This window comes from Equus caballus, chromosome 10 (assembly GCF_041296265.1).
Source record: "Equus caballus isolate H_3958 breed thoroughbred chromosome 10, TB-T2T, whole genome shotgun sequence".
Lineage (NCBI taxonomy): Eukaryota > Metazoa > Chordata > Mammalia > Perissodactyla > Equidae > Equus > Equus caballus.
Genome location: NC_091693.1, coordinates 65,367,852 through 65,439,940, shown reverse-complemented (window position 1 = coordinate 65,439,940; position 72,089 = coordinate 65,367,852). Strand labels below are relative to the sequence as shown.

Below are 72,089 nucleotides of genomic sequence, written 5' to 3'. Positions count from 1 at the left end.
GCCCCTTGACCTTCTTATTTGGATAAATAAACTGGGGCTCAGAGAGGTTAAATAACCAGAGTCATACAGTAGATTAGTGAAAGAGCTAAGTTAAGTAAAATTGGTTAAACGTGGAATATATGTATGGGAATTTGCACATCTACATTTACAGCATCAGTTCACATGTTCTACTTTGAAGAGGTAAAGAATGCTTTATTGTTAGTTGTCTTGAATTTTAGTTGTTAACTGTCAACAGGAAACAACCGCATCTGAGTTTGAACAGTTTCCTCCCACCCCTTACCCTTAAAAAATCTGCACTGTGTTCTCAGCTGGGTCAAAAAAAAATTCTTTAAAGGTCAAGCAAATGATAATCATAAAGAAATGGAGTGTTTCCAATTTTACTCTAGCAGACAATGCAATTTCAATTCATTAGCTTATCCAGTTTATATACAAGTTTATACAGTTTCCTGTACTTCATCAGATGTCTCTGGAACGTGAGTGCTAGGTGTGAGCCTTTGGAACAAAGAGATGGCTATAGCCAAATAATGATCAATGAAGCAGAGATCGGCACTTATTTGGTTTACTTCACCCGTCAGATGGCTTATCTGTGTAACTCAGAGCCCAAGGCCTGGATTTTCTCATGTTAATTTCTCCAGTTCTTAGCACAGGTGCACAGTGGATGCTTAATTAATGCTTAATGATGAGGGTGACAACATTTATAAAGCATGGTACACTCCATGAAATCTTTTCACAATACTGATAATTATAAAAGCTTCACGATATGTTGTGTATTCCCAGCCTGCATAAAAATTCTGTGAGACCACTATAAGCATTATATATCTATTTCAATCATCAATTTATTTTAGTGTCTTTTTTGGTGAAAATTGACACTTAAGCTATTTGACCTATGAAGAGAAAAATAGGAAAGTATGGTGCCTTTTTAGGAGTTGTGACAATTTTTCTTCTTGCAAATAGTAGAACAAGTGACAAGAGAGAATGGACATATGCCCACATAGGGTCAATTTGGGATCTCCTGGGATTGGATTTCCTAGCTAGAGCAGTGAATGTGCATCGGCCTGGGGACAGTGGTTGTAGGTTTATTGACTCAGTGACAATGAATGCAATGAAAGTTAATGTTGGGCATATGAAAAAATTAATACTGGCCTGCAAGCCTAGGAACAGAAAGAAAGGGAATTTTTTTATTTTTTTACTTTTCATTATGAAACATTTAAAACATAATGAAGAGTAGAGAGATTAATATACTGAACACCATATATTCATCACTTATATGTAACAATTGTTAATATTTTGCCATATTTGCTTCATATTTTTTTCTCCCCAAAGCCCCAGTACCTGGTTGTTTATCCCAGTTGTAAGTCATTCTAGTTCTTCTACGTGAGCCACCGCCACAGCATGGCAACTGACACATGGGTGGTGTGGTTCCTTGACAGGGAAGCAAATCTGGGCCGCCAAAGTGGTGAGTGTCGAACCTTTAACTGCTAGACTATCAGGGCTGGCTCTTTGCTGAAGTATTTTGAAGGAAATACACGCAATATACATCCATAAAAATTAAGGGCCACTTGTCTATATAACCTCAATGTCTTTATCACACCTAACAAAATTAGCAAGTGCTTTCTAATATTATCTAGTATCTACTTTATAAAATAAACTTCACATTATCACTTCATGGGCAACTAAAATCATGAACATTAATTGCCAAAATGCCATTCTTTAGCTACCGATATTCATCTTTATTGTCCACAAAGGTCGCTTGGTGCTGTGAATAGCATCCTACTGTTGAGGACACCTGGGTTCTGTTTTTCAGTCTGCCACTGATTTCTTGCGAGACCACAAACAAGTTGCTTAATTTCTCCTTGTCTCAGCTTTCTCGGTGGTGAACAAAGAGAGTGGAATAGATTATTTTCACTGGTGTTTATTTGAAGAGCTGACCACCTGTTGGTCCAAAGATTATTTGGCTCTATCTTCACCCATTGTTGGGATAGTTCAGGGACAATGTGGAAACAAGTTCTTTTACTGTCTTAGTCCATTTGGGCTGCTTTAACAAAATACCACAGACTGGGTGGCTTACAAGCAACAGAAATTTGTTTCTCACAGTTCTGGAGGCTGGAAGCCCCAGATCAGGGTGCCAGCACGGTTGGGTGAGGGCCCTCTTCTGGGTCACAGACTTCTTGTTGTATCCTTACATGGCGGAAGGGGCTAGGGAAGCTCTGCGGGATCTCTCTCATAAAGCACTAATCCCAATCTTGAGGGTTCCACCCTCAAGACCTGATCACCTCCCCATGGCCCCGACTTGTAACACCATCACCTTAGATATTAGGATTCTGACATGGGAATTTTGGGGGGACACAAATATTCAGACCATAGCATCTACCATAGTCACAAACATTTCTACCTAAGGTAGCATTCTTTGTCTGTAAGAATATACTTGTATCACTGGGGGTTTTTTCCATGATGTTACCTAGGTGGGTTAAAATGATGGTGTCACTGTGGCTGCTCCTTAAACAAAACTGAGCCAGAGGGTTTTCTGACTTTCCCAGGGTGATACAGGGAAGGAAACACATGTCCCTAGATTTTCACTTCTTGACCTGTATGATTGTTAGTTTTAGGTGTCAACTTGACTGGCCTATAGTACCGGGATATTCAATGAAATACTAATCGAGGTGTTGCCGTGAAGGTATTTCGTCATGTAGGTTAACATCTACAATCAGTTGACTTTAAGTAAAGGAGACCACCCTCAATAACATGAGTGGGCCTTACAAAATCAGTGAAGGCCTTAACAGCAAACACAGTTCCTAGAGAAGAAATTCTGGCTCAAGACTACAACATCAACTCCTGCCTGAGTTTCCAGCCTGCCTGCCTGCCCCACAGATTTCAAACTCGTCAGCCCCCACAATTGCGTGAGCCAATTCCTTTATTTATTCCATAAATGAATCTCTTCATATATACAGTACATATCCTTTTGGTTCTGTTTCTCTGCAAAACCCTGACTGATACAACCTACTTTACAAATAAGAATAACTTTGAACAGTATATATGGTATATTTTGCAAATTAATTTAGATTCTTCTAATTCAGAATTTTAATAGGGTAGAATTTTATTTAGACAGATGTTACTTTGAAGTCTAACTTTTCAACATCTGTGAAGGAAAGCATTGAGCAAAAATGATGGATCACAGATGGCAGTGGTTTACCCAAAAGGAGAATAATGCACAGCATCCCATGCACCCTGGAATCACCTCCTAAATAAACTACCTGAACGCAAATCAGTAACTCAGGCTCTGGTTTTTGGCGGCATTTAGGGTAAGACAGCGAGAGAAATTTACCATCAAAGGATGGCCTCAAGAAGCAACTGAAGCTGTTGATTACAAAGAAGAGTTCAAAATCAGTTATGTCAAAATCATTTTGGTTTTCAAACATTAGTTTGGAACTCTTCATTTACAAAAAGTTTTATTCGGAAATCTAACATACAAACAAACAAACAAACAGAAATTGGGCCTCCTCTTCTATCCTTCCTCCAAAAGTGCCTAAAAGGGTATTTGTGTTAGTTTGCTAGGCTGTCATAACAAAATACTGCAAACTAGCGGGGCTTAAACAACAGAAATTCATTGCCTTACGGTTCTGGAGGCTGGAAGCCTGAGATCAAGGTGTCGGCAAGGGTTGGTTCCCTCTGAGGGCTGTGAGGGAAGGGTCTTTTCCAGGCAGCTCTCCTTGGCTTGTAGACGGCCATCTTTTTGCTAAGTCTCTTCACATTGACTTCCCTCCATGCACATCTATAAGCCCAAACACCCCCTTCAACAAGGACATCAGTCATACTGGATTAGGATCCACTCTAACAACTTCATTTTAACTTGATTACCTCTGTAAAGACTCTGTCGCCAAATAAGGTCACCTTCTGAGGTTCTGGGGACAGGATTTCAACACATCAATTTGGGGGAAACAAAGTTCAACCCATAACAGTATTTAAAGACTCTTAGATCAGGGTTTTAAAACTACTACTCTCAAGATGTATTTGGATAATCTGAATCAATCCCACCCACCAGATTAACATTTTTATTTAATAGGTGCACAGTATGCAGACTTAGGGAACAGTACTACTCAAAAGAAACATTCCATGTGAACAATGTTAACTTTCTTTTATAGTAGAAGCAGTTATATGGAAATTCCTGCCCTCAAAATTCAATGGTTGTCTTGTGGCTTAGATCTTTAAGCATTTCGGCAGATTTGAAACTGCTGTTTGGGAAAAGTTTTAGCCAAGACTGCAAAGCCTTACACTTTCGTACAGTTTATACTATGCCTGGTCACTAGAATAGTTGGGGCCCCTATTAATCAGTAGTACAGAACGCCTGATTCTTCCCTCCCTAAAGTGACTGTATAGGTTTGTTATGTACCAAAACAATTCTCAACCTTATTAATTGGGGACCTGACAAACAAAATTTTATCAGGAAGAAAAACCCAAGGTGAATATTAAAGGTTATTCTCAAATAAAAAAGTGAAAGAGAGAACAAGGCTGAGGAGTATTTTTTTAATAATAGACTTTATTTTTTAGAGCAGTTTTAGATTTAAAGAAAAATTAAGACAGTACAGAGCATTCCCATGTACCCCACACCCTATTTCCCCTATTATTAACATACTATATTAGTAGGGTATATATGTTACAATTAATGAACCAATATTCATACATTTTTATGAACTGAAGTCCATAGTTTACTCAGATTTCCTTAGTTCTATCTAACATCATTTTCTCTTCCAGGATCCCACCCAGGACACAACATTATATTTACTTCTTATGTCTCTTTGGATTCCTCTTGGCTATGACAGTTGCTCAGATTTCCCTTGTTTTTGATAACCTTGACAATTTTGAGGAGTACTGGTCAAATATTTTGTAGGATGCCCCTCTACTGAGATTTGTCTGATGTTTTTATCATGATTAGACTGGAGTCATAGGTTTCTGGGAGGAAGACCACAGAGGTAGAGTGCCATTTCCATCACATTATATCACAAAAAAATTGAGGGAAGATTTATTCAGTAAATGCTGTGTAGATAACTAGTTGACAATTTGAAAACAGCAATCTGTTCAGGATTTCATTTCACATACGTGGCCTCCTTAGCTGTTCTCTCCCTGTCCATAAGCTATTTCATAAAAGGATTCCTTCAGGAGCCAAAATAAAAGGCAAAAGGAGGGTAGTGAGTAGGAGTATGGATCCATTTCCCAAGAGGAGCTGCTGTTTTGTTGACAGTGTGATGCTCAAGCAGACAGCACCTGGCCAGCGTGTCGCTACTGCAGATGAGGTGGATCCACCATCAGGCACGTAGGGGTACAGCCCAAGTCAATTCTGCAGCTTCCTAATACGTGTACGGAAGTCCCTACAGGAACATCTAGGACAAAGAAACTGCTATCTTCTTGTTTCAGTTAGGAGAGTTTAGGCTATGTTTTAGTAACAACCTCACATCTTAGTGGTTTTTGAGAACATAGGTTTATTTATTACTCACGTTATATGTCCATTGCAGTGAAGCTGGAGGCCTTTGCCACTTGCTTCCCCACTCTGGGACCGAGGCTAAGGGAACAGCTTTCTTCTCAAATGTTGCCAGTTTCCACGGCCAACAGAAAGAAGGCTCTGAAAGGCTCGTATTAGCAATCAAATGCTCTAGCCCAGAAGAGATCTGCTCAAAACTCATTAGCCAAAACTCGTCACATGGCTCTACCCAACCACACGCTTTACTAAGCCCACCCCTAACCTTGAGGAGAAAGCGGGGGAACTCTGTGGTAAGTGGTAGTTTTAAGAATTTAGTGCCAGTAAAGCTTCGTCTTCCCTAAAAGATAATTATGGTTTTCCTATTCTGATAATGAGAGTTTTGTAACTAACAATAGTAAGCTACCTAGGTGCCTGGAATTTTACATATATTATTTTTACTCCTTACGATGATTGTAAGGTTTCCAATAGATGAGAAAACTGTGGCTTTCTGAGGTTAGAGAGGTAAATTAGATGTAAATAGTAAGTGGCAGAACCAGGATTTGAACCTCAGGTTGACAGACTAAGTTTAGGCCCAAATGTTACATTAGATCATTGCCAGCTTCTATGATTAGCATGCTTGCTTCTTTTTTTTTTCCAGCCATTTTAAAAAAAATTCTTGGGGCCAGCCCAGTGACATAGTGGTTAAGTTTGCACACTCCGCTTCAATGTCCGGGGGGTTCAGATCCTGGGCACGGACCTGCACACTGCTCATCAAGCCATGCTGTGGTGGCGTCCCACATACAAAAGTAGAGGAAGATTGGCACAGATGTTAGCTCAGGGCCAACATTCCTCACCAAAAAATGAAATAAAATAAAACAAATAAAAAATTATTATATTAACCTTATGATTGTGTATATTTTTTGTGTTATCTCAAATATTCTTAAGTACCATGGAAAACTATTTACAGCAAGTATAACAAAAGTATTAATATCTTATATAAATAACTCAGTCATTGCAAAAGAAAACATTAAAGCTTAAAAGATAAGCGGGAAAAATCATTAACAGATACACCTTGAAAAATAAAGAAATCTGGATTTTAAAAAAGCAAACTATGTTCCAATGTATAAGTTAATAACAAAAAAACATTTATACTAAAATTTTAAGAATTACTCAGTTTTGGCAAGGTTTTGGTATAACTCGAGTATTCAGGTATTACAGGGAGCAGTATAAACTAAGATGGTCATTTGGGATATAACTGGAACTCACATTCAGATTCACAAAAATCATCATTTTCTTTGATTCAACAATTGTATTATTAATATTAATCCCAAGGAAAAATTAAAATGATAGGAAAATGTTAAATATCTGAAAATGCTTATTACAGTGTTACTTTCACAAAAAAGAACTGAAAGTAATATGGTATGGTTAAATTATGAAAGGTCTGCTCAATGAAATGCTATCCTTTCATTGAAAATTATAAGTATGGGGGCCAGCCCCGTGGCCAAGTGGTTAAGTCCGTGCGCTCTGCTTCGGCGGCCCAGGGTTTCGCTGGGTCAGATTGTGGGCGCAGACATGGCACCGCTCATTAGGCCACGGTGAGGCGGAGTCCCACATGTCATAACTAGAAGGACCCACAACTAAAATATACAACTATATACTGGGGGGATCTGGGGAGTAAAAAAGTAGAAAAAAAAAGTTTGGCAATAGTTGTTAGCTCAGGTGCCAATCTTTAAAAAAAAAAGAAAATTATAAGTATGAAGACAATCTAGAAACATGAAGTGATATATATGCTAGGTATGTTCCATGATTACAAGTATGAAACATGTCTACACATCATGACAAAGGAATATATAAAGAATGGTGATAGCGGCTGCTCTATGATGTTGAATTTCTTAGCCACTTTCCCCCCTTTCCAATATTCATGTAGTACTGTTATAGATTCTTATAGTAATTATAACTTGAAAGAATCCTAAACATACTTCATTGACACGGCCCCTACAATTGACAAACCCTAAGGAATATGCTTTCATTCAGTAAAGACACACGAGAAAGTAGGGAAGACAGTAATCTTAAGGGCATCGGCAGCTTTCATGGAAAAACAGTAACAAACCAGGACTTATGAAGGTGGGAACATGAGCCAGAACTGAGAGTTTCTATGCAGGGCCACTGGATGAGGGCAGGTGTCCCCACAGGGGATCATGCCGAGGTGAGACTTACATCATGGAATAGCAGAGGAGAATTCATGCTCTCTGCTGGTCAATTACTCTCAAGAGGAAGGGACAAAGAATTGAGCCAACTATTCTTAGTTCTTAGAAGAATTCAGAATCCTTCTAAAATTTACCAATCAAATAAATCTCTTCACTTGCCCTCCAGTGGAGTAAGGAAAGGAGTGGAGAGAGACCAAGAGTATTACACTAATTGAGTTCTTTCAACACAGAAGGAAATTTTGGGAGTGAAGACCATATTTGAAAATAAGAGGGGCTGGCCCTGAGGTCGAGTGGTTAAGTTTGTGCACTCCACTTCAGTGGCCCAGGGTTTCACTGGTTCGGATCCTGGGCGCAGACATGGCACTGCTCATCAGACCATGCTGAGGTGGTGTCCCACATGACACAACTAGAAGGACCCACAACTAAAATATGCTGAGGGGATTTGGGGAGAAAAAGCAGAAAAAAAAAAAAAAGAAGATTGGCAACAGTTGTTAGCTCAGGTGCCAATCTTTAAAAAAGAAAATGAAAAAGAAAATAAGAAAAACTGGGGCTGGCCCTGTGCCCAAGTGGTTAAGTTCACATGCTCCTCTTTGGGGGCCTGGGGTTCACCGGTTTGGATCCTGGGCATGGACCTACACACACTCATCAAGCCATGCTGTGGTGGCATCCCACAGAGAAGAACTAGAATGACTTACAACTAGGATATACAACAATGTACTGGGGCTTTGGGGAGAAAAGAAAAAAAAAGAGAAAGATTGGCAATAGATGTTAGCTCAGGGCCAATCTTCCTCACCAAAAAGAAAAAAAAAGAAAAGAAAAACTGAAAATAAATGAACTAAGTATTCAACTCCAGAAGCTACAAAAGAATCCATGGGAAGTAGAGTAAAAGAAAAAATAGTCAGAAATTAAAATGAAAACAAACAGAAAAACAAAAGAGATCATCAAAAAAACAAACGCAGGTCACTTGAAAAGACCAATAAAATAGACATACCTTTCACAAAGTAATCAAAAAAATAAGAGAATGGCATTAAGTGAACTATATTAGAAAATTTAAAAGGTGACATAGCTAGAGAAGTTGTAAATATTTTAAAAATCATGAACATTTTATTAATGTTTCCAGTATGTTCGGAAACAGATCAAATAGCTAATTTTCTGGAAAAATTAAAGTCACCAACAATCATTCAAGAAGAAACAGAAAAAGTGAACAGAACAGTAACTGCTAAGAAAATTTTATTGGCATAAAAAACCTTTTACTCTCCTAAAACACACCAGGCTGTTTTAAAATGTACCCAGGATTTGTCTTAATCAGGTATGGAAAGATTGAAGACACAGAAATTACTGTCAAGAAGGAAGAAGTTTTTATGCTTACAGATCTCCAGAAACAGGAGGCATGGCATGCCACGCAGGGGATCCACAGAGGGAAGCACCAGGGATAACCAAGAGGTGGAAGGAACAAGGGGGAAAGCATGGGCCAGATCCTTTGCTGTGACTTTTGGCAGGAAGGAAAGGATGAGGCAGTACAGGTGAACTGCGTACATTAGGATTGGATAGTTTGAATAACTGTGGCAGGCTCTGGGCTATAAGTGGTCCCTGGTTGTCTAGTACCTGGCCTAGAGTGATTTAGGGCAGGGGGCTAATGTCTCAGAATGCAGGGGCCTGATAAAAGGAGAGGGATATGGATTTAGGGTTGGTTGGTTTGCATATCAAAGACATGCTCAAAGGCAAATTGTTTCTCTCTAGAAATTAGCTAACACTGGGAGGGTCAGTCTCTCCCTAGGTCCATAAAGCCCCAAGATGTCAAAGCATCATAAAATACAGAAAATAAAAAACATGGGCCTAGGTGAGTTTTACCAATTCTTGAAGAAAGAAAAGTCTGTCTTTACAAACTATCCTGGAGAACAGAAAGAGGGAAAGCCACCAAACTCATTTTATGAGGTTGAATAACCTTGACACCCAAAGCAGAGTAGAAGAAAATAAAATTTTAGATAATCTCACTTATGAACACAAATACAAAATATTTAATAAAACATTAGAAAATTGAATCTAGCATTGTATAAAAAAAGATCAGATAGGATTTATAATAAAAATGCAAAAATAACTTCAGAAAACTATTAATTCACCATATTAACATATTAAAGAAGAAATATCATATGATTCTCTCAAAAGACACATTTAAAAGCAGGTGATAAAATGCAACCCCCATTCATGATTTTAAAAAACTTCTTAGCAAAATATTAGTAGAAGAGAATTTCCCTAACCTGATTATTTGGTATCTACTAAAAACATACATGCAAATAGTATGCTGAGTTGTAAAACTTCAGAAACATTCCTTTTAAAGTTAGGAACAAGACTATACTAAATACTATCACTCCTATTATTTAACATTGTACTGGAGATCCTTGACAATTCACTGGGATGAAAAAAGAAAAAAAAAAGAATAAGAGGTTTAAGGAGCCAAAATATATCCCTTAAAGTTCTTAGTTACAGCAATAGACGCTGACTTTGGCTGATTAAGCAGAAAAAGAGTTTATTACAAGAATATCTGGCAGCTCACAGAATCACTGGGAGAGCTGAAAAACCAGGCTTAAGGCTGAGTTTCCAGAAGGGTCCATAACATGCTGCAGAAATGGTCTGACAAGGAATCCTTTGCTGCCACCATTGAGCCGTAGACATTGCTGTTAGACCATTGTCACTTCTGCTCCTGCAACTTGATTGCAACTGCCATCCCTACTGACACTGCTGCCAGCTCTGCTCCATCACTGCTGTTACCGTCACTGCTGTCACCGCTGCAGTATCAGTAAATGCCTGTTCCTCAGTGGCAGGAAGGCTGGGAAAGAAGTTTGGAATATTTTAAGATCCCATAGAGCGAGCAGTCTTTGTCTTACAACCAGACTCATAAAATGGGAAATTCCTCAAACAAAGAAAGCAGTTCTGACGCTGGGTGGCCAAACAAATGACAAATGTCCACCCAGAAAGAAAAAGTAAAAAATGCTATTTATTTGCAGATGCTATAATAATCTACATGGAAAATCTAAGGTAATTTATAGGCAAACTTGTAAAATTAATGAGGAAGTTTAATATTCTTGACACAATACTAACATAAAAATCAAAGGCATTTCTATAAATCAGCAATAAACAATTAAAAATCCAATAGAAAAAAGGACAGCATTCACTATAGCAAACATACTATAAGGTACCTGGGAATAAATCTAAGAAAAGATGTATGCACTTTTTAAGGAGAAAACTATAACATACTATGAAGGCTTTTTAAAAATGGAGATACACGAGGCTGCCCCGGCCGAGTGGTTACGTTCGCGCGCTCCGCTTGGGTGGCCCAGGGCTTCACTGGTTGGGATCCTGGGCGCGGACAGGGCACTGCTCGTCAGGCCACGCTGAGGCTGCATCCTACATGCCACAACTAGAAGAACCCACAACTAGAATATACAACTATGTACTGGAGGGATTTGGGGAGGAAAAAAAAAAGATTGGCAACAGTTGTTAGCTCAGGTGCCAATCTTAAACAAAAATGGCGATACATATACTATGTTCTCGTTTGGGAAGACTTGATTTCAGGACATGTCAATTTCCCCAATTTTGATGTACAAATTTAACACAATTCCAATAAAAACCCCACCTGGATTTTTTATACAATTTGAGAAATTGGTTAAAATGCAAATAGAAAAGTAAATATCTAAAAATATCCCAAACAGTTCTGGAAAAAATGATAAGGAGGTGGGACTTGCTCTTTAAAATATCGAGTCATTATAAAGCTTTAGCAATGAAAATAGTTTTGTTCTGGTTCAGAAGTGCTCAGAGGTCAGCTGAGTGGAACAGAAAGCCTGGAAATAGACTCATGGGGATATGGATCTATAACAGAACCGATATTTAAATCAGGGTTAAAAGGTGGATGAGTTAATAAATAATGTTGGAATGATTTACTTTCCACATAGAAAAATTAAGATCCCTACTTCAGACAAAACACAAGCAAATTTCAGATAGATTAAAGCTTGAAGTGTAAAAAAACAAAACTTCAAAATTGTTTGAAGAAAATATAGGGAATATCTTTAGGATCTTGGGTCACAGAAGGTTTCGTAAACTAGACACAGAAAGCACAAATTATCAAGGCAAAGAACTGATATTTGACTACATCAAATTTTTTTTTGTATGAAAAGTGTTTTTGTATAATCAAAGTGTAATCAAAAGCACAAACAACTCAACAGAAAGATGGCCACAGCATTCACAGTAGTGAATAGAGACTGAAGGGACAAGGAAATCCAAATGATTTATCCTGCTCAATCTTAATGGTAATTAGAGAAAAAACAAGTAAAACAACAATGAGATACCATGTATCACCAATTTAGGGTTGGCATGCAAACTGGGGAAAGGTAAATCTCTTAAACTACAGGCATAAGTATAAACAGGTGTACAATCTTAAATTGTATAACAACAATTTGGAAGTATAATATTTAAATAACTTCTAGGTTTATAGAAACTCGTATATGTACTCAAAGAGACATGTGCAAAGATGCTCATTGTCACTTCGTTAGTAACACCAAAAAAAAAAAGAGAAACAAATGTCCATTCATAAGAAAATGAATGAGTAGAGTTTTAAGTAAAACGTGGTAATGCATAGATTGAATACTGAATAGTAGTTAAAAGGAACTAATTACATCTAAACAGATCAACACGAATAGATGTCAAAAATATAATATTGAGGGGCCAGCCTGGTAGTGTAGTGGTTAAGTTTGCATGCTCCACTTCAGCGGCCCGGGGTTCATGAGTTCAGATCTCAGGCATGGACCTACACATTGCTGATCAAGCCATGCTGTGGTGGCAGCCCACATACAAAACAGAGGAAGATGGGCACAGATGTTAGCTCAGTGACAATCTTCCTCAATCAAAAAGAGGAAGATTGGCACAGATGTTAGCTCAGGACCAATCTTCCTCACCAAAAAATATATATATTATATATAATATATATTATATATATAATATGCTAGAAAAAAGCAAGATCAAAATGATTCACACATTATGAAACCATTTTTGTAAATTGAAAACATGGATCATTGTATATTTTTATATTTATATGTATAAAATGTTCATTTACAGATATTTATACAAAAGCACAAAATAATTAGCTGGAAGAATACACGCTTCGGAATTTTTTTTTTCAGGAAGATTAGCCCTGAGCTAACATCCGCTGTCAATCCTCCTCTTTTTGCTGAGGAAGATTGGCCCTGAGCTAACATCCGTGCCCATCTTCCTCTACTTTATATGTGGGACGCCTGCCACAGCATGGCTTGATAAGTGGTGTGTAAGTCTGGACCTGGGATCTGGACCAGCAAACCCTGGGCCCCCGAAGTGGAGCATGCGAACTTAACCACTATGCTACCCTGCTGCCCCCTATATACACAGTTTGGTAGCCAGCCCTTAAGATGGCCCCCAATGAATCCTGCCTCTTAGTCTTCATGCCCTTATATAATCTCCTCCCCTTGAGTGTGGCCTGGGCTTAGTGACTTGCTTGTAGTGAACAGAAGTGATGGGATGTCACTTCCAAGATTAGGTATAAAAAACCATGACTTCCCTCTTATTGGCTTTGGCTCTTCTGGCTCTGAGGAAGCAAACTGCATGTTGTGAGCTGCTTTATAGAGAGGCCCATGCGGCAAGGAACTGAGCAGCCTCCAGCCAAGAGCCAGGAAGGAAGTGAAGCCCTCAGTCTGACAATCCTCAAGGAACTGGATCCTGCCAACAATCCTGGAGTGAACTTGGAGGTGGACTCTGCCCCGGTTGAACCTGGAGAGACTGCAGCCCCAGCCAACTCCTTGATTGTGGGCTTGTGAGAGACCCTGAGCCAGAGGATCCAGCTAAACCACACGATTCCTGATCCACAGAAACCGTGAGATAATAAATGTTGTTGTTTTAAGCAACTAAGTTTTGGGATAATTTGTTATGCAGCAATAGATACTAATACACCAAATTAGGAGAGTTATAGCCTGGATTGGGGTGGGGTGGAAGGAAAGGGGATTAAAGAAAAGATGGGGAATTTTAAAAATTACTTTTATAAAAATAACTTTCAATAAACATGACAAAACGTTAAGAATTTTAAAAATCTGGGTTGTGGGTATATGGGTATTTGGTACATTATTATATGTGCTTTTCTGTATTTTCTTTGTTTCTCAAAACAGAATAAATTTCCAATCCCAGACTATGAGAAAAACCTAGGGCTGGGTTGCTATCTTCTAGTAGTCAGGATATGAGAAATACACCTTTTGTTTTCAACCTCCGTTCCACTAAGCTGTTGGAGCCTTTCTTGATATACCTTTTAAGTTATTATCATGTTTATTCTCTATAGAGCTAGTTGCAGGAGACAATAGAAAAGAGAGCGAGCTCATTTAAATTCTAAATTCAGCATCACCAGATTTCAGGAACGATGACTCTATACACAGAAGGAATTAAAAATGGAAGGGGAATTGATTTATATTTGAAAATTATTTCATGCTAAGTTGAAAATATAAATTACTCAAGCACAGGCCAAAGAGGTATAATGAGGCAAGTGTAAGAATTACCCTATAATTCAGACAAAACTCCTGTCCCATGACAAAGCAGCATTGGCCCACTTACATTTTTGGTCCTTTCTTCTTTTGACTTTAAGATAAAACCAGCTTAAAAAAATGTTTATTTCACAAGGATATATTTAAAAAATGGTATATGATACAGTAACAACTTAAATTATTGAATATATCATTTTTATTTCATTTTGTCACCTACTCACTTCTCCTCATGCTTTCTGGTGATTTGCTATAACTAATCATATATATTTAAATTGTTTGGGTCTATCAAAAAAGATATTGCTTGTGATAATTTAATAATTATGAAACTTCAAATGTTAGGCTTTAGTTTTAAGTCTCATTTCCACTTTTATTCCTTTTCTTTGGATTAGCCAGCCATTCTATGAGCGCCATCTTGAGTTCCTCTTATGGAAAATCCAGTAGCTCAGTGTTTCTTTCATTTCATAATGAATGGTACAATTAAGATTTAATTAGAAGCACACCAAGAAGGGAATTGAAAGCTACTCTGAACCTGTAAATGAAATGTTACACTTTTAAATTGCTCACATGTTGCCACCCACCCTCTCTAAAAAGCTGCCACATGTAAACTTAAGTTGAGATGGAGCTTTTTAAAATAACATGATTGCTTGTTACACTGAACCCCTTCCTAGTCATGTGCTCACCAAAAAAGCTCATTTTATCTAAAGAAGAAAGACTCACAGATGCTTCATGGAAGAAAAGGAGAATTTTCACTACATTTGCTTTACTAAGAACATCCTGTACAACTATTTCACGGTGAAGAGAAGACCTTACACTCATTAATGCACATTCTACCTACTTCGCCTCCCCCGTTTTCATAACCTTACAAAGAAGCACATTTGGGAAGTGATTTACCCATCCCACATGAATCAATTTTGAATGAATATGTAGCTTTACATTTAAAACAATGATTTAAAAAACTAATACTTCCTATTAGAATTAGTGTCTTCATTATTGCTTCTAATCCCATTAACTTTTTTTCAAACTTAGATATATGATTTCCAAAACTGAAGTAGAGGGTACATTTAAAGATGATGTTGCCATTTGACTGTGATTAATTACTTTTCTGAAAGGTAGAATGGAATAGCCATTTAGTGCAGAGCTTTGAGCCTTGGTGAACTGAGAGAGAAGAGTTCAAGGCTACTGAAAATGACCTACTGACATGTCTTGGATATAGGAAGAGGAGTGGCTTTGCTCCAAAGTGGATTTTAGGTAACTATATGTACTAGGCCTTGAGAGCCTAGGGCTTAAAAGATTTCTGACAGCTTGGACTACAAATAGAGAATTAGTATCTTAGAAACCTTTCCTATCCACCTTATTCTTTACATCTGGGTCCAGAGGGCCTAATCACGGATGAAGCAGAGAAATAAGCAAGTACCTGTGATCATTATGGAGATGAGGACTTGAATGAAATCCAAAACATCCAAGGCCTTGACATTCACAGGATGATCCAGAATTCATGTTCTAAAGGCAGAGAGTATTTCTGTAAATGACTTATCACTCGCCAGTCCCTGTCATTAAGGCAATATATTATCCTAATCAATACATCCAATAAGGGGGTAGATGATATTTTAATATATTTTAAGAGGAAAGTGGAAGGATTTTCCAGAGGTCATTCTTTTAGAGAGATGACTAATTATCATGGAATAACAGGCTTGCTTCTCTGACTTGATATAAATCTATTCTAAAACAGAGAAATGTGCTGTTTTAGGTAGCTTTGTGTTAGGTAAGCTTACGATTTCCTTTAGAATTTATGAAATAGTGGAAATAGTTTATGATCCCAGGATGTCTAGGGATCTCAGGCTGGAACCCACTGGTTTACAGAATGGAAACAACTGAGTCACCACTTGTCCATTATGGTCTTTTCAAGCACACGATAATTGAGTCGAATCTCTGCAAAGCTGATCTGGATAATTAACATACATTTAAATTTGAAGATGGTTCAAAATCTAGGAATAAATTTGCCACAGTAAATTAAATCTCTTTGTAAAATAAGAATGGCCCAAATAATGAGCTGTATCTTAAAAAACCATACTTAAGGTATAAATTGAAGGGAGCCCCAAAAGGCCCAATTGCCTGAAAATTCCTCCCTTTACCCAACCTACTGTAATACCATCCACTTCCTTTCCCCCAGCTCAGACTCCAGCAGGCTACTGTTTGAGATCAATTTTCCATTAGGAGGAAAGAGAAGGGTCCTGCAGTGGACACCTGTTAAGTTTGCCATCTAGATTCCCTTCTCTGAAAACTTCTCCCTTTCTCTCTCATCCACAAGGTTACAGGATAGCCTCTGAGCAGCCATGGTTATAAATTATGACCCCTTACTCTCGTCCTGTCTACATTTTGGGCTGAACAGAGACTCAGTCTTGGAAAATTTGGAATTGGGAGCAAGAAATCTTGTCTTTGTCTAGGGTGAAATCTTTAATGCAGGCGATATAAAAAACGGAGTTTGTGCAGCCATATTTTCTACCATTAAGATTGAGTAGTAAAGAGAGACATAGAGTGGAACAAAGAGAGGGTTTCTGGTACATAGTTTCAGTCCCATCCTGAAACATGACCTTGGTTTCATCCTCATATTTTCCATTTTTTACTTAAGTTAACTTGAGTTGTTTCTTGAAACCAAAAGAGACCCAACAGATAGACTGTCTTTTTTTGTGTGTGTGTGGAAGATTAACCTTGAGCTAATATCTGCTGCCAATCCTCCTGTTTTTGCTGAAGAAGATTGGCCCTGAGCTAACATCCGTGCCCATCTTCCTCTACTTTATATGTGGGATGCCTGCCACAGCATGGCTTGATGAGCAGTGGGTAGGTCCACACCAGGATCCCAACCCGTGAACCCCAGGCTGTGGAAGTGGAATGCACAAACTTAACTGCTATGCCACCGGGCCAGCCCCGGGGTAGACTTGATGGAAGACTACTGGCAAGTCCTACAGTCACATTATTGCCTCTATCAGATCAGCCAGTAGTTATTCTCAAATGTACAAAGAATTCAGTCTCTGAAGATCTAGGAATATAATCAAGGTTTCCCAGGAGAGTCAAAATGAGATCTTGGTCCACATCTGACAAGTCTAAGACTTATATGTATACATAAATGTGTATATATATTTCTGTGCAGTAAAACCAAGTAATTAGTTCAAATAGCTGTCATAGTCTTTAAAATGTTAATAGACTAATAAAGGGAACAGATGGGCAACTATCTGCCCAGTGATACTTGGAGCAGAAGAATAGTTTTTTTTGGTGGGTAATTTCTTTCTCTAATTTTTGGGAGAAAAAAATGACCCTGTCCATAGTTTTATCATTCAAATACAGAAAGCATAGCTCTCTATTCTTCATAAAAAACCGGGGTGGATGCAGCTGGAAAGAACCAGATAATTAAAATATCACTCAGAACAGGAGAGATTAAATGACTTTACTTGAATAGAGCAATTGGGCAGGATTAGAATTGGAAGGACAATAAGATAGTTTACAACAGAAGAAAAGCAAACAATTTAACATTGGCTCAGGTCTTCAAGTAAGCATAGTAGAAGGATAATAACAAGTGGCACTTGCTCCAAATGTTGCCATAGGTGAAATGAAGAACATCCACTTCTCTGAGACATGGATGTTCATACACTTTACCTCGTTTGTAACATTTGCTTCCTTCTGCTTCTGTTGTCATGTCACAGTGAATATGATTCACTTACAGAGAATATTTAAAATTTGATATTAAAAAAGGCATACTATATAGAAATAACATCTTCTTGATTTCTCTAGCAATCTGTATATCCCAAGAAATTAAATGGATAAGAAACAATAAATAATGAAACACACTCTTTATGTATCAAGAGATATGTAAAATCTGCATCTGGTTATTAATAAGCATTGAACAATGAACAAGATTTTTTTAATAGTGCAATCAATTTTCTATTTATAATTAAGGTATTTGCATTAGTCAGGGTTCTCCAGAGAAACAGAACCAATAGGATATAAATATACCACACACATATATATAAAGAGAGATATTTATTATAAGGAATTGTCTCATGGAGGCTGAGAAGTCCCAGGAGCTGCAGTCGGCAAACCAGGGACCTAGGAGAGCTGATGTGTAGTTACGGTCTGAATCTGAAGACCTGAGAACCTGGAGAGCCGATGGTGTAAGTTCTAGTCTGAAAGCTGGCAGCCTTAAGACTTAAGAAGAGTTGATGTTTCAGTTCAAGTCTCAAGGCAGGAAAAAGATCAACGTCCCAGCTCAAAGAAGTCAGGCTGGAGGAGTTCCTTCTTACTTAGCCTTTTTGTTCTATTGAGGTCCTCAATGATTGGATGAGGTCCACCTACGTTATGGAGGGCAATCTGCTTACTCAGTGTACTCATTCAAATGTTAGCTTATCCAGAAACACCCTCATAGATACAAGCAGAATAATGTTTGACCAAATGTTAGGCACCCCATGGCCCAGTCAAGTTGATATATAAAATTAACCATCGCAAGTTCACCCCTTGGCAACTTGGAATCCATATATATATCTCCTTAAACCAAACTTAATCTCTAAATAAAGAGAATAACAAGGTTATAATTATACCTAACATGATACAACTGTCCTGCATACAACCAAAAACACACCAACCCCTTCCCCAGAAGAGGAGGTATGTCCTTGAGTGATGTTTACTCTTCTCCTTGATATTCCATAACTTAAATTCTATGATGTAAAACTAACAATACTTAAATACTATGACATAAAGTCAATATATCTTATATGATAAAGGAATAAGAGAGGGAAGAAAATGAAAATATTTGAGACGGAGAGATATATATACATACACAAACATTCATAACAAAATAAGGAGGAATACTCATGACAATTACAGTCCTCATTTCTATAGCTAGTCACATGGCCATAGCTGGTATTTATAACTACCTTCTTCCACTACCCATTCTGTGTTCCCTTTGCCTTCAGCAAGCACCTCAGCTGCTCATGGTTCTTTACTTGGTGGGGTGATCCAAGTCTTCATTCCTGAAGGGTCTAGGCCATCAGTAGTCCTGCCTAGACTCGGTTGTTGTAGTTTTCCATTGGCCTTAATCACAGGGCATAGTAATATGAAAGGATCTCCCGTATTCCAGACATACTCTTCCTTCTCTCCATTGTGATGCAGGAGTCCAATGTTCCCTTGATAGTCAGGATCAATTACCCCAGCTAAAACTGTAACTCCGTTCTTTGCCTGTTGATTCAGATGCACGAGGAGCCCAAGGTGGCTGGGGAGGCAGTGTTAGCTTCCACTTCAACGGAATCATTGCTGTGTCTCCTAGTGGGAGCCTTCCTCCATCTGCAACTAAGACCTCTAGGCCAGCAGAACACAAGGTTACAGGAACAGGAAGCAAAAATTTTGCTAATGGGTCACTAGGGGTAATAGTGAGCAGTGCCATTCTCATTTCCATTCCTTCATTCCTGGACCTGTGATTTCTGGCTATAGAAGAATTATGGTATATAATATGGTATATATAATATATATATATAAAATATGGTATATATATATAATTATGCTATATAATTATGGTATAGAATATATACATACACCTACCATATATTAGGTATCCAATTAACAACCAGATTTTCCTGTTATATTAGGAAGTAGACTCAGTAATCAAAATTTGGTTGCTGATAATATACAAATACTGAAGCACACATATTTATGTATATCTCTATTCATTTATTTATTGAGCAAATATTTATTTAAATATATATTGATAAAAACGCGAAGTTCTAGTAAGATTCATCTATTTGAAATACATATTTACAACCAGATGGTCTGTCAAGGTGACGGAAGAGCTAAAACTAGGATGACTGTTTGAAAGTCTGTTTACAATACCCTTTCCACAACTCTGCCCCACCCTGATTCCAGCAGAATACCCATGAAGTTCTGATCTCTGGAGAGAGTGAAGCAGACGGAGTCTGGACCAAGAGGCACAAGCATGTTTGAGGGCAGAGGCATTTTACCGAAAACAGAGGGACTAAATAAAAGTTTACTGACTGTGGAGATCGCTAGTCTTTTCCCACTGCCGGGATCTCAGAATGCTGGCAGCAAGATAGCACATTGGCAGAATCTTCTCTGCAGAGTACCACCTGCCCAAGAGAAAAGATCTGAAACATTGATGTTTTCAATTCTTTGTTTCGCGTGACCATTCTATGCATTGTAAGATGTTTAGTATCATTCCTGGTCTCTACCCATTAAATACCAGTAGCACCCCTCCCCCAGTTATGACAACCAAAAGTGTCTCTAGACGCTGCCAGTGTCCCTGGGGGAGAGGGATAAATTGCCCCAAGTTGAGAACCACTGGCTTATAGTGACACCCACAGTCAAACTGCCCTATCCATGAGCTTCCATTCAGCTTTGTAGTGCCTCTCTCTTAAACATAAGCAGACAGCCAAAGTTCACCAGTCATTCAAGGAAAAAATGAAGAAAAAAGTAACTTGGAGGAAACAGGCTGTGAGGAAGGAGAAAACTTTAAAAAGAAAATGTAGCATTTACAAAACCAGGATTCTTGGAAATTAAAAATATGGTAGCAGAAATGAAAAACTTAACAGAAGCACTGGAGAACAAAGTTAATGAAAACCTCCAGGAAGCAGGGTAAAAAGACAAAGAGATGGAAAAATAGGAGAGGACAATAGAAGATGAGAAAATTAAAGTAAGAGTCTAGGAAGACTGCATCAGGAAGCAGCTTATGCTGCTGTAACAAAGATACTCCGAAATACAGAGGCTTAAATAGCATAGAAGTTTATTTCTCCTAGGCCTACGATAGGTAGATGGCTCTGATTTACGACCAGTTGGCTCTGTCACGCTAAACACATTACATCCATATCCACGGCTATATCCAGGGCTGCTGTTTCAGTTGTTAACATTTCCTAACAAGCAGGAGAGAAGTCGACAAAAGTCACAACTGAAGTATGACTCATAAGGTACCTGCATCACTTCTGTTCACATCTAGAAGCAAGGGAGTCTGGGGGATGTAGTCTTGCTTATGTGGTCTTATGCTCAGCTCAAACTCAAGAGTTCTATTATTAAAAGGAAGGAGAGAATAGATATTAGAGGATTCGAGCAATCTCTACTATAAGGTCTAACATAAACAAAGGAAGATCCAAAGAGAGAGAACCAGAGAAAATAGTTGGGAGGAAATCAGCAAAGAAATATGTATTTGGGTAACTAGGTTTTGCTGTGGTAACAACCAACTCCTAAATCTTAGCAGCTTATAAAAACAAAGGTTTATCCTCACTCAAGTTGCATGTTCATCACAGGTCAGCTGGGGGTTCTGTTCCATGCTTTTTCTCCAAGCTGACAGAACTTCCATCATCTAGAAAGGTGTTAGTTACTGTGATAGGAGTGGGGGGGAGTAGAAACCAGGTAAATCGTACACTGATCTCTAAAACTTCCACCTGTCATTTTTGCTCACATTTCACTGGCCAAATTAAGTCAAATGGCTAACCTAACTCCAAGGGCACAACAAAGTGCAATCCTACTATGTGCACAAAAGGAGAAAAACTGGAAATATTTAGTGAAAGATATTAATGCCTACCTAAATATTTAGCTGACCTAAATATTTGGTTCACTCTCCTTGCAGGCATAATACACTCTTCCCCCATCTCCTCCAAAGGACACAAAAGTCCTATCTTGTTATAGTATAAAGCTCAAAGTCTAGAATCTTTGGGTGATATGTGGTAGTCTTTACAACAGGTTTTCTTCTTGGTCCAGAGACCTATGAACTGAAAAGCTGAGTTCTCGCTCCTCACATACCAACACACGATGGTGGAACAGGGTCAGGATAACCTCAGAAATGGGAAGATTGGAGACACACAGCAGACAGTAGAGTACTGCAAAAATGTAATAAAACAGTGATTTCCAAACTATTTTCTCCCCTAGGGGAACTTTAAAAAAAATCTTACGTGGAATTCCAGCGTGAAAAGTAGACCAAAGTAAACCGCTCTGCTTGGGGACTGGAATGCAGCCTTGATCTCCACTTACCCTCAGTCTAGGGCTGCTCTTGAGGAAGCTCCATGAACTCTTTAGAGGTCATGAAGCGTAGCGGAAGTGAGGTCATCAAGGGAGAGCCAGGTTTGCTTAGGGCAAAGAGGGTGAAGTTACTGTTTAGAGAAGATACTGAGGAAAAGGGAGATTATAGATAACAGATTGTGAGTTCCAAAGGACCCAGTGGAACGCTTTGCGAAGGTGGGAAGGAATGGGAAACTGGGTCAGGTGAGGAGACATATAAAGTAGCACGGTGCTCTCTCCTTTCCTCCTACTGGCGGAGACAATGCCCCAACAATTTTAAGCTCAACCTTTATGCTGTTCTGTACTTTCACATGAACAGCTGATCATTGCTGAGGAGAATACATAATTAGGCCGACTGGTTAGACCTTAAAATTGTATCTACTCATCTCAAATAGGCATTCAATATTGCCTGGCAATCTTATTCACTTACCTAATATGTTCACTTTTTCATTATCCAAAACAATTATTTAAACCTTCTTTTCAAGCTTCAAACTTCTTATACTCCACTCCTCTCTAAATGAAAATCATTTTTCAAAAAATATTTATTGAGCATTTACTAAGTGCCAAGCACTTACTAGAGAGAGAGCAGCGGACAAAACCGTTAGTTCTTGCTTAAATTCCAGTGGGAGGAGACTGAAAATAAACAAACAGATAGGATTTTGTAGGGTATTAAGTGCTATGGAGAAAAATAAAGAAGGTTAGGGGGAAAAGGCATGCTGGTGGGAGTGGCAGATCCTTCTAGAACATAGTAAAGACCTTGTCTTTAACTTTGAGTGAGATGTGTAGCCACTAGTGGGGTCAGAGCATCAAGAGTGACATGATCCAACATAGGTTTTGAAAGGTTCTGTCCATTACAGTGAGAATAGACCATAAGGGAGAAAGAGTGTTAGCAGGGAGACTGGTTATTGGCCATGATCTCTGGGCCTCTTCTGACCAACCTTGACTACCTTCTTGCCTTACATTCTTACTTTCCCCCCATTCCACATGCTGTAAAGGAAAGAACTGTCAAACTATAATTTTCAAAAAGCTAAAAACATGACATACAAACATAGAATAAAAATGTGTTGAATATTTATTAACTCATTAATGTCTCTCAAGCTGGATATAGGCCCTGAAAAAAGAAGGAATATTAGAATCAGATTGCTAGGTTAGATACTAAACTTGTAAATGTCCCTCAAGGTAATCAAACAATAACCTTTGGGGTTATCTTTTCTAGCAGAGAGAAATTTATACATTAACATGTAACTTCATAGTGTCTGAGCTCTACTTAAATAGTAAAGAGTCAGGGGCCGGCGCCGTGGCTGAGCGGTTAAGTTCGTGCACTCCACTGCGGCGGCCCAGGGTTCAGATCCTGGGTGCGGACATGGCAACACTCGTCAGGCCATGTTGAGGCGGCGTCCCACATCCCACAAGTAGAAGGATGTGCAACTAAGATATACCACTGTGTATGGGGCGGCGGTGGGGGGGGGGGGTGGTGGCGGTTGGGGAGATAAAGCAGAAAAAAAAAAAGATTGGCAACAGTTGTTAGCCCAGGTGCCAATCTTAAAAAAAAAATAGTAAAGAGTCAAACACAGGTTTATTCTCCTAGATTTGAAAATTAAATAACCTTTGCTTGGGCCTGTTGAACAATGCCCCAGCATACCGACTCTCTTTTGCTTTACTTTTAAATTTTGGGTAAATTTTCTTAACAAATTTCCATGAAAACAAATTTTTGAAAAGTCTCATAGATAGTCTTGATTCACATTTTTAATTTACTAGAGGAATCTAGGGTGGTGCCACAGGTCAATTTCTCTTCCTCTTCTCTGGGTTTCTTGCCTTTTTCCTTTGATCTCTGTCGTCTGCTGCTGCAATATTGTAGGCAAGAGAGTTAAAGGAGCTGACTTCAGGCAGTGGCATTATTTTGGTTATTAGATTTACATTCAAGACAAGACCTTTCCTTGATCTTATTCCTATAATCTGGGGCTATTATGTATATCATCCATGAATATGATCTTCTTTAACAACCATCAATTAACCTTAGTCTCTCAATCTCTGGGTGACTCATTTACCTTCAAGGACTCAACTACCACATAAACCTCAATGATTCCCAACTCTAGACCTCCAGCCCAGGCCACTCTACCACACACCAGATCTGTAATTTAAAAGCTCCCTGGTTGTCTCTATCAGAAGCATCCCGCACTAACAATTCCAGTTGAATTCATTGTTTCCCTCCCAGTCCAAATGTATCCCACTCTTCCTGTATTCTTTATTCCTGTCCATGGCACCATCATTACCCAGCTATCCAAATCTGTAACCTTGGAGCCATCACTGGTTCACATTCCAGATCTACATAACCAACAATTCTTGTTCCTTCAGTAACATAAATATCTCTTTGATCCAATTCCTCTTCTCTCCCACTCCTACCTCAGCCTCCGTTAGGCCTTTACCATCTTTCACTTTAATTATGCGTTAGTCTCAATACTGCAAAAACATTTTCCACACAGTTGCGAGAATTCTCTTCCTAAAATGCCTCTAGGATTATATCACTGTTCTGCTTAAATCTTTCAATGGTTCCCCATTGCCTACAGAATGAAACTGAAACTTTTTAGCACAGAAAGTATCAAGCGGGCAGATTGGCTTTAGTACCATCCCCATAATCTCCATCAATAACTCTAGTAACATCAGCTCTAAGCAGTAACAGTGCACTTGCCATGCAGACGGAACTTTAGAACGAGTTTTCCAGTCCTTCCTCCTATCCAGACTGCTGCCACTCACTTCTCCTACAGAGACATTCTGGAGCTGCCAGTGGGTGAATTCCTACTCATTCTGTTAAGACTCCACTCAAAAATCACCTCCTCTTTGAAGAGCTTCCTGCTTCTTCTCCAAACTTCTAGGTACAGTTAGTTCCATCTTCAGTGCTTCTAAAACACCTCTGCATTGCCTCCTTTCCTATTTAATTTTATTGTACACATTGGATTTTATGTCTTATTCTTTGTGAGCACAATGGTGTTCTAGTCATCTTTGTTTATTCTAATGCCTACCACAATAAATTACTGCTTTTTGTCTTGCTTTTCTGTTTGTGTCACATATTCTAGGATATGTGAGATAAAAAGCAAATTTAATGTAACTCAAACTTGGAGGAAGGAATTTTATTTGGGTTGATTTTAAATCTATGGTTCTTAACCTTTTGGATCACAGACCCCTACAGAAATTATGATGGAAGTTATTACTTTCTTCTCAGAAAATAATATGTAGAAAATTCTATGAACAAGTTTAGTGGGATTCACAAATGGTCTGAGCCTACTGATAGCTGAAAAATTAAGAAACTTTGTCTTCGGGCTGGCCTGGTGGTGCAGTGGTTAAGTGCGCACATTCCACTTTGGTGGCCTGGGGTTCGCCGCTTCGGATCCCGGGTGCAGTCATGGCACTGCTTGGCAAGCCATGCTGTGGCAGGCGTCCTGTATATAAAGTAGAGGAAGACAAAGCACAGATGTTAGCTCAGGGCCAGTCTTCCTCAGCAAAAAAAAAAAAAAAAAAAAAAGAGGAGGATTGGCAGCAGATGTTAGCTCAGGGCTAATCTTCTTCAAAAAAAAGAAAAGAAAAGAAAAGAAACTCTATCTTTTCATTTTTATTAATTTTTTGAGTAAGAAGTATATTCATATGGAACCATACCTTAAAAGTACTAAAGTTTACAATGAACAGTCTCTCTCCTAGCCCTGTTGACACATTAAATTCCTCTTTTACCAAAGTGACCAGTTTTTATGTATCCTTCTGGAGACAGTCTATGCATATGCACATGAGCATTAAAAATCCTTTTTTCTGACACTTTCTTTTTTCCATTTATCTTGGCAATTGTTCCACATCAGTACATAAGATTTCAAATGTATAGAATTCTATTGCATTGCTGTACCCTAATTTATTTTTACAATATATTTTTAGATTTTGAAACAATTTCAAGCTTACAAAAAAGTTGCATGTATAGTACAAATCATTTTTTTCTGGAACCATCTGCAAGTAAGTTGCTGACCTGATGTCCTATTTGCCCTGAATACTTTCCTGTGTGTTTTCTACAAATAAAAACATTCTCTTACATAACCACAATACAATTATCAAAATCAGCAAATTAACATTATACATTAGTACCATCTAATTCTCAGACCCCATTTAAATTTCGCTAGTTGTCCCAATAATGTCCTTTATGCAAGTGCAGTTCCTTAATCTTTCCTTGATTCTTATGGCTATAAGGAGATTACAGGCTATTTTGTAGAATGAACCTTAATTTGATTCATCTGATGCTTTCTCATGATTAGAATCAGGTTATGTGTCTTTGGCATAGTTTTAACAGAAGTGATGCTGTGTTCTAACTGTATTCCATCAAGTGGCATGCAATTTCTATTTGTCCCATTATGATGATGTTCATGTGATCATTTGATTAATGAGGAGTCTGACAGACTTCATCACTGTAAATTTACTCATTTTTTCCATTTGTAATTAATAAGTATTTTTTAGGGGAGGAAAGACTTTGAAAATATGTAAATATCTTATTCCTCATGAAATATTCAATTTATTCATTTATTTAAATATATCACTATAGGCTCACGGTTTCCTGTTTTATTCAATGGACTATGACTCGTTAACCATCATTATTTATTTTGATGTTCAAATTGTCCCAGATTTGGGCAGTGGGAGCCTATTCAAGTTGGCTCCTGTATGTTCTTGACATGTTCCCATCATTCTTTGAGCACTTTCTTACTTTCCGGCACAAGATGATCTGGGCTAAACTCGTGCTTTTCCTGCCCCAGTGATGGAATCAGCTATTTCTCCAAAGATTCTTGGTTCCTTTTAGTGGAGAATGGTATTTTGAAGCCATGATTTGGGCACCATGTGTGCTCATTAGTATTGGAGTGCCTCTGCTACTAGGCTTCTCAGTGGACAGAGCCAGGGAAAATGTACACACACACACGTGCATATAACTATATGTAAATATACACAAACATACATTTACATCTATATTTGTTTCTATATCTATATGTATTTCCAGCCACTGATACTGCTGATTCTAATCCAATATTACAGAGTTCATTCTACTTTCCTCCCTTTTCATATTTGTAACTCTCTTCGTTTCTCTCAGTCAGAAACCAGGCTGCCATTATCTTTAATATATTTACTTATTTGATCAATCTCTCTGAATGTAAGCAAACTCCCAGTCACTGCCGTCCCCTCCCCTGTAGAAACCCTTCTTACCCCACTCAGGATCCAATGCCCTGCATCAGGCTGATGCCACCCCAGAGCCCCCATGTCCTCCTCTTCTTACCTGTGCTCTGACACCCCTCCCTGGGCCTCTGACACTCCCACTCTACCAGCATAGATGCCTACCTTACTCTACTTGATCTAATGGCTTTAGGAAGGAATTGTTCCAGGAAGGGAAGGGAAAAGAAAGGAAAGGGAAAAAGAGTCCACAGTATCTTTAACATGCCCTTTAACCCATTCTTTTACTATTACAAACAATATTGCAATTAATAATCATGTCTATATAAGGTTAGTATATGTTTAAGATAAATTCCTACAAGTGGATTTGCTAGGTCGGAGTATGTGCATTTGTAATGTTGTTGATTGCGCCACATTACTTTCCAGAGAGGTTTAACAATTTACTCATGACGCTGCCTGAAAGAACACTTAAGAACAGTACTTCTAAGACATAAAAAGACCTGAAAGTTACAGGATGACATTTGAGAAAATTAAGACAACTCTCTTCTCTTTTGGAAACACATTTGTTGTTACACAAATCAAACTTTCTACTAATTCAGTTTCTTGGCAACAAAAATGAAACAAAACTTAGCCATCACAAGCGAATTTAGGAACACAAAACAATAACCAAACAGACTGGGTGAAAAGTAACTCTCACCACCCTCAGAGAGGTAAATTAGCACCATCAGCTGAAGAGGAGGAATTGCCCTGCAATTTACAAGGCAAAGATGAAAGCAGGACGACACAAAACGGCCAGGAAATAGTTTTCTACCAAACTTGTTAGGTAGAGACTTGTCAGGAAACCGTTTTCCAGGTCACTAGCTTAACTTCTTTTTACAGCCCAGCAGTGGCATCAGTCCTCTTGTTACACCATCCCCCACCATTGCCTTGGGCATGTCAGAAACTGGGCGGGGGTTTGAGGTCGAGAGGTTTGCGAGGGATTTTCAGGATTTTGTGCTGGATGCAGGTTTGTGCCGCACCCCAGGAACCCCTTCAGCTCCAGGCACACCTGGACATTAGCCACCCCAGGGCCAGGCTGACCAGCGAGAGAACTGAGACCTGCGCTGTCCAACACAGCACCCACAGACGCAGCTCTTTACACTTAAATGAAATAACATGAGACATTCCGTTCCTCTGTTGCAGTAGCCACGTTACAAGGGCTCAGCAGCCCCATGTGACTAGTGGCTACCGTCTTGGACGGCGCAGATACAGAGTCTGTCCGGCATCGCAGACAGTCTATCCGACAGCGCCGACCCAGACAGTATTAAAAAAAAAAAAAAAAAAAAGTAGCGTGGAAGCCACTAGGCTCCAGTACCAAAAATAATCAACAGACGTCATTACTCTTTCCAGATACGATGAGGGGGAAATTATGCTTAGAAACACTAAGTGAAAACCTGCAAAGGCACCTGCCAGCAGGCTTTCTCAGGGAACTCGTAATTCCCACGGCCCAGGCCGTCCCTCTTTCTGCGGTGGGAAGTAACGCCGCAGACTTCGAGAACGCAGGGAACTCCAAGGGCCAAGACCCCCGAGATCTAATTGTTGAAGGTAGCGGATGCTTGGATTCCCACGGCAGGCGAGCCTCGGCTGGGTGACCCACAGCTGCAGGCCACCTCCGGCGTCGCGCGCCCCGCAATCAGCTGCTCTGCGCGGGCTGGGTGCGCGAGGCGGCCCGTGCGCAGGCCCGCCGGCCGCGGAGGCTCCCGGCAGCCAATGGGGCGGGGCGCCGCGCGCCGGGGACGGGGCCGTGACGCTCGCTCCTCGTGACCCGGCTCGCGGCCTGCGCCCGAGGAAGCCGGAAGCGGCGGCCGTAGACAGTACCGGCTCACGGAGGGGCGGCGGCGAGCGCCTTGGGGGTTGTGAACCCCGCGATGGATCCGGACGAGACGGTCGCGCCGCCGAGGTCGTCGCTGCTGCCGCGGCTGCTGCTAGTGCCGCTGCTGTGGTCCGGGCTGGCTCTGGGCTCGCTTCCCAGGGGCGGCAGCCCCCAAAGGGTCCTCTACGACCTCCTGTCGGAGCAGCAGTTGCTGGAGGCGGAGGACTTGTCCCTGACCCTGCTGCAGGGCGGGAGGCTGGGGCCACTGTCCCTACCCCCGGACCTGCCGGATCTGGATCCCGAGTGCCGGGAGCTGCTGCTGGACTTCGCCAACAGCAGCGCAGAGCTGACCGGGTGCATAGTGCGCGGCGCCCGGCCGGTGCGCCTCTGTCAGACCTGCTTCCCCCTCTTCCAGCAGGTCGCCAGCAAGATGGACAACATCAGCCGAGCCGTGGGGGTGGGTAGAGCACACCCGAGACCTGTGCCGTGGAGGGTTGGCAAAGCAGGAAGGTGTAATGATGGTTAAGTCTGGGGGCCTCAGTTTCCCCATCTGGAAGAAAAAGGGGTTGGACTGGGGTTGTGGAATTCGGGGCATCAGAAAAGGAGGTAGAGGCATTATAGGGCTTGGATTTTGCCTCCATGGCTGCTGTTCGGCATCCTCTTGGTACATATTTGCAGACAGGTATGCCTAGTTTTCTTGGGGTTCCTGCGCCCGTAACCCTGTCTTTCCTTACTTTCCTTTACTCCCTTCCCCCGACTCCGCCACAGCTTCTTCCCATCTTCGCCTGGAGTTCCCAGGAAGGGCCCTTTCCTGAAACCCCAAGTGAAGTGGGGAAGCTATAGTGGGGTAGTGGGTAGGAGCTTGAGCTTTGTAGCCAGAAATTTTGAGATCCTCCACTAACAGTTTGGCCTTGGATTAATTATCTTAGAGTCTTAGTTTCCTCCTCTGTAACATGGAGAAAAACTGCTGCCTGATGTGACTGATAAAAGGATTAAAAGAGATAACGTATGAGAGTTCATCTTAGTGATTAAGACAGACTGGAGCCAGTCGGCCAGGAGTGCAGTTCTCCTCTGCTTATTAGCAATATACTCTGGACGAGTTACTTATATCCTCTGTGCCTGTTTTCTTATCTGTAAGATGGGGATAAAAGGAAGTCTTAGAAAACTGGCACATAGTAATAGTTCTCAGTAAATAGGAGCTGAAATTTTTGGCGATGGTAAATCTGCCCTCCGTTTTTGGTACCCTTAGAGCTTTTCTGGTCATGTGGTAGGTGCTGTGAGGGATTTAATAAAAAGAGAGACAGAGAGAAGACGTGTTCCTGCTCCTGAGAACCGTATAGGGTCTAGAGTAGGAAAGGATTAGACTATCAGGGCTGGTGGGAGTCATGAGGTGTGGGTCGGATATGCCTTGTAACGGAAGAACATGAGGAGTGACATTGGGATTGTGGAGTGGGAAAGTTCCTCTTGTACTGAGAGGACAAGTAGTCTCATGAAAATGTGGTTGGAATTATTTCATAAATCATAGTTGATTTGACAAAGTATAAACTTGTATGTAGTTGCTTCCTGCCTTGTCAGCCTGATATTACTTAACATGTCTGGGTTTTTTTACATAAATGGGGGATTTATTTACATTAAATAAATTCTGTGGTCAATCTTTCTGTAAAGAGTTCGTTTTCAAGATGGTTTAAATAAATTTTGGCTTAGATGCAGGATTTTTCAGGTATACGTTTATTGGGTATAGCAAGGGGGATGTATAGGTCCATCTCACTATGATTTTAAAATAAAGCACCAAGACTTGTCCCTGTCAACTACAGCAGGGTGTGGTGTGGCATCATATTCTCGAGCAGTTAGGTGAGTTCTGTAGCCAGAGTGACCGTGAATCAGGATGCAAAACTTGGATCTTTTGAGGCAGCAAATGCCTTTCCCATTTGTGTAGATAGTGGAATTAAGAAGAGGTTAAGAAATCACCCCAGACTCCAGTAGTGCAGTATTATGGGCATCACCCAATTTGTGTATGAATTTCCACATTTCCCGGGGGAGGCTTCTCAGGGTGGGGGGTGGCAGGAACTTCCTCTCCTTTGTGCCTCTCAGATTCCACCAGTGACCTGGGCACCTGGGTCGCCTCACCCTTGTGTGAAAGGAAGAAGGTAAAGAGATTAAAAAGGCAGAAAAACCCTTTCCCCAATCTCCGTGTCCCCTCCAAGTCAACCTAGACCTTGGTCTGTTTCCCCTCCTTTCCTCAATAGAGCTGGATGTGGTTTATTAGCTCAAAAGCATGAATTCTACAGTTCTGTGGTACTTCATGGATTTAGTAGGCTTTTTTGGATTGGTTTGGGACTTGAACCATCATGTATAATAAGGAACCTATGGGAAAATGTGTTGTGAGTTTCTTAGGAGTGAACTTGAAGGGATTAGTCGTCTTTTGTGTATTTGGTGGGGGTTATTTCCGTATTTTCCTTTTGTCTGAGTATCAGTCTCTCATTTTAAAAGTCTAATCAGCAAACACACACTGTTCTTAAATGTTGGGCTGGTAAAAGGATATAAAAGGAGAAGAGGATAAGGTCCAGGCCTCAAACTCTCAGTGTAGTTGGGGAAAAGTAAACCTATATTGAGAAAAAGAAAAAGGAACAAATTGTCAATGTGAATGTTATAAATTGTACAGTAGCAATTTAGAGCAAAAGAGTGAAGGAGATGCTGAATTAAAGGCAGGAACAGAGCAAGGTGGGGTTAATCAGAGAAAACCTGCAAGCTGAATTTTGAACAAGACATCCTTTCTCACCTCTTTAGGGTGAATCCATGTTCATGGATCGAGAGAGGAGGGGAGTATAACAAGGAGAAAAAGGATCAAAGGTAGAAATTAGCAAGCTATTTCTGTGATACAGCAAGCTAATTCATTTAATTATAATAGAATTATGACAATTCTATTTTCTTGTCACTTCCTCTTGGAATTACTGTGACAAGGACTGCATGTGGTTTTATTATCTCTAGGTAAAGAATACAGTGATTTGAGGCCAACCTGGTGGCCAAGTGGTTAAGTTCACTCGCTCCCATTCAGCGACCGAGGGTTTCACAGGTTCGGATCCTGGGTGCAGACATGGCACCGCTCATCAAGCCGTGCTGAGGTGGTGTCCCACGTAGCACAACCAGAAGGATCTACAACTAGAATATATAACTATGTACTGGGGGGCTTTGGGGAGAAGAAGAAAAAAAAAAAGATTGGCAACAGATGTTAGCCCAGGTGCCAATCTTTAAAAAAAAAAAAAAAGAATACAATGATTTGTGAAACCTGAATGGTAGAAGTGATGGATTCCCTCTTCCTTAGAGTCATACTTTCTTCTTTTAGTTGAAACTGAGAGGGACATGGTTTCTTTCAGCTCTTCAGCATCGTCAGAGTGGTTGCCAGGATGCCGTGGCCTGGCAAATTGTGAATTGCTAAGTTTTATCTTATTCTCCTTGGTTTTTAAAAAATGTATATAGATAGGTAAATAGATAGACAATAGATATGTATATGTATTTATGAAGGTGTAGTGTTAGGGGGTATGTATCTGGAAGTGTTCAACATACTTTTAGTATACATTAATAAATAAAATCTTAGGAATATAGGGGGAAAATTGGAACACAGAATAACAATAATCTCTGTCTATTTAAAGGTTGGAAAATATAATGCTTCTTAAGAATTCATTCAAAAAGTTATTGAGGGCCTATTATGTGCAGGCTAGTAGTAGTTACTAGGGATATAGCTGTGAATGGACAGAGGTTGTACTCTGATAGGGAGAATAGACCTTAAATTTTTCAATAAAGAAGTAGTATTTTAATTTTGGTGTGATAAGTGTTGCAATGAAAAAAACTCCAGATGCTACCAAACCGTTATCACAAGGGTGCTGATCTTGACTAGGACTGGAGGTAGATAGAGTGGTCAGTGATTAAAGCTGACCCCTAAAATCTGAATGAGAGTAGGGCAGCGGAGAGAAGGTATACATGTAAAGAAGTAGCAGGTGTGAAGACTCTGAGACGGGAGTCTGGTAAGTTTGAGCGGTAGGAAGAACTGAAATCACTGTGAGTCAGGAGGAGACCAGTGATCTGAGCCTGGGGATGTGAGCAGGTGCCAGGTCATGTGGGCCTTGTTGGGTATGTTAAGGATTTTAGACTTTGATTTTAAAACAATGTGATGTTAGTGAAAGGTTTAATTCTGTGGAATGACATGATCAGATTTGTACTTTAAAAGGCCACTCTGGTACATAGAGAAAATGGAGGGGACGGGGACTGGGGCAGGGAGGGGAAGAGTAGGTATGGGGAGATGGGGTAAGAGACTCTTGCAGGGATGTGGGAAATGGCGGAGGCTAGGATACGTGGGGGCCATTGTGATGGGGAGAAATGGATAGATTTCAGAGAGATTATAAAGATAGAATTGACAAGATTTGGTGGTTAGTTGAATGTGGAGAGTGAAGGAAAGGAAATGCTCCTTCCCAGGGTTTTAATAAGAGCAGCTTATTGAATAAGGGTTGCCATTTACTCAGATGGAGGGAGGAACCTGTTTGCTGGGGAAAGATCATGAACTTGATTTTGAACTTGTTGATTTTAAGGTGTTTATGAGACATCCAAGTGGAGATATTGCATATGTGGTTGGATGTATATGTCTTGAGATCTGGATTGAGGATAATATGTTTGGGAGTAGGTGGCTTAAAAATAAGTGTTTGAAACCATGGCATGATGGATGTACCTGAAGAATGAGAAGGGAACGCTACAAATTGGAGATTTGGGTAGAGGATAAAGTATCAAAGGAGACTGAGAAGAAAGAGTCAGAGAGATGAAGAAAAATCAGGAGAGTGTGGTGTCTTGTAAATGAAGGAAAAGGGAAGGGGTGGTTATTTGTGTCATATCCTGCTGAGAGGACTGGAAGTTATTTATCAACATTGACGTTATTGGTTCCATAACACAGGAGTGGTTTTGATGGAGTGCTTGGGGATGAAAGCAAGATTAAATAGTTAAATAGTGAATGGAAGATGAGGAAGTGGGAAGAGCGAACCTACACAATTCTTGAAGAGTTTGGCCTTGAAGAGGAGATAAGAGAGAGGAGTCACTAAAGAAGACTGGGGGACTCACGGATTTTCTTTACTTTCTTTCTGGTCTTTTGTCCCTCCAACCCTCTGTCTCTCCTTTTCTTCCTTTCTTAAGATGGAAGTGACCGGAACGTGTTTAAAGGCTGATGGGAAGGATCCTATAGAGAAGGTGAAGATACAGGAGAGAGTGGAAAAGTAAACAAGTCGGTTTTCCTGAGAAGGCAGAGTAGATGGGATCTAGGGCATCCACAGGGAGATGAGCCTTTGATGGGGGAAGGCACTTTTGGTCCTGTAACAGGAGGGTAGGAGAGGTTAGGGTAGAGGTTGGCAGGTCAGAGTTTCAACTTGATGGCTTCTGTTTTTTACTGTCAACTGGGAAGCTAGATCTTCTCTTGAGATTAAAGGGTGAGTGGAGAAGATTGGAATAGTGGTTCTAAAGGGGGGAGAATGAGCAGACAGGACAGTGAGGTGTGCAGTTTGGGATTATGGATTTATTGTGGAAATAATCTGCTTAGTGGTTTGCTTTTTTGCCAAACAGGCATGATGAAAGTGGATGGTTGGGTTCATTGTGATTAGGGTTCTGCTAAGTGGTTATGACACATTTGAGTACTAGGAGTTCTAAATATAAACCAAGGGCCAATATTTTTGGTCATGTGGTAGGCATTGAGAATACTAAGATATAACACAAAGTTTCCTTCCTGAAGGAACTTCTGTCCAGGTAAGGAACCTAGGCACACACAGGTGGATATCATACTTTAAGAAATGGAGCCTCAGAGTGATTAAGTAACTTATCCAAGGCCATGTAGTGGAAGAGGCTGGGTTTGAATCCAGAGAGATGCTACTTCTATCATAGAGTTGTTATAAGGATTAAATAAGTTCCACATTTGGAGCATTTAGGGCAGTTAGGTATTCGGTAAGTACATCATCATCATTGGGGTTATTCGTCACTTCTCTTCCTTTCACACTTTCGCCACTGTCTTTTCATCGTGCCTGAATTATAGAAATATTCTAGTTAGTCTCCCGCCTCCTTACACTACGTCTTGTGGCTGAGACTGGTGTTCCCAAACTCTGCTTTTCATGTCACTCTCTTTAGAAATCTGTAAAAGTTTCCCACTGTCTGACTCTCATGACCCTCAAGACCCTTCATAACCTTGCCCTAACATCTCCCTTTAATGCCTCCACTTTCGTAGAGGTACCCTCCATTCTAACTATATTGGCCTACTGAATACCCCCTCAATACCTCATAATCACTCCCACTTTCACCCTGTGATCGTTTTGTTCTCCCATTTTAGAATCCTCTTCCCTTTCTCAGCCTAGGGCTGAGTTCAAATCCAACTTCTTCCATGAATTCTTTCCTAATTTCCCCCAACTACACCAGTATCTTCTTCATCTGAACTATTCTACACATTGACCACTCATACAGGCTATACTGTATTGATTTTTTAAATAGCCAGTCATGTACTTATGAAGACTCAACTTAAGTAACTTATTACACTTAGCCAACTACACCCACTTAGAGCAGTTCAGGTTGGCAGCAAGGTGGCTAGGTGAAGAGCATATATCAGCCATGCTGCATTTAAGAAGTAACAATAGAAATTTTCTTTATTGCTCTGAAAGCAATTCCAAGAAAGGAACTTTTTTTTTTTTTGAGGAAGATTAGTCCTGAGCTAACATCTGCTGTCAATCCTCCTTTGTGCTGACGAAGACGGGCCCTGAGCTAACATCCATGCTCATCTTCCTCTACTTTATATGTGGGATGCCTGCCACAGCGTGGCTTGATGAGTGGTGCGTAGGTCCGCACCTGGGATCCAAACTGGTGAACCCTGGGCTGCTGAAGGGGCCTGTGCGCACTTACCCGCTGTGCCACTGGGCTGGCCCCAGAAAGGGACTTTTTAAATGAATTTTTAGGTTCACTATTTTAAAAGCGAGCGTTCATTTGGATACATCTTTTAATGAGAAGACAAAACTAAGCCACAGAGAGGGTAACTATCCCAAAATGAACATCAGAGGTATTTAAAACAAGAATTCTGCCGTAAAGCCCTCCTTCCCTCTTTTCCCGCCCCACCTGCCTGATCAGCTCTTTTCCCGAGTTATCACTCTCTCTCTCTCATTACTCTTCACACTATATAATTCCTTATCTGTATGTCTCTGGGGAGATTCTTGAAGTCCCAGTGTTGATGGCATTCCCTTAACTTTCTGTATCCTTAAAACTCTAGGATTCTTGTACTACCTGGTAAATAATAGGAGTTAAATAACTTTTAAGGAATGAAGGATAAGCAGGACTTAGTTCTTTGCTTGGGGCAAAAGGGAAAATTAAATAGATAAGGCTTAAATAATTTAGGAACTTGTTTTTATTATTTGCATAGTGTGAGTTTCATTATGGAAATGATCTCTGGAAATCGTAGTCTTCTATCTGGGTGCAAACTGTTTGGGTACAAACTTGATGTGTCACATTTTCTTGTGGATTATAAGATTTTGAACCAAAGATTGCCAAGAAGATGAAACTAAATGTTTGGTGATCATTTACTCACCAGATTAAAAAAATTGTGTAAATAATAGATGGTCAGTATAGAAAAAATTGAGACAGTGTAAAAGAGGCGAAAAAGAAAATAAAAATCACCATATTTCCATTTTTCAGAGATAACCACTGCTACATTTTGGTGAATAACTTTCCAGAACTTTTTCCTTTGCATGAAAAGTAAGAAACATGACACGCACACAATTTGGGCCTCAGTAGTTGAGATTGTTCTGTAGAAGCCAGTACTTATTCAAGAAGCAAAGATGTTCTTCCTGTGCAAGTGAACTTGGTGCCGATAAATGTTAGCTACCATTGTTTTATTACAGGTGTTCTTATTAATGGCATGATTATTTGATTATATCAGGCAAAATGTTAAAATGCTTATAATAAATATTTAAATTAATTTTATAAGGTTTTTTTTGCCTCTTGTTGGTGTTTGGGAAGTCTAAAAAATATTCAGATTGTATTTTTCTATTTTCTTTTTTTGTTACAGAATACTTCAGAGAGTCATAGTTGTGCCAGAAGTCTGTTAATGTCAGATAGAATGCAGATAGTGCTGATTCTGTCTGAGTTTTTTAATTCCACGTGGCAGAAGGCAAATTGTGCAAGTAAGTAATTCTTTCATTTTCATTTTGCAATTATGGTTCAATAGCATAGATGTCACATTTTAGTGAATTTTGAAATCTTTGAGACTAGATAATACTTTTTACTACTGAGTTTAAATGAACTGTGATTAGCATCCTGGTTTATTACTGGGAACTACTCGGGCAAGTACTGAGAGGCAGAAAAGCGTAGGAGTTACCGCCATGAGTTTTGCAGTCAGGCAGATGTGGGCTTGATTCTAATCTCTGCCACTTACTAGCCCTAACTACCAGCTGTCAGATCTTGGGCATGTAGCTTTGCCTCTTGGAACCTCAGTTTCCTCACTGGTAAGTTGGTCATAGTAATGGAACCTACCTTATATGATTGTTTTGGGATTAAATGAAATAAATTGTTTAAAGCAGTTAGCTCAGTACCTGGTACACAGTTAATGTTTTAGAAATGTTAGCTGTTTAATATAATAATTATGATGTTTATAATAATCTGTCAAATGTAGGGGGAGGTGATAACATCTGTTCTTTCAGTTTTGTATGTATTTGTACAACAAAATGAGATCTATTTTCAGGCATTTTTGGGAAAAATTAAAATTGCTATTTCAATTCAGAAGCATTTTGAATACCAACTATGTACTAGGCTGTTTTTGTTTTCCATGCCTTATAATTTAGTGAAGGAGAAAGTTATATTTACAGTATAACCTAAGACAGATAAATAAATGCATTAATAAAATTACAGAGTCCTTGGGGGAAGTAGAAAATAAATCGAATTAGGGAGAATTTGAAATGACTTCCTGGAAGAGATACCTTTTGATCCTATACGTTTATGGCTGGGCATGATTTCAATAAATAGAGATGAGAGGAAGGACGTTACAGATAAAGAGGCCTTGTGGACAGAGGCCCAGAGGTATAAAGGAGTAGTCAATGATCTAGGATCCTAGAACCACATGGGAGATACAGTTGGAAAGAGAAACTAAGACCTTGACTGATATAGTAGTTTATCACTTATGCCAACATTTTTAATACTGCTTGGGACACCAACATATTATTAATAAATAGTTGTGTACTATAGTCTCTTGGTGGTTTACAATACACATGGAATATGAAAGGCAGTGAGAAGTATGACAGGTTAAAAAAAAAGTTTTTTAACATCATTTAACCTGGCACTTTCAAGCTTTTCCTTTTTAACTACAAAGACCCTTTTTTTCATGGAACTCCATTGGAAGAGGAAGAGAGAGACCAGTGAGGAAGTTATTATAATAGTTTAGGCAAGAAGCAAAAAAACCATGAAGTAGGGGCATGGGCTGTGGAAATAGAAAGGACAGGGTGGATTAAAAATCTGCGTATGTGTAAGTCATTAAGGAGCTTAACTTTTCTAAGGACTTGTCTTTTTGGTTAGTTCATATGAAGAAAAACTGCAAATGGGAAAAAGACTCCCTTGCTTGATTATTTGCCTTTTTATTTAAACACAAAAAAAGACTGATCAGTTTTCTTAGAATTTATGTTAAATTTTCTTCCTTTTTTTTTCCTTTTCCTCCCCAAAGCCCCCCAGTACATAGTTGTATATTCTTAGTTGTGGGTCCTTCTAGTTGTGGCATGTGGGACGCCGCCTCAGTGTGGCTTGATGAGCAGTGCCATGTCCGCGCCCAGGATTCGAACCGACGAAACACTGGGCTGCCTGCAGCAGAACGAGAGAACTTAACCACTGGGCCACGGGGCCGGCCCCTCTTCTTTTTTTTTTTTAAGAGTGGCCCTGAGCTAACATCTGTTGCTAATCTTCCTCTTGTTTTTCTTTTTTCTTCCCAAAGCCCCAGTGCATAGTTGTATATCCTAGTTGTAAGTCATTCTAGTTCTCCTATGTGGGATGCCATCACAGCATGGCTTGATAAATGGTGTGTAGGTCTGTGCCCAGGACCCCAACTGGTGAACCCCAGGCTGCTAAAGCAGAGCGTGCAAACTTAACCACTTGGCCATGGGGCTGGCCCCCTGTGTGAAATTTTCAAATGCAAGCCACTAACCCATTTGTCTCAGTTACCTTTTTGTGATGAACTAGTTATTAAATTTCCAAATACAATGGCTGGTAAGTGATGCCAGCTTTAGGGATCTTTAATGGTAAATAATATGGAGTCCATTCAGTCTGGCACCTAAAATATAAAATGGGGAAGAAAAAAATTACAAAGGAAGAACAGAAACTACGGATATGTTTTAAAAATTTGTTTTTAACTGAAACTTAAACCAATATATGATCCATTTTGTAGGAATATATCTTTTGATATAAAGTAAGTACTCCTTTCTCATCCTCTATGCTAGCAAATACAAAACTATATATAGGTAAAATCTTTTTAAGCAAATTTAATAATTCACTTGTAAAAAGAATATTATTAAGAATATAAATGTAAAAATATAAAACAGAAAATATTGTTTAAAAAATATTAAAATTGCTGCACTGCCCAAAGCCACCTTTTCTTTGTACTTGAGCTAGCTGTAAGGTGACACCTAGTCTCTGCAGTTACTAGTTGATGAAAGGAAGGCTAGAAACCCAGTAAAAAAGAGAGAGTGCCGTCCTTGGACCACTCCCATCTCTTTTATCTTTAGAATTCCCGTGTCTTTGAATGATATTAGTCTTGATGGGAAATGAGTTTTTGAAAATTGGTGGAGACTCAAAAGAAGTCTCAAGAGCTCAACTCTTCCAGTTCGCGTTACAAATAACATGGAAACGAGTTCTTCTGTAAACTGACTGACATATCAAAGGTTTCTCCTGTTCAGAATTTTAAAGCTGTCATCAAAAGTGTATTGTTGACACACTGACAGCCTTGTTATTGAGGTGCTTCTGGTTGTCTTGTGCATGTGACAGTTGAATACTTTTAGCAGCGTGATCAGATTTGATGAGACCGTGGATTGTTTTATGGTAGTGTGTTGGTTCTTTGTTTTTCTTTTTCAACTTTATTGAGATATAATTGACATATAATGTTGTGTAAGTTTAAGGTGTACAATGTGTTGATTTGATACAGTTACATATTGCAAAAGGGTTACCACCATAGTGTTAGGTAACACTTCCATCATGTCACATAATTACCGTTTCTTTTTTGTGGGGAGAACATTGAAGATTTACTCTCTTAGCAGTTTAGAAATATATAATACAGAATTGCTAACTGTGATCACCACACTGTACATTAGATCCCCAGAACTTATAACTGGTGATTTGTACCCTTTGACCAACGTCTCCCCATTTCCGCTACCTCCAGCCCCTGGCAATCACCATTCTTCTATTTCTGAGTTCAGCTCGTGGTTGACTACACATGTGGGGCTTTGTTTCTGAACTCTTGATCCTGTTCCATTCATCTCCTTTCCTGTGATGAGTCAGTCTTCCCTGGTTGATGGGACTCCGGAGGAAGGGATTTATGACCATTCAGTTTCTTTTGGAGGATCTGTTTTCAGGCAGATAAAGGGGAATTCACAGAAAGCTTCTCTCTGCATTTGCTGTTTTTCAAGTGCCTTCAGCTCAAAATAATCCTTATGGCAAAGGGGCATATTTTAGAAAGGCATATTCTGCCATCTTTCACTTGTTATGTCTTGGTTCTTTACAAATCAATAATAAAATTTAATGGTTAACCAGAAGGTCTGTTAACCAGAACCCCTCTTTCCTGTATTTTATCTACATGGTAATGTACTAAGCATCAGCCCTACTTATTTGTATCTTACAATTTTAAATGTCTTAGTTTTCATACTTATGACAACTTAATTATGTTGTTCAGGTACAAGGTTCCCACAGTTTGTACTATATTTTCTGAAGCTTGCCCTATTTTTCAGAAATTGGTGATTGTCTCTCTTGTTTTCTATAAAACTAGTTTTGAAAAACAACAGAGATCTTTGTACATACTCCTAATAGATGCCAGATACTTTATCTAAAGATGCATAATTCCTGTTATGATAGTTTAATAGGTTTCTATGTAAGATTTTAACTTGAATCTTTACCACCTTTAAGAATGCTTCTTGAGCTGATGTTTGAGCCCTCACTGAGAAAGAAGCTATGCTAATCTGTCCTTGATGAGGCCTCATTGATTATCTGAGATGAGGAACATTCATAATGACCACTTCACTTAGTGCTCATAGGAAGCTTTATTATTAGTGATATTCCTTAACTTACTAATTTCTAATATATATAGCTTCTCACTGCTTATAACCTTATGTTTCCAATTCCTGCAAAAGGATGAAAGAGGAATTTTGCTGGAGTTCCTTTGTTTTAAGTCAGAAAGTCAGGGCTCTTTAATAATGAAGACATTTTTAACCCCATTATATAAGTGAATTTCTTTATGTTTTATGATACCACTCTAATGGTCATTGGAAGAATTTTGATGGAACTGCACTGATGCAGTACTTAACAAGATGACCAGTCTTTATTAGGTTTTAGTTTAATTTTCAAATAATTCTAAGTGAAAAGGAGTGATGGTCAGTAAAATAGAAGAGATTAAGTCCTATTTGTTGTTCAAAGAAGCTTCATTTATAAATTACTTTTTTCTTTTGTTTTTATTTATTTTTCATAATTCTATAAATTACTTTTTATAAAGAAATTACAAAAACTGAAAACCCTGTCAATCTTGTTAGCCCAACATACTAATATTCCGCATATATGTAATTGTGTTTGTTTTTATTTATATATACTCTGCCTCATGTGTAAAAGGATTCAAGGCTACTTTGTGATGATGTTAAAGCAGGATTAAGAGGGGCTGTGTTATATCTATATATATTTTAAAAGAATTTAGTGTGTGAATTTTTTGAAAGCTGACAGATGGAGTAACATTTTTAAATAATAAAGAAAACATGGTATAATTAAGAGAATACTTAATGGAGAGTCTGGAAAGTATATTTTATATTTTCATGCCTTACTAACTTGATGTATGATCCTCAGTATATCATTTTATTCCTCTGGCTGCTTCCTAATTTGTGAAATGATCCCTCAGATTTTTTTTTTTTTTTTTAAAGGTTTTATTTTTTCCTTTTGCTCCCCAAAGCCCCCCTGTACATAGTTGTATATTCTTCATTGTGGGTCCTTCTGGTTGTGGCATGTGGGACACTGCCTCAGCGTGGTCTGATGAGCAGTGCCATGTCCGCGCCCAGGATTTGAACCGAGGAAACACTGGGCCGCCTGCAGTGGAGCACGCGAACTTAACCACTCGGCCACAGGGCCAGCCCCGATCCCTCAGATTTTTAAATGATAAGGTGAACAGTCAGAATGGGACTTACATTCTTGAGAAGATAAAGCTGCCGAGAATGTAGAGTACTGAGTTCAGAGAGGGAAGGGCTCTAGGAATAGGTTCATCAGCAGGGCCCCAGGTATACCAGGTTCAGACTGAGCCCGGAACCAGGGGCCTGTATGAAGGGGGTGAATGGGGCCGAGTTCCAGCTCAACTTCTGGAGGCAGAAGTGCCTTTTGTAACTGATCTAGCCAGAGGGGATGCCTTTTTCTAATTTGCAGAAAGGAGTCTAAACGTGCTCATTGCCACCCTGTTCGCCAGGTTTATGTTTCATGTCTGTTGCCAGCGCTGATCAGTTGGTAGTGACTGCTGGAATCCTTGCACGTGAGACCTCCAGTGCAGTGGAGGGAGGAGTGCTGACTCCGAGGGTTGAACTTTAGTGATTTAGAATGTAGATGTGAATATTTTATTTATTTTGCAGTGTTTGAAAGTACAGGCTCAGGAATCAGACTGAGTAAAAATTCCAGGTTTTCACTTTCCAGTTTCGTGACCTTTGGCAACTTCCTTATTCCTCTAAGCCTCTGTTCCTTATTTAGAAAGTGGAGATAATGAGAAGTTCTTGCCTCATAGGGTTGTTATAAGAATTAAATGAGTAGGGCCAGCCCCGTGGCCGAGTGGTTAAGTTTGCATGCTCTGCTTTGGCGGCCCAGGGTGTTGCCGGTTTGTGGACATGGCACTGCTCGTCAGGCCATGCTGAGGTGGCGTCCTACATGCCACAACTAGGAGAACCCACAACTAAAAATACACAGCTAGGTACCGGTGGGCTTTGGGGAGAAGAAGAAAAAAAAAAGATTGGCAGCAGATGTTAGCCCAGGTGCCAATCTTTAAAAAAAAAAATTAAATGAGTAGATGTGTTTAAAGTACAACAGAGCACTTGGAACACAGCAAGTACCCAGTTAATGTTCGCTTTTGTTGTCATGATTGTCATTTATCACAGAACATGGACATCTCACAGTGCGTCATGTCCTAGTGTCTACTGTAGGGGAGGAAAGAAGTATTTTTCCTCCACCCGTTTTAGGTTCTCTGGCTGAGACTCTCTCAATTAGGCTGTCCAAAGACAGATCAACAAGAGAAAAACAAACCCAAGTTTATTAACGTGTACTTTGTGCGTGTACACATGGGAGCACACAGTGATGAGTAACAAGAAGGGAAGGTTAGAACCTGGGCTTATGTACCATCTTGGGCTAATCAGAGGAAAAGGGATTTGGGGCTTCTGGTGGAGGAGGGAAGTTACAGGAAGGTTGTTTGGTAAGGTTTGTTATGCATGTTTAAGTTGGAACCTTCTCCATAGATAAGAGTTGTTTAGAGTCCTCCTCGTCCTCTTACATGAGAGGGAGACATCTTTACAAATGGACATTTTCTTTATAAATGTAAATTTTATTTACAAAATGAAAACTTGGACCCTGTTTTTGGAGCGCCGCCCCCCACCCCTCCTGCATCTATCTGCTGGTTCTCAGTGGCCTTCAGCTCAAAAGAATCCATGTGCCAAAGAGGCATATTTTGAGGTGTTGTATTCTAGTACTCTTCACCACCTAGTCAGTCTGTCTCTTATCCATTGAATTCTTTCTGTTTGCTTTGCCACCTTTTTAATGGGTGGTTGCAGTAGCCTCCTCTCCTGTTCCTCCACTCCCAGGTGAGAGAGAGCATATTAGATGGTCCTGAGTGGGTGTAATATACAGCTATCAGTTGAAATTAAGGGAGTCAAGAGTAGGGTTGAGTACTAGAGAATAGAAAATATTTGGAACATCCCCTCTGCAGTAATTGGCAGGGTGTCTACAAGATTGTTTTGTGGCCCTGAGATTAGAATTTGAACTGAGTCCCTTCATGATAACTTTAGAGTTTTCTATAATAGCGTTCCATGATGCAGGCTCAGCAAGCCGAAGAATCGAAAGAAAGATTTCTTAGACTCTCAAGGTCTGGTACTAGTGCTCCTTTATTCAGAGAAGAGCATGGGGACAGGACCCATGGGCAGTAAAGAGCTGCAAACATGGGTTGAGGGTAGGGCTAAATTGATAAGGCATAGGTATGTGAGTTATTTCTTTACAAGACAAAGGAAAGATTATGTAAAAAAGTTGTTAAAATGGTATCAGTGCAGGCGGGGTCTGGTTATTGGGTGGTCCTGTAACTTTGGATCAGGTCAGATCAGGTCAGGATGTCCTGTGCTTCCCAGAGGATGATATAGATTGGTATATAGGGCAGGACGCCTTGGACTTCTCTCCCTGGGGCAGCCTTGATCCTCCTCATTCTACAACCGGAATTGAAAGTAGAGAAAGTAAATGGAGGCTGTCCAGGGTTGGAAATGTTTGTGAGTACGTGGAACATAAAGAGAACGAGGATTCTAGGAGAGTGAGATTGAAATGGCTGACCACCAGAAACCAGGCACTTGAATCTAGATCTGAGAGAGTAAGCTGAGAACATAGGGAAAGGTCAAAGCGAAGTGAGGATAAAGAATAGGTTCGAGGCCGGCCCAGTGGCTGAGTGGTTAAGTTCACATGCTCAGCTTGGGCAGTCCAGGGTTTCATGGTTCAGATCCTGGGTGTGGACGTAGCACCACTCATCAGGCCGTGCTGAGGCAGCGTCCCACATAACAGAGCAAGAAGGAGCTACAGCTGGAATATACGACTATGTACTGGGGGGCTTTGGGAAGAAGAAGAAGAAGAAAAAAGAAAAGATTGGCAACAGATGTTAAGTCAGGGTCAATCTTTAAAAAAAAAAAAAAGAATAGGTTCATCGAAGAAGAGAGAATAGATAAATCGTGCTATAGTCATACATAGAAAACAATGAAAAGGGATGAACTGTGCTAATGCTAAGCGAGAGTAGCAAGTTGCAGAGGAATATCATTTATGTAACATTTTTTAAAACATGTAAAACAGTTCTGTTTTTTTCCGGACTTCCTTGAAACCCCTTGATCAATATTTTAGGCAAAATTCTCACCAGCTTGTTTCTCTTCTCTCCCAACTCAATAGATTAGAAAGAGCAAATTAAAAAAGGTTACCCTGTTAGGTGCAATAAGTGACCTGCTAGTGAAGATGGAAGAGACACAGAGCTACTAAATTTGACACAGAAAAGGATCAAAAGCATATGAATTTAGGTAAAATTAATGCAGGATAAACAGTCTTATTCCTAAACAGCATTAGGAGTGCCCCTTACTGCGCAGCGTCTGATATCTGATGTTCGTGATTAAGACTTTGCACCATCAAAAATCAATTTAAATTTTATTTGGTGTATTGTTTTTATAAAGAGGAGAATATGTGATTATTTAAAGATTTTCATGGAAATGGTTATGATGTAAAAAAAATTGTTTTGGAAACTGAAAGGGGTAAGCTTCATATATTTGAGAAATTCTCTTATGGGGAACACTTCATGCTTATTTGAATGGAGAATTACTGTAGTGTGAAACAGAAGATGATAGCTTGAGAGATAAATGACAATACAAAATTGTTGCTTGAGATATAGTAATATACTTTTTTGTTTTTTTGACAGATTGTTTAACGAACAAAAGTGAAGAATTATCAAATAGCACGGTATACTTCCTCGATTTATTTAACCACACCTTGACCTGCTTTGAGCATAACCTTCAGGTATTTTATGTATGATGCTTGAAATTAAAATGATGCCTTGCACAAATGAATAATAAATAATACCAATTGTTGATATATATCTGTACACGCAATGTAGGGCAACTAGTAGACATGGATTTCTGCTAAGTTCTTCCATTACCAGACCTTAGGCAAATCACGCAGACTTGAGTTTTCTTATTTGTCAGGTGGGGATAGGAAGATCTACCCTGCCTGCCTTCAAGTATTTTGTAGTGAGGATCCAAGGAGGGTAATGAACATGAACACTTTAACTGAGGCATGTGATTATTTAATTAAAACACGATGTTGTTCTATGTGACAGTAATTTACCGTGACTTTGTTTAAGCAGTAGGGTATTTTACAATGTAGTATGATTCTGTCTACAGAAAGCCTGTTCTTTGCCTCAATGTTTGCTTAAATATGTTTTACCTACTTTAAAAGGCACTATTTAGTAAGGTAACTTTTTGAGTATTGAATTATAATATAAAAGGTAGCCTTTAAGAAACCTACCATTGGTTTTTGTTTTCTCCATCTCTGACCCTTGAATGTTGGTATTCGAACTTCCCTGGTGGTGGTGAGGGGGCGAGATTGGAACTCTGGTAAAATCCTAGTTTGAAACTTGCTTAACAAGTAAGTAATCCCCACAAAGAGATGTAAACATATTTAGGATGCAGGGATGTATGATTTCCTCTTTAATAAATGTGATAACATGGAATTCTGAATTTCCCTGAGAAGAGTAAACTCCATTAGATGAGCATTCCCCAAATATGTTCTGCAGGACGTTTATAGATGGTCCCTAAAAAAAGGTTCGTGTTGTAATAAGGCTGGGAAATGCTTTACTACAGGACTTCAGAACGTTAGTGGACTAATGTACGTTGTAAAACTCCAAATGGTAACTTTTGTAAACAGCATTTACCACATGTATTTGACCAGGCACTCTTTGTTTTAAGAGACTAGTGTTCTGATGAATGATTTTAGGGAAATTAGCATTTTTCCTGGGATGTTAGTTGCAAATATTTTTTTGCTAGTTTGTTGTTTGTCTTTTTATTGTGCTTTTCTTTTTGTTATGAAGACAATTTTAACTTTTGTGTTGTTAGATTTATCAAAAAATTTTTAATGGCTTATGGACTTTGTGTCACACTAGAAGGCCTTTTCTCACTTTGAGATTATTTAAAAAATTTCTCCTGTGATTTCTTTTAGTACTTTTATGGTTTCATTTCCTGTATTTAAACATCTTTTATCTATCTGAAATTTATTTTGGTGTAAGATGTGAGGCATAGCCCCAACAATTTTTTCCTGACGGCTTCTTGACTATCCCGTGAAATGAATTTTAGAACCAAGTTCAAAAAATTAATCATTTTAAGATTTTGTTAGAGTTGCGTTACATTTTAGATTCATCATTTGGAAAGAATTGACACATTTAGATACTGAGCTTTCCTATCTAGGAATATGATATGTTGTTTTTTTTATTGTGGTAAAATAATATATATTTGGTGTATATATATAATGTGATAAAATATAAATTTTACCACATTATATAGAATACCACAGAGTATAAAATTTCCACATTATTGTTTTAAAGTGTACAGTTCAGTGGAATTAAGTAATCTCACATTGTTGTGCACTGTCCCCGCCATCCACGTCAGATCTTCATCTTCTCAAACTGAAACTCTGTCCCCATTAAGTATTGACCCCAATTCCTCCCCTTCTAGCCCCCGACAACCACCATTAGTCTCTATTTTTTAATGTCTTCTAGAGTAGTTTTATTTATTTAAATTTCATATAGGTCTTACATGTTTCTTGAGTTTTTCCAAGATATTATATAGTTTTTGGTGCCATTGTGAATGATACCTTTCCTTCCCCTACTACAGATTTTAACTGGTACTTTTGAAATGCTTTGTTTTGGGATAATTTTAGATTTATAGAAAAGTTGCAAAGGTAATACAGAGAATTCCCATACGTCCCTGACCCAGGTTCTCCCAGTGTTAACCTTACATTATCATGGTACATTTGTCAAAACTAAGAAATGAACATTGGTACGTATCTGTTAAGTAAATGCCAGACTTTATTCTGATTTCCCCAGTTTTTCCACTAATGTCCTTTTTCTGTTTCAGGATCTATTCTGGGGTAATATATTGCATTTAGTAACTGATTACTCCTTAAAATTTCTATCATGTGTAGCTATGTTCCCTTTCTTATTCCAAATGCTGTTTTTGTGAGTCCATTTTTTCCCTTTTGTTTCCTTTAAGCTTCTTAAAGGTACGTTTGTTTTTATTGATCTTTTTGAAAACCTACATTTGGCCTTATCAATTTCTGTTTTATTTTTCTTTATGTGTTTATTCATGCTTTTGTGTTTATTAATTTCTCCTCTGTTCTTTTGGTTAATTTTGTCATTTTTCTAGTTCTTTAAATTGAATGGTTAATTTATTTTCAACTTTTCTTGCTCAACAATAAAGTAATTTTCAGACTGTAAGTTTGTAACTTTGGCCTTTCCAATAATAGATTCTGATATGAAGGGATCGCATTTTCATTTATTTCTAAATAATTTCTAATTTTAATTTTGATTTATTCTTTGACTTAAGAGTTCCTTGGAAGATTATTTTTTAATATGAGTGGCATGATTTGTTTATTTGCATTTGTATGTCTCAAATTTTAATTGGAGTTGTGATTAGTAAATGTAGGCTGTCTACATTTTTGAATTTATTGAAATACCTTTGTGATGTAATAATCAGTTACTTAAAATGTTTCCTGGGCATGTGGCTGGCCTGGTGGTGCAGTGGTTAAGTTCACACGCTCCGATTTGACGCCCGGGGTTCGCCGGTTCAGATCCCGGGTGTGGACATGGCACTGCTTGGTAAAGCCATGCTGTGGCAGGCGTCCCACATATAAAGTAGAGGAAGATGGGCATGGATGTCAGCTCAGGGACAGGGTTCCTCAGCAAAAAGAGGAGGATTGGCAGCAGTTAGCTCAGGGCTAACCTTCCTAAAAAAAAAAACAAAAACGTTTGCTGGCCATTTGAAAAGAATTTGTTTATAGGATACAAAGTGATACATATATCCAGTTCTAAGCAATTATTTTTAATATAGCCACTTTTACCTTTTGGGACTTCTTTTTTTTAAGAGGCAGCCTGATCTTCTTTTACCATAGATCTTTGCAAATAAATATGACAAAGTGCATTATTTTTTCAATCTTTTTATTATAAAAGGATTTCAAACTTGCAGAGACATTGAAAGAGTGATATAATGAAGACTCATGTATCTATCATCCAAATTCAACAATTATCAACATTTTGTCATATTTGCTTTATGTCTGAATATATGCATTTTTTTTGCTGCAGCACTTGAAAGTTGTAGATATTATGACATATTACTCATCTAATTTTTTAAAAATTTTGTTTTTTGAGTAGTGTTAGATTTATAAGAAAGTTGCAAAGATAGTAAAAAGTTCCCATATGCCCCTCATCTGGTTTCCCCTATGTTAATATCTTATATTGCTGTGATACATTTGTCACAACTGAAAAACCAACATTGGTGCATTACTATTAACTAAACTCCAAAGTTTATTTGTATTCACTAGTTTTTCCAGTAAAGTCCTTTTTACCATCCAGGTTACCACATTGCATTTAGTTGTCATGTTTCCTTAGTAAGCTGGTTTTACTCATGACAGTTCTGACGCTAAATGTGTGGGGTTTTACCACACCAACAATCAATTCTCTGATTCTCTGACACCAACTAGGTCCTGTAATGCAATTTAATTCTGACACTAATTACCCAGAGTTAGCATCATACTCCACAGATTTAAGGGCTCAGTCTCACAAGATAGCCCTCATTTCAGATGCCAGTTGCAAATAGGCTGCCCAGGTTACTCACACTTCTGTCTGACTTGGCTACGAAGTCAAGGGGTTCCCACAGCTGGTCCCCTTTCAGGTTCGATAATTTTCTAGAATGACTCACAGAACTCAGGAATGCTCTTTTCTTCTGTTTACTGGTTTATTAGAAAGGATACAACTCAGGAACAGCCAAATGGGAGAGATGCATAGACGGTATGCGGGGTGTGGGTGTGCAGAGCTTCCATGCCCTCTCTGGGTGCACTACCCTCCCAGCGTCGATGTGGGCACCAACCTGAACACAAGCTCTCCGAACATTTAGGGTTTTTAATGAAGGCCTCACTACATAGGCATGATTGACTGCATCGTTGGCTGTTGGTGATTAGCTCGATCTCCAGCTCCTCTTCCCTCTCAGAGGTCGGGAGTAGGGCTGAAAGTTCCAATCCCTGATCATGCCTTGGTCTTTCTGGCGACCAGCCTCCATCCTGAAGCTCTCTAGGAACCCCCAGCCACCAGTCACCTCATTAACGTACAAAAGATGGTCTTGTCACTCAGGTATTCCAACGGTTTTAGGAGCTGTGTGCCAGGAACCAGGGACAAAGACCAAATATCTGTTTCCTGTTCTACCACACTTAGTCTCCTCTTGTCTGTGACAGTTTCTCAATCTTACCCTGTTTTTCATGACTTTGACAATTTTGAGGAGGGCTGGCCAAGTATTTTGTAGAATGTCCTTCAGTTTGGGTTTGTCTAATGTTTTCCGCATGGTTACAGTGGGACTGTGGGTTTTGGAGAAGACGGAAGTGAAGTACCTTTCTCATCACATCCTGTCAGAGGTACATGCTGTCGACGTGGTTTATCCCTGATGATGTTAATCTGTATCACGTGGACAGGGTGGTGTTTGCCAAGTGTCTTTAACGTAAAGTTACCTCCTTCTTCCTCTTTCCATACTGTTTTTTTTGGAAGCAAGTTACTAAGTAATAAGGAGTAGGGTTAGGGAAATTAAGCTCTGAGTCCTGGAGGGGTGAATGTTTACTTAAATTGTTTGGAAATCTTCTGTAAAGAAAATTTGTCACTTCTTCCACATTTATTCATCTATTTATATCAATATGGACTCATGAGTATTTATTTCATTCTTGGGGCTATAATTAATTTTTAAAGTTCTCTCCTATTTACTGAATTCTTTTTTGTTGCTCTGAGATCTGGGTTTAATGTGTCTCCCTTTAGAATCATTTCATTTGTTTGTTTGTTTGTTTGTTTTGTTTTCTTTTTACATCCATTGTTAGGCTCATCTTACTTTCTTAAGTGCTCATGTGGCCAGTGGTAGGATGGTTATACCAGGCTGGGAGCACTGGAAGAAATCTCTCTCTTTCCATATGGAGTTTGGTTTCTGTAGCTTGGCTTTTGAAAGTTTCCTCAGGCAGGCAGTATGTGTTCACTTATTCAACAGATATTTATTGGGTGCTGATTATGTACCAGGCAGCATTCTGGGCACTGAGGGTAGAGCAGTAAACAAGACAGATAAGATTCCTGTTTTCGTGACCTTATGTCCTAGTAGGGGTGAGACTGATAACAAAGAGATGAGATGATTAAGAGTAATGAGTCCCGGGAAGGGGTGTGGTATACTACCTTAGATAGGGTGGGCAAGGAGTACCTCTCTGAGCAGGTGAATGTTGAGGTGACCTAAAGTTTGAGATAGCGTCAGCCATGGGATGAGTGTTTCCCGCAGAAGCAAGGATAAAGAAATGCCTTCGGGGAGAGAATGAGCTTGGTATGTGCAAGGAATGGGAAGAAGGCCAGTTTGGCTGGAGCACAGTGAGCAAATGTGAATGACATATGGGGAGATAGGCAGAGGCCAGATTATAAAGAGCCTCGTAGAACAAAGGAAGAAGTATGGACTGAATTCTCAGCACAATGGGAAGCCATTTAAAGCAGGAATGTTACATGACATGATTTACTTATAAAAATATCACTCTGGCTGCGTTGTGGAGAAACTCAATTGAATGTAGGCAAGAGTGAAAGTAAGGAACCTAATTAGGCGGCTGGCACAGGACAGAGATGGTATGGACTAGGATCTTGGCCTTGATGTTGGAGAAACAGATGGATTCAGGGTACGGTTTAGAAGTATATCTAACAGGGCTTGCTGATAGATTGGGTAATTCTTGGAGAGTGGTTTTGGCTGATCAGAGAAGGAAAGAGAAGAGTCAGGATGATCCTAGACTTTTGGTCCTGAGTAGCTGAGAGGATGCTGGGGCCATGGGAAAGACTGGTTGTAGGAAAGTGGGGACTAAAAATTCTGTTTTGAGGGGCTGGCCCCGTGGCCGAGTGGTTAAGTTCGTGCACTCCGCTGCAGGCAGCCCAGTGTTTCGTTAGTTCGAATCCTGGGCGCGGACATGGCACTGCTCATCGGACCACGCTGAGGCAGCGTCCCACATGCCACAACTAGAAACACCCACAACGAAGAATACACAACTATGTACCGGGGGGCTTTGGGGAGAAAAAGGAAAAAATAAAAAAATCTTTAAAAAAAAAAAAAATTCTGTTTTGAACCTGTTAAGTATGGAATCGCTATTAAACTTCCAAGGTGAGGTGTCAAATAGTTGGTGTTGTAAATGAGATTGGAGCTCAGGGGAGAAGTGTGAGCTGGAGATAGAGATTTGAGAGTCAGTGGGTGTAGATGGTATTTAAAGTCACGAGACTGGATATGTGTGAGTGTAGACAGAGATGATCAAGAAGCCCCAAGGACTGAGTCCTGGGGGACTCCAGTGCTGTGTGTGTGTGTGTGTCTGTGTTTGAGAGGGGAGGGGAGTCAGCTAAAGAGATAGATGGAAGCAATGAGATTGGTGACATTGGCTGTGGCAGTGACTTCTATCTCACTGGTTGAGTAGGGATGTGGGTTTAAGTTCCAGACCAGATCCCCCTTGGGTAGTAAGTGTTTGCAGGTGGCTTCTCTGGGAACCTGGACTGTCATGGTGGCTGTGGAAAGACTGCTTTTTTGTGGCTGGCCCCGCAGGCAGGGCGGGGCTATGATTCCAGCCTGCTGCATCTCTCGAGGTCAGTGTGGGTGGTTGCAGGGGAGTGGAGGTTCACAGGAGACCGTGGGCCTGGCTAGTTTCTCTGGGAGTGGTGTGGTGGCTGTAACACAACCTTCCTGTGATGACATATGCATGTCACACCTTTACATTTCACAGTGCTATTCAAGTGCCTGGGTTTACCCTTTTCTTGAATCTCTTAAGTAAAGAAATCAGGAGACAAGGCACATGTTGATATCATCATCTTCCTGGAATCCCACTTCCTCATTCATTTTAAAGGCCGCAGAGCTTTTTATTGTTCAGCTCTGCTACCATTTAGTCAGTCCCTGTATTGATAGAGCTTTTTATTTGGTTCAGTGTTTTACTGTTATAAACACAAACAATCTTTTTTCATATATTTGGAGTATTTGCATGAGTTTGGTAGATTCCTAGAAGTGAAATTGCTACATAAAAAGGTATGTGCATTTTAAATTTTAATATAAATGCCTAAGTTACACCCCCCCATCAAGGTTCTGCGCTCAATTTTTGATTGAACACATTTAGCTAAATGCACACTTGTTTTGTGAAAAACAGACATTGGGTTATTTCTTGTGGCAGAATTAAAGGGAGACTTCGTTTCTCTGTCAAATAGATGGTGGGGGTAACATTGTGGGGGCCGCCTCAGTTTAATTCCTTTAATTTTTCCTTCTCTCTTTCATTCCAATATCCAGTTCATATCATATTTCCAGGCTGCAGGTAAAGAATAAAGGAAATAGAAAGAAAAAGTGTGAGCTGGCTGTTCAGCAAACGTGTTCTTGAAAAGACAAGTGTCAGTTCCAGAAGTGGGAAAGATTGAGATTCACTAACTTAACACCTTATATGTTATATCTACTCCCTTGATTTTAGTTTCTAGAATTCTTGGGTGTTAGTTCCTTTTTGCTGCCCAGAAAGTCCTGGCTTACAAGCCTTGGGGTAAGAGGGTTGAGTGGGGATGTAGTTTTGGTGCCTTTTCCTTTCACTTGAGTAAAGCCATCTCTGTCTAAGGTAGCCTTCAGTGTTGAAGTCGGCACAGGCAAGAGCATGTTTTAATCATCCGGTGAGAGTAGGATACGTAAGAGCAGACATAGAAATGACAAGATAATTTAGGAAATTTGTGGTATTTAGATATCAGTAATTTGGCATATGAGCTAGTGTTGTCCTCAGTTAACAGAGGCTAATGCAGTGTTTTTCAAAATTTAGGGGCAATTAGAAAGTGCCAAGTATTTTGCTATGTCCTTTACACACTAGGTCTGTAATCCTTGGGACCTATAATACAGGTAGTGGTAGCTCTATTTTATAGATGATAAAACTGAGGCTCAGAGTGATTTAACAACCTGCCCAACACTTCACCATGCTATATCTTTACCTCTAGGAGGGCAAATAGCTGACATTAAAGAGATGTAATGTTATTGTGTGTATTATATGTGCCTTTGACATTTTAGGGGAGCACATACAGTCTTCTCCAGTTAAGAAATTATTCAGAAGTTTGCAAAAACTGTCGCGAAGCCTACAAAAATCTCAGTAGTCTGTACAGTGAAATGCAAAAAATGAATGAACTTGAGAATAAAGCTGAGCCTGGAAGACACTTATGCATTGATGTGGAGGATGCAGTAAGTACTTTGCTTCTGATATGATACATATTTTGTAGCGTTGTTGAATGTGCCTTCAATGTTATCATCCCTTTTAAGGATATATTGGAATCTGCATATGCTGTCTTCAACCAGAAATAACTAGTTATAAAGTAGCGAAGTTTTAGAATATCCTGATCTGTCAAACTGAAATGGAAATGTATCACATCCTTCATAAGGAAATTGATAATTTGGTACATTTTGGTTTTTAGGATTGACAACGTGTGTCATTTTCAGAGGCGTGGGCATTGTTATACGTTTACATTTCAGTTTCTTGTGCACTTGTTGCTAATTCAAGAAGCCTCTAGGTTTTGCTACCATTTGTTTCCAAAGCCATTCCTCAGTTGTTTTCTGTCCCATTGGTGTGTTTATTTCTTTATATCCATTACTATTTGAAAATTTTTGTTTACTTGTTTATAGTCTGTCTCCCGTCACTAAAATATAAACCACATGAGGACAAGGACCTCATGTCCTTTTTCGTTCAGTTTTCAGTATTTAGAATAGTGCCTGGCATATAGCAGGCCCTTAGTAATATGTGTTGATTGAATGAATGGTCAACAAAAAAGCTTTTTTGTCCATTGTATAGCCTGCCTTTACATGGGACACCACTAGATGGCAGACATGCCTTTTTACAGGAATATGATGCCTGGGTATAGAGGCATTAGAGGAAACTGAGAAATTATTGGCTAAAAGTAGAGAATGCAAAGTCAAAATTGATAAAACTTACTGGTTGAGAATGATTGAATATGATCTATCATAGTAGCTCAGAGTGAACTGTAGTGGATCAATAATAGTCAGGAAGGTAAAAAGCACTTAAAATGGACACACCATGGGGATTCTTGTTTATTTTTTACTGCTGTATTCCTAATGTCTAGAATGTACCTGGCTTCTCGTAGGCTCTCAATAAATAATAAATATATATTTTAAAAATAATAGTCTATTTCATTGTTTTTAAAATAAAGAAGAAAAATGAATATTGGTTCTGTGACATAGGTTGGATTAGACAGGAGTCAACATGACCACCTATTTTAGAACATCCTTCTTGCGATAAGCAAAACTTGTAATAAATCTACACTGCACCATTTGCAAACTATATCTCAATTAAACAAAATTCAGGCAAGAACAGTTTTCTGCATTAAATTTGATAGTTTCCTTACATCATTTAGTCTGTTTGACGGAAACCCTGAGCTCAATGAGAGTGAGGTGCTGGTGCCCCTAAGTCTGTTTCTAATGTAGCTGCTGAATAAGATAGTAACATTGTCTAATAAGGTTTCCATGACTCATTAGATATTGTCTACTTAAAAAATTGTTTGCCACGAGTATGAGTCCTTCATAATAACTTAGATAAGCTATTAAGCATTTCGTAGATATCTCTTGAAGAGAAGCCCTATAAAGTTGGTATTTTTATTTCCATTCTGAAAATATCGCAGTAAGCTCAGTGAGATTACATATGTAAGACATGAAAAAAAAAATTCTTTTTGTGAGCCTTTTCCCCCAGTTTCATTGAGGTATTACTGACAAATAAAATTGAAATATATTTAAAGTGTACAACATGATGATTCGACATGCCTATACATTATGAAAGATTCCCACAGTCAAGTTTATTAACACATCTGTCACCTTGTCGAGTGACTCTTTTAAACCTTTTTTAATGAATGAAGCACAGTCTAACTATATTGCTATTGATATGAGTTCTCAGCTTGAAATCTGTAAAAGGTTGACATTCTTTGGACAGTATTATGAATTTAGAATATGAACTTTCAGTATGGATATGAATTTAAACAATGACTAATCGTGAACCAGCTTATTTCCCTGGCAGAAGAAATTGTCCTCAACTATCAATAGATTTTTTTAGGGGTAGATATTTAGTTTAAATTCTGGGTGCCTGTGAACTTATTAAGAAAGTAACTGTATGGAATTTAGGACAAGTTAAATATAAAATAGAGTAATATTATTTGTTATTTTTCCAGATGAACATTACTCGAAAACTGTGGAGTCGAACTTTCAACTGCTCGGTCCCCTGCAGTGACACCGTGCCTGTAATTGCTGTTTCTGTGTTCATTCTCTTTCTGCCTGTTGTCTTCTACCTTAGTAGCTTTCTTCACTCGGAGCAAAAGAAACGCAAACTCATTCTGCGTAAGTTTCTTTTTACAATTGTTCATTTATTTAGATAAAAACCTGAAAATTTAGGCCTGTTTTAGAAGGGATATATACTCTGAGAACTCAAACTATATTTGTCTTAAACAGCTTTCTGCTTCACAATATACACTTAAACTTACTAATGGAAGAGATATAGAAGTTCGTAAGTGTAGTAATCAAAAATCTTTCAGATGGTTTAATTAAGAAAGCTAGATTCCCTGGAATAAGGTTGGCAACAACACAGGAATAGCAAAGAAGGCTTTGCGGACTGAACTGGCCATAGTAAGGAGGTGTAGACAGCTCTTAGGCCCATTGGAGCCATGGCGGAACCACCTAAAAGCACGGCGGGCAGGGAGAAGCTGTAGCTTACACACAGACAATTTGTTATGGACAAGTTGGAATTGTAGTTGCAAGAACATTACTCGACTTATAGCACGTGCTCAATAGATGTTAATTCCTTTCCTTTCTCCCCATCAATTAGGGCAGAGCAGAAAAAGCGCTAACCAGAAGATCCAATCTAGCTGAAGAAGAGTGGTTTCTTTTTATCAGAGTGAAAGTATGAGCTTATCCCTTAGTAATTTTAGTTTTTAAAGAGAATTTAGAATTTAAAGAGAATTTCTTTGAAGAAAAAAGTTAGGCTTTTTTTCTCTCAAATATTATTCCTCGTCTATGATGTAAAAATTCTTTCTCCTGTAAATTTCTTTCTAGCACTTCTTCATGGTTTATCCTACTTCACTTCTAATGTATCTAACTTAAGAAAAGGTTACTTGTAGATATTTGTAATGTCTTGTCACCTTAAAAAGCTAGCTACTAGAAGAGAGAGTTTTCATCATGGGTGTGTGTAGTAATGCTTTTTGAAGATTGCCAGCGTTATGTAAATATATAATAACTCAGTCCTAAAAGCCGTTATTTAGAATAATAAAATATTGCAGAGACCTCACTATTGAGAAACTCTATTTTTCAGGACTTGATGTACCTTTAAAGTTTAGCTTCTTATTTGCCTTGCAAGTCTCTTTAACCCTGTGGAAGATATTTACTGCTTCTAATCAGGGTTTTGTTTGTTTTCACAGCAAAAGTCACTATCATCCATCTGCTTGTGCAAGCCACACACCTTATTGTCTTTTAATTTCTTCTTTTCTTTTCTCTATTCTCACATTCCTTTCCCTACCCCTTTTCAATTCATCAGCAAGTACTTCCAACCCCACTTCCCAAAATGTATCTTAAATTATCTTTTCTCTCCCTCCACTGGTAACACCCTAGCCCAGGCCATTGTCATCTCTTTCCCACACTAATGCAGGAGGCCCTTAACTGGTAACCCTGCTTCCATTTCTTGACCCACTACAATCCATTCTCCATATAGTGGCTGGAGTAATTTTTTAAACACAGAGTCTTACCATGCCCCTCTCCCACTTAAAACTCTTTCTGTCTTCCTGTTGCACCTAGAATAAAACCCAAACTGCAAACTTATTTCCAGTGTCTGCTTTCCAAGCTGTATGTGACCTGACCCCCATCCCCTTTCTAAACTCACTGCGTGCGCTCCTCTCCTTGCTCATGATGCGAGGAGGTGTTCTGGCCTTCTTCCTGCTCCTCTCTAATACTGAGCTCATTCGCACTGCCGCCTTTCCAAGGCTCTTGTACTTGCCCTCCCCACTTTGCTTGGCTGGCTTCTTGTCATCCAAGTCTTAGGTCCAAGGTTACTTAATTCAAAGAGACCTTTTATGACCCCCCAACCTAAGGAAACACCCTTTTAAAATTCTTCTGTATCATCTTTCTTTAATGGCACTTGATCACTATTTAAATTACCGTATTCATTTATTTTCTGCCTTATTTGTTTGTATGCCTTGACTCAGCTGTTAGCTCCATCAAGACAGGATTTTGTTTATCTTGATTACCACTGTGTCACCAGCATCTAGAAAGTACCTGGCCCTAGTAGGTGCTCAGAAATATTTGTTGAATAAAAGAACATTATACTTAATGTTAGCATTTCCTAGAGTGTGTTCCTCAAAATACTAGTCCTGTGGAATTCCCTTTTATGAGCTTCACAATGTATCTGGTTATAAATTAAAGGCCCTGAGATTACATTCCCAAAACTTGACAGTACAACTTCTGCATCATACCTGTTAATGTTTCACAGGAACATTGTTTATGAGTTAAATTATGAACCTGAGGAAGTGCTAGTGCAAGCAAACAGTTCTTGTGCTGTTACCTCATGGATGTTTTTCATTACTTTTCTTTATGCCCCCATTTCCTGTGCCGCCATTCATCAAGTCCACTGGTAGAAATTAGGGATTAAACATAGGAGCAAAGCACAGTACACGCCCTCAGAGAACACACTGACCCTAATCCAATTATTACAACAGATGTCGTGGAGGTCTGTACAGTGCGGTTGGACCACAGAGGAGGAGAGACTGCATTAGAGGTGTTGGGAGTCACCATTAGATGATCCCTGGAGTGGAATGTGGAAGGATGTAGGGATTTATCAGATAGAGAATAAGGGAGCAAGGAAGTTGTAGGTAGAGGTACTCACTGGTATTGTTCCCTGGTTAGTTTAATAAATTTGGTCATTAGTCAGTAAGAAACTAGATTACTTCTAGTAATTTTAAACAACGTAATTAGAAAAAAAACTTTGGATTTATTTTGCTTCCCAAATCCACTGAAGGCTTAAGAAGTAGAATTTTAACTTAGGCTGTTTTTTGTTGAAATTGCCCTTTAGTTAGGCTGAAACCATACACTTCCAGGAAGTCGTGTTGTCATCTTGTACTTGGAGTGGTGGTCAGGGGGGACCCTGATAGAAACCAGGACAGTGCTGCTCCTCCGTGGCCAGTATCAGAATTGTCTGCAGAGCTTTGAGAAAGGACTACAGCTGCCTGGGGCCCCTCGCAGACCTTCTCAATCATAACCTGCCCTCTAGTGTCGAGAGCCTCTGACGTTATCCAGTGTCAGATACTTTCACTATGGCGTGATTGTTTTCATTTCTGGCACATGAGATACATTCATGTTTAACTGTAAGTACAAAACGTCTTACCAAGCCAGATAGCCATGATTTTCTTTATTGACCCTAATGACCCAGTCCAGTTAGCATCATAATCAAAACTGTGCATATTTTATTAGCAGCCATATATGTTCGTGTATGTGTTTGTGCGTCTGTGTGTAATATACAACTCACTTTTCTTTGTAAGACATTTAAATTTAATTTTTTTAACACTACAGTGTTATTTCACTAAATTCCTTTAAGAGAAATTTAGATTTGGACTTCCTACTTAGACTTTTTTTTTTTGAGGAAGGTTAGCCCTGAGCTAACATCTGCTGCCAATCCTCCTTTTTTTTTTTTTCCCCCACTGAGGAAGACTGGCCCTGAGCTAACATCCATGCCCATCTTCCTCTACTTTATATGTGGGACGCCTACCACAGCATGGCTTGCCAAGCAGTGTCATGTCGGCACCTGGGATCCAAACCGGTGAACCCTGAGCCCCCAAAACAGAACGTGCAAACTCAACCACTGCGCCACTGGGCCAGCGCCCCTACTTAAACTTTTAAATATGTAATTTTATTATTATACCTCATGACACTTCCATTTTTTAAGTAGAGTAATTTCATGTCTGTTACATATTTAAGATTGTGATGTTCAAGATGATGTAAATTATCTCTGTTTTATTTGGTACTGCTTCTAGCAAAGTCATGTGCAACTTCTAGCAAAGTTATGTTTTTTGAGGTTGGTAGAAGAAAGTAGACATAGGTTTTAATTCTTAAAAGATTGAATCTATTCAGATTCAAACATAGAATTAGTAGATGAATAGTATAGCTTACATAAAAATAAGGAATAATCATGTTTAGAGAATTAAATGTAAGTTAACATATGATACGTTTGATTTATCTAGCTAAACGTCTCAAGTCCAGTGCCAGCTTTGCAAACGTGCAAGAAAATTCGAACTGAAACCCACAAAATGGAGAACTGGCCTCGTATCCCGTGGATAAATGGTGGAAGACACGGCTTGGTCCAAAAGAAGATAAACTGTGATTTGACAAGTCAAGTTCTTAGGAAACGCAAGGACTTCACATTTATTTTGAAATAAGAATTTTCAATTTTTCTTTCTTTTTCCACCCCCTTTTAAGGGTGTGGGTATTTTTAATTTCCAAGCATAGCAGTGTTGTCTATTTTAAAGTGTGTTTGTTACAATAACAAAAGATGCAAGAACAATCTCTGTTTTATAGGCATATTATTACTGTTTGAGACTTCTGGTATCTCCTTTTAACATGTTATCTCAAGTAGCAAAGTTTCTGAAAACTAGCACTTAAAAAATCAGTTATAGCGAAGACTTTGGAAAAGAAATATACTTGCCAAAAAGTAGCAGGTCCAAAGATTAATTTAAATTACTCGCCATTGCAGTATTATTGTTGTGTGTGTGTTTAATATGTCATATATTACAAATAATATGTAATTTGACTCTAGTTTCCTTAAAGTCATTTTGGAAACCACTAATTATAAACCTCCCTAACAATTTTTAAAAGAGGGAAGGCACATTACATTTATCTTTGTAAAAAGATTTATGGTAACTGGTTTCTTACTTGACTTTTCTAAATAGTGTTTTACACCTTATTTTTGCCTTTATTTAATAAGTAATTTGAAATCACTGGACTGCTTTATTATATTCAGGGCGAGATGGATTCTTTTTATACCAGGGATTTGCATTGTGAATTACATTAAGTTATTTGGCAATTTATAATTTATTACTACTTTAAATCAAATGTGGCATTATCACACTGTATTTAAATTGTGATTTTTTAATGGAGAGTTTGTCTTGGGATATGTGGAGATTTTTGGAGAGGAGAGAAAGGAGGAATAAAAAAAAACGTAAGTTCCAGAGACTAGTCAGGGACCTGAAAGGATGCTCATTATAAGACTGTTGAATGGTTCATACTGGGGGCACGAGTCAGTAGGAGAGTCTGATACAGAAAGCAGTCAAGTTAAGATGATGCTTATTTTTTTCTAAATTATTTAAATCGGATAAAGTGATATGACTGAGATGAAGCCACATATTTCACTCTCTGAAAACAAATTCTACTTGGGAACGTTTGTATCAATCTTCAAGAAGAAAAGCTTCCTTACAGAGTTGTTCATAATTTTTTTCCTCAGGTTTTTAGTGCTAGATATTTCATTTGTTAATTCCTTCTTTGATTTCTTGGTGGAAATAGACCTTGTTTTAAACGTTGAGAATATGAAGGCTGCTCTATGTAGAAACAAGAGTTTGGTTAAATGGTACAAGAATTTGAATCCCTTCATATACTGGAAAGTGCTCTATAGAGAGACAAGAAAGTGTTATTATTTTTAATGTTTACCGTATTTGTGGAGTGAAAGAGAAGGCTCGTCCTTGGATATGTACCATATTCAAAAGCTGTGACAGTTTTCCTAGTCTTCTGTGATCCATTTAAAATACGCTGGGGTTCGCTCTGCTGTCCCTGTTCACGCTGCTGATAGAAATAGCACTGTCTGATTTGAAGCATACGGTTGAGAGCCGTTGAAAGCAATCTTCCATTAACGCAGATGAAACCAGTTTACGTGCACAAAGTTACAAAATGGCATATTTGATTCTGTAAGTAGTGACTCTTTGAGCACCTTTCACTATTATGTATTTCTAAAAACCATTGCTTTTGGATATGGTTGCGAAAATAAGCACTTTAAAAAAGAAAAGGCAGCCTTTACTGTTTTTCTGGTTGAGTCAATGCTCTTTAGAAGTAGCATTAGCAATAGATTTAAAAAATAAGTATTAAGCACTACACTAAAGTGTGCAAATATTTCATTTTTTACTCATATCAAAAAATTCTTTGCATAGTTCTGAATTCTGAGACACATAGCATATATGGGTGCGCAAGAACATCTTCAGTTTTTTTCACACTTTGAAATAAAGGAAGTACCTTAAGAAAATTGCAGTGCTGTATTTGATTTTTAAATACATTTTTAGTATAACTTCAGATGTAATTGAACATCACATTTCAGTTTGTCAGGTACCGAATTTAAATGCCTACTTTAAAAGTACCATATATCTTATAATTTTGCTGCAAATAAAAATGTACTTTTGGGGGCCAGCCCAGTGACGCAGCACGTAAGTTCGTACTGTCTGCTTCAGTGGCCTGGGGTTCGCCGGTTCAGATCCCAGGTGCGGACCTCTGCACTGCTTGTCGAGCCACACTGCGGCAGGCGTCCCGCATATAAAGTAGAGGAAGAGGGGCACGGATGTTAGCTCAGGGCCAGTCTTCCTCAGCAAAAAGAGGAGGATTGTTGACAGATGTTAGCTCAGGGCTAATCTTCCTCAAAAATAAAATAAAAATTTTAAAAAAATGTACATTTGGAGGGGCTGGCCCATGGCCTAGTGGTTGGGTTCTCGTGCTCTGCTTTGGTGGCTCAGGGTTTCACCAGTTCAGATCCTGGGTGTGGACATGGCACCACTTGTTGGGCCGTGCTGGGGCGGTGTCCCAATGCCACAACTAGAAGGACCCACAACTAAAAATATGCAGCTATGTACCGTGGGGCTTTGGGAGAAAAAGGAAAAGTAAAATCTTCAGAAAAAAATGTACATTTGGATTATTTATTTTTTTGTTGAATTTGAGAAGTAGAAATAGCATCAGTTATATTAAAGTGTAATTCTAAATTGGTGAATAACACCAGAGTTGAGTTGGTAGATGTAACTTTTAATGGGACCAGTATTTTCTAATGTTTCATGGATGGGCTCCACTTTTTACTGCAATGTACTCTTTATAAAGTGAAATGTTTTCCCAGAACAACATTGTAGTTGGGGTTGCGTTCCTGACCAAAGACTTGACATCAGATAAATAATAGACATCACCAGCAATGAACTGTGAGAGCAAAAAAATGCTAGTAACCTGTATAGCAATTTAAAATGGAAAAAATTATGTTCCAAGTATATATGTTTTCTGAGCTAGAAGAAACCTTAGAGATCATCTGGTCACAGAATTCTAGAGCTGGATGGATCCCTAAAGACCACTTAATCCAAGCTTCTTTCTGCTGCATGGATTCCCTCTAAAAAGTATCACTCATTCCCCCCCTTCTTAACTAAGGAAGCAGAACACCGCAGAGCTCCTTATTTATGACTGAGCCGTTGTTTGATAGTCAACTCTCAAATTGAAACTTGAGATGCTTAATCACATGTTTTTCCACCACTCTACTCTGCTTATCTCCTAAAAATTCCATAAACTGAGATGATCCTACATATTGACTATGAAAGGGCTTTGGCCTATGCTGAATTATTCATGTAGCACATAAAAGTTACGGCTCTACCAACTTTGCTTGTTCTCAACTATTACATTTGGGTATAGTAAATATTAGTCATACGTGTAACACATTTAATGACCAGTAATTTTCTTTGTCTCCTTAGAACTCAAGAGAGTTTCTAATAGATAATGTGACTGATTCAGGCTTCTTAAAGTATGGAGGTTTTCAGTAATGATTTTTAAAATCTGTTTTCCTATGATAAACAGAAGTATTTAAAAAAGAAATCCATCCCATTACCCACATGCAATCAAAATATTTCAAACCTTTTAAAGGAATCATAGGCCCATTTTAGCTAGATATTTTAGTAATTCCTAAATTGTCCTTCTTACTAGCATTAGAAGTGAAAAGCAATTCAACAATTGTAGTTTCTGGAATAATTGTAGACAACTAAGGTGTAGATAGGCAGGATTGAAAATTATTAACTGCTTATCCTTTTGACTTCTGAAACAGAAGGGTAATTGGAAGACGTTAGGAGAAGGTTTCTGGTTGCCGTATTGTGTTTCTAGAGGCAGGGCCCACGACTGACAGCCTTGCAGTCAACCCTGTTTCTGGAGGGGACCAGTTATTTCTTCCCTTTTCTCTCTCTCTTATTAGTACTTCATTTTCTACATTCATTTGCAGTGCTATTGCCAGAAATGTAATAAGAGCTGATACAAAGCCCTCAGCTTTTTAAAATCCTCTTTATATCTTGGCTGTTCTCCACTAAATAAGGCACAGTGTTTATTTGTACAACCCGGGGACTCTTACCAGTTAAAATCCAATATTCCCCCCAACACTCATACACGTGCTGTCTCTCATTGCTGTTCTCCTGTGGGCTTTAAGAATTAATAACTTGTGGGCAAAGAGCTAACATAAGGATATAAAGAGGGCTGGGGAGGAAGTCAAATCTCCAGATTGAATCTCCTCTGCCCTCACTCACTTCCACCCTGTGATTCCCGAGTGTCTGTGCAGGAGGGACCTAGGGATGGCAGTCCTCATGGAAAAGAGGAATTGGGGTCACTTGTCTTGAAGATGTGTGTGCGTGGCAAATTCACTGTGTGTTATTAGATTGTATATTTACTGGGGAAGGCTTTCGGGAAGTGATGGTTATTAGGAAAGGACTAAAGGTCTGCTTGGCGTTACACTGCTTAGCATGCTTTGCCCACCATCCACTCAGGACTTACTCCTTGCTCCAAGCCAGCATCTCAGATAGGAGCAGCATGAAATGGCTGTTTAGCTGCTTTGGCTCCTCCTCCTAGGTTTATGTCCTCTGCAGCAGGAGCTTCTTTGTTCACTTTTTTTCTTCTTGTCTCCTAATATCACAATATATGGAATCATAGGAAGTGTCCTATGTAGTTTGTCTGTTGTCACTGAATCTGCACCACTCATTCTATGTCTTTGAAACACGAGGGATAGGTGCTTTCATGGGCACTGCAATTTTGCTTGTAACTAAGCCCATCATGCTGTAAGTGAGTTAGAGAATGCAGTCTCTGACCTGTTTGGGCTCTAGAAAACCCTTTTTAGGGTTGGGGTCCTTGCTTATTGATGGTCTGATTTGAAGAGGTATATCCACATCACTGGCTCTCATGCATCTAAGCTCCTTGCATCTAAGCCCTATCATTTACTCTTGTTCCCATAGTGCCACCATTTTTCTTCTTAGCCCTGATTAGCTTCACCAACATCAAAAATTCAAGTGAGGGGCCACCCCAGTGGCGTAGTGGTTAGGTTCGTGTGCTCCGCTTCAGCGGCCTGGGGTTTACTGTTTCAGATCCCGGGTACAGACCTACACACCGCTCATCAACCCATGCTGTGGCAGTGTCCCACATATAAAATACAGGACGATGGGCACAGGTGTTAGCTCAGGGCTAATCTTCCTCAAAAATAAATAAATAAATAAATAAAAAGATTTAAAAAAAATTCCAGTGAGTCAGCCTGATGGTCTAGCGGTTAAGGTTCAGTGCTCTCACCACTTTAGCAGCCTGGATTTGCTTCCCAGTCACAGAACCACACCACTTATCTGTCAGTTGCCATGCTGTGGTGGTGGCTCACATAGAAAAACTAGAAGAACTTATAACTAGGATGTACAGCCATGCAATGGGCTTTGGGGAGAAGAAAAAAACATTCAAGTGACCTGATGGGATGGTGGTCTAAGTTTTCCAGTACTTTAAAAAAATCACTTGACTGCTTTCTGGCTTGCAAAGTTACTGATGAAAAGTCTGCTATAATTCTTATATTTGTTCTTTTATATGTAATTTTTAAATTTGTTTTCTGGGTGCCTTCAAGATTTCCTCTTAGTTTTTGATTTTCAGCAGTTTTACTATGATGTGTCTTGGTGTGTTTTTCTTTGTGTTTATTCTGCTTGAGATTCTCTGAGCCTCTTGGATCTTTTTATAGTCTTTCATTAATTTTGGAAAATTCTCAGCCAGCATGCCATCAAATATTCTTCTGCCCAGTTTTCTTTTTCTCTTCTCCTTCTTGGACTCCAATTAGATTTATTTATTTATTTTTGCGCAAGATTGGCCCTGAGCTAACCTCTGCCACGAATCCTCCTCTTTTTGCTGAGGAAGATAGGCCCTGAGCTAACATCTGTGCCCATCTTCCTCTGCTTTATATGTGGGACGCCTGCCACAGCATGGCTTGACAAGCAGTGTGTAGGTCCACACCCGGGATCTGAACTGGCGAACCCCAGGCCGCCAAAGTGGAACATGCGACCTTAACTGCTGTGCCACTGGGACGGTGTCCAATTAGATTTATATTAGACCATTTGATACTGTCCCACAGCTCTATTGGACACACTCTTCTTTTTTATTCACTGTCTCTTTCTCTTTGTGTTTCAGTTTGGATCATTTCTGTTGACCTACTTCAGGTTCATTGTTTTTTGTGCTGTGTCCAGTCTGCTGATAAGCCTGTTGAGTGATTCTTCATCTCTTGATAGTGTGTTTTTATTTCTAGCACTTCCATTAACTCCTTTTTATAGTTTCCATCTCTCTACTGAAATTCCCCATCTATTTTTGCACGCTGTTCACCCATTCCACTAGATCCTTTAGTATTTTAATCACAGTTGAAGTTCCTGTTGGATAGTATCAGTATTTGGGCCATCTCTGGATCTAGTTCTGTGGACTACTTTATCTCTTAGCAATCGCTTGTTCTTTTTTCTTGCTTTTTTGATGTCTTATAAGTTTTGATTGAATGCCAGACATTGTATGTAAAAGAATAGTAGAAACTGAGGTAAGTGGTATTTATACCTGCAAATGGGCAAGTCTCTCCTATCAGGCCATTAGTGTGGGGGGACTGAGTAACTCCCATCAGTAGTTGATCTGAGTTTGAGTTTTATTATTGATATCATTACCTTCAGTATACTACAGATTTTGAATTCCTCCAGTGGTGGACTGCTGCTACCTTGTGCTTAGTGTGTGGCCTGGAATGCCAGAGAGTTTTTCTCAGTGTTCCGGCTTCACCCTCAGCTTTCAGGAGACCGTACACCTATACTACAAGTGTATAAGTATACAAGATCTCTCTCTGTGGTCCTGCCCCTCCCTCAGCTGTAGAAATCTGACACTTGTTTCTTTGTGCAGTGCTTGTGGTTGGGGCAGGAAGTGTTTCTCCCCGTCTAGCCTCAGTCTCATGCAGGCCCTGGGCTCTTGAACTTTAGGGATGGGCCTCCCTCACCCCATGGGAGTCAGACTGCCTTGTAATGGGGGGCGTCTTAGATGAGAGGAGGTTTCCTTTCTCTCACTGGTAGCAGTCATCTGCTTTGTATCAATGCAAGATCCTAGTCACAAGTGGCTTTCTTGCCTCCCTTCAGCATCTGATGGCTTTTGCTTCAACTCCGCACCACCACAATCAAACTTTTCCTGGGACCAGGGGACAGGAATGGTTTGTACCACTCCTCTAGTGGCATATGGCTTTTTCTTTATGTGAAAGAAGGATGTGGGCTTCATGCCTCTCCCCAAGTGGGAGCTGGTTGTCATCTGCATGCCGTTGTCACCAAAGGGAGGCTCTTTCAGTTCTCCTGATCTGCCCCCTGTCTTTCTTAAGAACACCTAGAGGAGGCAGACTCTCCTTGTATCTGTGGCTCCCAAGGATTCTAAGCTGTCACACTAGCCCACACATGGTCTTTAAGTATTTGTTAAAATTTAGGGGATTTTCCTCTCACTTTCTGGCTGCTACTCTTCCTCCTGTACTCTGCCCAAAGCAAAAAAGGTCTGTAGGAGCTGTGCTTCTTGGCTTTCTATATCCTAAGTGGAACCGGAACTCATTGATTGCATTTTTGTTGTCAACTCTTTTTTTTTTTGAGGAAGGTTAGCCCTGAATTAACTACTGTCAATCCTCCTCTTTTTGCTGAGGAAGACTGGCCCTGAGCTAACATCCATGCCCATCTTCCTCTACTTTATACGTGGGACACCTACCACAGCATGGCTTTTGCCAAGCAGTGCCATGTCCGCACCCAGGGTCTGAACTGGCAAACCCCAGGCTGCCGAGAAGTGGAACATGTGAACTTAATCACTGTGCCACTGTGCCGGCCCTGTTGTCAACTCTTGTTACTTGACAGCAAATTGCTCTGCAATTTGTTCAGTAGGTTCAAAGAGATAAAACACAAGATTGATAATTATGGAAACCTTAAAAAGAAACCGAATCCCAAACCAAAAACATATAGTAGTGGAAATTAACTCAGTGGAAGGGTTTTATAGCAAATAAGACATTGACAAAGAGATATTTAAGATTATAAAGAAGAATATCTCTAGAAGGAAACATGGAGAGAAACGAGTTTGGAAATACAAGTGAGGGATAAGAGATAAGGGATGCAGTAAGAAGATTTGATATAAATGTATTTAGAGTCCCTGAAGCAAGGGAGAGAGAAAATGGGACAGAAGCAATTTTTGGGAAGATAACAGCTGAGAATTTTCCACAACTGGTGAAAAACATTGTCGCAGATTAAGAATTTAAAACAAGTCAAAAAATCTAGGCACGTTCGTAATAAATGAAAACCAAAGAGAAAATCCTTCAAAATAGCTAGAGAAAAAAGACATTACCTTGGAAAGAGCAATAATTAAACTTATTGCTGGTTTCTCAAGAGAAATAATGAAAGCCAGAAGACAAATGGAATATTTTCAAAGTGCTGAAAGAAAGTAACTGACAAGCTAGAGTTCTATGCCCAGCAAAAAATGTTCCTCAAAATTAAAAGAGAATTAAAGGCATTCTGGACATAAAGACTGAGAGATTTATCATGAGCAGGCCTGCATTAAAGGAAATACTTAAGATAGTTCTTCAGGCAGAAGTAAAAAGAACCTAGATGGAAACTCAGAGATATAAGAAGAAAAGGTTGATGAAGAAGGTAAAAATATGTGGATAGATCTAAATAAATATTGACCATATACAATAATGTCTGTGGGTTTTTAAAATATGTATATGTATATATAGATTGAAAACACAACAATGGCATAAAAGTCAAGAGGGGATTCTTGGAGTTAAAATGTTTTAAGATCATTGCATTATCTTGAAAGAATGTTATTTCTTTAGGCTGCTCCTGAAAATAGAATTGACTGTCAAGTGGGTGTGCACTGGTAAAGGATTTTTTTTTTTTTTTTTTTTTTGCTTTTTGTCCCCAAATCCTCCCAGTACATAGTTGTATATTTTAGTTGTGGGTCTTTCTAGTTGTGGCATGTGGGACGCCACCTCAGCATGGCCTGACGAGCAGTGCCATGTCCACGTCAAGGATCCGAATCGTCGAAACCCTGGGCCACTGAAACGGAGCGTGCAAACTTAGCCACTTGGCCACAGGGCCGGCCCCGATTTTGTTAAGTTGGATTGAAGGTACGTTCTGACTCAGATCCAATTCCACTTCTTTCATGACATCTCTTATGATATTCTTTTGCTCTTGACTCTTCATATTTCTTAAGGAAGCAGCTTGCCATAAAGGAAGAAACAAAAGCTTTAGAATCAGACCTGAGTTTTACCTCCTGTTTTTCCCCTTACGTGGACAAGCAATTTACTTCTCTGAGGCTTCGCTTTCCACACCTGTGAGATGGGGAGTACTAATACTGGCCTCACGAGATTATTGAGCAAATGAAATCAGATTAAATATACCAAGAGCCTTCCCTACGGTGCAATGCCCAATACCTAGTACTTCATACGGCTCAATAAGTTCTAGTCTTTTCCTTATGGACTGCACCGTGCAATTTGGCACTCGATTGTACGCCCTCTCTCATTGTTTCCTAGGTTCCTCATGTTATTCCTTCTCTCCCAACTAGGATGTAATCTTCTCCAGTTCAGGGACTATATCTCCTTTCCTCTTGTACCCCTCGTTCAGCGAATTGTTTTTGGAGTCAGAGTAATTCTTGTTTGAGGAAAGCACGTGTATCTGAGATAAAATGCATTCCTGAACTACACATTGTGTTTGAAGGGGCCTTTGTAGCAGGTCCACACAAAAGGGTGTTTGAGACCTTGAAGGAAAGCCCTTCAGCTGCCCATGAAAACCGTAAATACTAAAAACATAACTATTGAATGGAAAGAGAGAAGTGCCAGCTTACCATTCGGGAACCCTCCAGTTTAAGCACTGAAGATTCCAGGCTGGAGCCAATGCTGAGAATCATGGATTGCTGCCCTTAAAACCAGCGTCTTAAGTCATACACAATACCTTTTCTGGGCAAGAGTCCTATTGGCTTAATGTCTGCTAAATGAGTGTATGTTAGATCTGACTGTTGAAAAATACCAAGTTAAATCGGACAGTTAAAAAAAAATCAACATGATGCCCATAACTGGTTTAATTTATCTTTCCTTTCAGTAATCCCACATATTACCTACTTATTTGCTGTAATGAACATGTCATTCAGCTAAAATAAGATTAACTGCTTAAACGGTGGCATTACAGGCAGAGAATGTTAATGCCGCTTTGTGTTTCATTGTTAAGGTTCAGCAGTTAAATGATACGGTGTTGTCATTTCTTCCTTTGTAATCAAGATGGTTTCACTGAGGATTAGCACTCCCCAGCCGATTCCCCTGATGGAACATTTGAAGCAGCAAATTTCTATACCTGGGCCACCGCCAGGCAGCAATAACAACCTTCAGAAGCAAACCTGTTGGTCTCGTCAGCACTCAGATTGCACTGCTTTTTGTGAAGTCCCCGTGTGCTCTAATGGTGATGGAGATCTCGCCTGCCATGCAGACCACGGAAGGAAAATTGGAGGGAGCTTGGGTGTGCGTCTGGAGAATAGCACTGTGATGCCTCAGGTGGGATCAGAGTTCAGAAAATTAGCCCAAGTTCTCCCCAAGTGAATGAACATTCACATGTTCTCTGAGTCAAGGTCAAATCCCACTTCCGTGGAGCTTTCTAGACTGTTCCAGCTCACTCATCTCTCTTCTTCAGACTCTAATTGCAATTATAGTTCTCCCTACATTACTTAAGGTTGGTTATTTATTGATTTATATGACTCATATCATTGTTCTGTATAGGCTAACACTGTTTCTTCAGTTGGACTCTCAGAAGTCAAGGACTAGCATCTGCATGGTCCTGGGCCCACAGAAAGGGCCCAATAATTGCTCCTTGACTGAAGGAGATAACCTCTGTGTGATGTGACCCATTATGACTCTGCCTGGATAGTCTGAACTGGGGCCTAGCAGCCTCAGCTGAGCCTGCAAGGAGCCCCTATCCTTATCATCCCTTCTCTTCAATGGAGCATCTTCCATTTTTGTGGTTCGTCAAAGGGAGGCAAAGACAATGAGAGTCAGCATGGTGACCAATAGATTTATCTATCCATTCAATCATTGAGTTATTCATTCAGTAAATATTTATTAAGCACCTACTGTGTACCAAGTCTTGATTCTCAGAACTCTAAGAACTGAGAAACTCCTTGTGACTATTTTGGCAGAAATGGAGAAAA

At 39.4% G+C, this 72,089-nt stretch overlaps 1 protein-coding gene across 1 annotated transcript; it reads left to right on the top strand.

The window, feature by feature from the left end:
• Nucleotides 1-28,866: 28,866 nt before the first annotated feature.
• OSTM1 (osteoclastogenesis associated transmembrane protein 1) lies at nt 28,867-62,865 on the top strand. Its single transcript, XM_023650881.2, has 6 exons — nt 28,867-29,755; nt 37,370-37,484; nt 46,208-46,305; nt 54,618-54,785; nt 56,774-56,939; nt 60,821-62,865. Exons 1-6 carry the CDS (start codon nt 29,354-29,356, stop codon nt 60,874-60,876), a joined length of 1,005 nt encoding a protein of 334 aa, XP_023506649.2. The 5' UTR covers nt 28,867-29,353; the 3' UTR covers nt 60,877-62,865.
• Nucleotides 62,866-72,089: the final 9,224 nt, after the last annotated feature.

Coding starts and splice junctions, on each gene's coding strand:
- OSTM1 (XM_023650881.2), top strand. CDS start 29,354: ATGGATCCGGACGAGACGGTCGCGCCGCCGAGGTCGTCGCTGCTGCCG. Junction 37,485..46,207: donor GCAGAAGGCAAATTGTGCAA/GTAAGTAATTCT, acceptor TTTTTTTGACAG/ATTGTTTAACGAACAAAAGT. Junction 54,786..56,773: donor GCATTGATGTGGAGGATGCA/GTAAGTACTTTG, acceptor TTATTTTTCCAG/ATGAACATTACTCGAAAACT.